This window comes from Ascaphus truei, assembly GCF_040206685.1.
Source record: "Ascaphus truei isolate aAscTru1 chromosome 8 unlocalized genomic scaffold, aAscTru1.hap1 SUPER_8_unloc_1, whole genome shotgun sequence".
NCBI classification, from domain to species: Eukaryota; Metazoa; Chordata; class Amphibia; order Anura; family Ascaphidae; genus Ascaphus; species Ascaphus truei.
In genome coordinates this window covers 1110976-1183064 of record NW_027453835.1, presented here as the reverse complement: position 1 = coordinate 1183064, position 72089 = coordinate 1110976, and the positions used below count along the sequence as shown (strand labels likewise).

The following is a 72089-nucleotide window of genomic DNA, read 5'->3' as shown; positions in this document are numbered from 1 at the left end:
TAACGGGGTAGGTATAATGATTACACGGTACATGTATAACAGGGGGTAGGTATAATGATTACACAGTACATGTATAACAGGGGGTAGGTATAATGATTACACAGTATATGTATAACAGGGGGTAGGGTATAATGATTACACGGTACATGTATAACAGGGGGTAGGTATAATGATTACACAGTACATGTATAACGGGGTAGTTATAATGATTACACAGTACATGTATAACGGGGTAGTTATAATGATTACACAGTACATGAATAACAGGGGGTAGGTATAATGATTACACAGTACATGAATAACAGGGGGTAGGTATAATGATTACACAGTACATGAATAACAGGGGGTAGGTATAATGATTACACAGTACATGTATAACAGGGGGTAGGGTATAATGATTACACAGTACATGTATAACAGGGGGTAGGTATAATGATTACACAGTATATGTATAACGGGGTAGGGTATAATGATTACACGGTACATGTATAACAGGGGGTAGTTATAATGATTACACAGTACATGAATAACAGGGGGTAGGGTATAATGATTACACAGTACATGAATAACAGGGGGTAGGTATAATGATTACACAGTACATGTATAACAGGGGCTAGGGTATAATGATTACACAGTACATGTATAACGGGGTAGGGTATAATGATTAGACGGTACATGAATAACAGGGGGTAGGGTATAATGATTACACAGTACATGTATAACAGGGGGTAGGTATAATGGTTACACAGTACATGTATAACAGGGGGTAGGGTATAATGATTACACAGTACATGTATAACAGGGGGTAGGTATAATGATTACACAGTACATGTATAACAGGGGGTAGGTATAATGATTACACGGTACATGTATAACGGGGGGGTAGGTATAATGATTACACAGTACATGTATAACAGGGGGTAGGTATAATGATTACACGGTACATGTATAACGGGGGGGTAGGTATAATGATTACACAGTACATGTATAACGGGGGGTAGGTATAATGATTACACAGTACATGAATAACAGGGGGTAGGGTATAATGATTACACAGTACATGAATAACAGGGGGTAGGGTATAATGGTTACACAGTACATGTATAACAGGGGGTAGGGTATAATGATTACACAGTACATGTATAACAGGGGGTAGGGTATAATGATTACACAGTACATGTATAACGGGGTAGGGTATAATGATTACACAGTACATGTATAACAGGGGGTAGGTATAATGATTACACAGTACATGTATAACAGGGGGTAGGTATAATGATTACACAGTACATGTATAACGGGGGGTAGGTATAATGATTACACAGTACATGTATAACAGGGGGTAGGTATAATGATTTCACAGTACATGAATAACAGGGGGTAGGTATAATGATTACACAGTACATGAATAACGGGGTATGTATAATGATTACACAGTACATGTATAACAGGGGGTAGGTATAATGATTACACAGTACATGTATAACGGGGGGTAGGTATAATGATTACACAGTACATGTATAACGGGGGTAGGGTGTAATGATTACACAGTACATGTATAACAGGGGGTAGGTATAATGATTACACAGTACATGTATAACAGGGGGTAGGGGGTAATGATTACACAGTACATGTATAACAGGGGGTAGGGTGTAATGATTACACAGTACATGTATAACGGGGGGTAGGTATAATGATTACACAGTACATGTATAACAGGGGGTAGGTATAATGATTACACAGTACATGTATAACAGGGGGTAGGGTGTAATGATTACACAGTACATGTATAACGGGGGGTAGGTATAATGATTACACAGTACATGTATAACAGGGGGTAGGGTATAATGATTACACAGTACATGTATAACAGGGGGTAGGGTATAATGATTACACAGTACATGTATAACAGGGGGTAGGGTATAATGATTACACAGTACATGTATAACAGGGGGTAGGGTATAATGATTACACGGTACATGTATAACAGGGGGTAGGGTGTAATGATTACACAGTACATGTATAACAGGGTAGTGTATAATGATTACACAGTACATGAATAACAGGGGGTAGGATATAATGATTACACAGTACATGTATAACAGGGGGTAGGGTGTAATGATTACACAGTACATGTATAACGGGGGGTAGGTATAATGATTACACAGTACATGTATAACAGGGGGTAGGGTGTAATGATTACACAGTACATGAATAACAGGGGGTAGGTATAATGATTACACAGTACATGTATAACAGGGGGTAGGGTATAATGATTACACAGTACATGAATAACAGGGGGTAGGTATAATGATTACACAGTACATGTATAACAGGGGGTAGGGTATAATGATTACACAGTACATGTATAACAGGGGGTAGAGTATAATGATTACACAGTACATGAATAACGGGGGGTAGGTATAATGATTACACAGTACATGAATAACAGGGGTAGGGTATAATGATTACACAGTACATGAATAACGGGGGGTAGAGTATAATGATTACACAGTACATGTATAACAGGGGGTAGGTATAATGATTACACAGTACATGTATAACAGGGGGTAGGGTATAATGATTACACAGTACATGTATAACAGGGGGTAGGTATAATGATTACACAGTACATGAATAACGGGGGGTAGGGTATAATGGTTACACAGTGCATGTATAACAGGGGGTAGGTATAATGGTTACACAGTGCATGTATAACAGGGGGTAGGTATAATGGTTACACAGTGCATGTATAACAGGGGGTAGGTATAATGGTTACACAGTGCATGTATAACAGGGGGTAGGGTATAATGGTTACACAGTGCATGTATAACAGGGGGTAGGGTATAATGGTTACACAGTACATGTATAACAGGGGGTAGGTATAATGGTTACACAGTGCATGTATAACAGGGGGTAGGGTATAATGATTACACAGTACATGTATAACGGGGGGTAGGTATAATGATTACACAGTACATGTATAACAGGGGGTAGGTATAATGATTACACAGTACATGTATAACGGGGTAGGGTGTAATGATTACACAATACATGTATAACAGGGGGTAGGGTATAATGATTACACAGTACATGTATAACAGGGGGTAGGGTATAATGATTACACAGTACATGAATAACAGGGGGTAGGTATAATGATTACACAATACATGTATAACAGGGGGTAGAGTATAATGATTACACAGTACATGTATAACAGGGGGTAGGTATAATGATTACACAGTACATGTATAACAGGGGGTAGGGTATAATGATTACACAGTACATGTATAACAGGGGGTAGGGTATAATGATTACACAGTACATGTATAACAGGGGGTAGGGTATAATGATTACACAGTACATGTATAACAGGGGGTAGGGTATAATGATTACACAGTACATGTATAACGGGGGGTAGGTATAATGATTACACAGTACATGTATAACGGGGGGTAGGTATAATGATTACACAGTACATGTATAACGGGGGGTAGGTATAATGATTACACAGTACATGTATAACAGGGGGTAGGGTATAATGATTACACAGTACATGTATAACAGGGGGTAGGGTATAATGATTACACAGTACATGTATAACAGGGGGTAGGGTATAATGATTACACAGTACATGAATAACAGGGGGTAGGTATAATGATTACACAGTACATGTATAACAGGGGGTAGGTATAATGATTACACAGTACATGTATAACAGGGGGTAGGTATAATGATTACACAGTACATGTATAACAGGGGGTAGGTATAATGATTACACAGTACATGTATAACAGGGGGTAGGTATAATGATTACACAGTACATGTATAACGGGGGGTAGGGTGTAATGATTACACAATACATGAATAACTCTCCCCTCCCCCCTCTCTCTCTCCCCCCCCCCTCTCTCTCTTCCCCCCCTCTCTCTCTCCCCCCCCCCCCTCTCTCTCCCCCCTCTCGCTCTGTCCTTTCCCCCGCCCCCCCCCCACGTCTTGTCTCTCACGTGTGTCTCTCTCTCTGTCTCTCTGCAGTCCGGGCAGTGTGTCTCCGTTCTTCCCATTTGCCGCTGTGTCTCAGGAGATCTCGCAGCCTCTCCCCATCTTCTGCGTGGGCCGGAGACAGCGAGGCCGAAGGGGGGTGTGAGATCTCGCAGCCTCTCCCCATCTTCTGCGTGGGCCGGAGACAGCGAGGCCGAAGGGGGGTGTGAGATCTCGCAGCCTCTCCCCATCTTCTGCGTGGGCCGGAGACAGCGAGGCCGAAGGGGGGTGTGAGATCTCGCAGCCTCTCCCCATCTTCTGCGTGGGCCGGAGACAGCGAGGCCGAAGGGGGGTGTGAGAGACCGCAGCCTCTCCCCATCTTCTGCGTGGGCCGGAGGGGGTGTGAGAGACCGCAACAGAAGAGTGCGGGGAAATGAAGACCGCAAACTACCACAGGTAGCAGTGCCTTGAAGAGACAGTCTCTCACTGCCTGAGACCTCTCAGCATTAAATCATTGTGTCACTGGAGCAGTCTCTGAGGCCATGGAGCTGTCTCTTTGCAAAAGCGCTCCGGGAAGAGACTGCTCAAATGCTTTAAGCTTATTTAATAAAAAAAGTGGAAGGAAATGTCGCATAACTGTGATCGCTTAGGTCACACGCAGAGCCAGCGGCAGAGCCGAGCTCAGACTGAGGTAAAGTAACTGCCTGAGGTCACACGCAGAGCCAGCGGCAGAGCCGAGCTCAGACTGAGGTAAAGTAACTGCCTGAGGTCACACGCAGAGCCAGCGGCAGAGCCGGGCTCAGACTGAGGTAAAGTAACTGCCTGAGGTCACACACAGAGCCAGCGGCAGAGCCGAGCTCAGACTGAGGTAAAGTAACTGCCTGAGGTCACACGCAGAGCCAGCGGCAGAGCCGAGCTCAGACTGAGGTAAAGTAACTGCCTGAGGTCACACGCAGAGCCAGCGGCAGAGCCGAGCTCAGACTGAGGTAAAGTAACTGCCCGAGGTCACATGCAGAGCCAGCGGCAGAGCCGGGCTCAGACTGGAGTGAAGTGACTGCCCGAGGTCACACGCAGAGCCAGCAGCAGAGCAGGGCTCAGACTGAGGTAAAGTGACTGCCAGAGGTCACACGCAGAGCCAGCGGCAGAGCCGAGCTCAGACTGAGGTAAAGTAACTGCCTGAGGTCACACGCAGAGCCAGCGGCAGAGCCGAGCTCAGACTGAGGTAAAGTAACTGCCTGAGGTCACACGCAGAGCCAGCGGCAGAGCCGAGCTCAGACTGAGGTAAAGTAACTGCCTGAGGTCACACGCAGAGCCAGCGGCAGAGCCGAGCTCAGACTGAGGTAAAGTGACTGTCCGAGGTCACACGCAGAGCCAGCGGCAGAGCCGAGCTCAGACTGAGGTAAAGTAACTGCCTGAGGTCACACGCAGAGCCAGCGGCAGAGCCGGGCTCAGACTGGTGTAAAGTGACTGCCTGAGGTCACACGCAGAGCCAGCGGCAGAGCCGAGCTCAGACTGAGGTAAAGTAACTGCCCGAGGTCACACGCAGAGCCAGCGGCAGAGCCGGGCTCAGACTGAGGTAAAGTGACTGCCCGAGGTCACATGCAGAGCCAGCAGCAGAGCAGGGCTCAGACTGAGGTAAAGTGACTGCCAGAGGTCACACGCAGAGCCAGCGGCAGAGCCGAGCTCAGACTGAGGTAAAGTGACTGCCCGAGGTCACACGCAGAGCCAGCGGCAGAGCCGAGCTCAGACTGAGGTAAAGTGACTGCCAGAGGTCACACGCAGAGCCAGCGGCAGAGCCGAGCTCAGACTGAGGTAAAGTGACTGCCCGAGGTCACACGCAGAGCCAGCGGCAGAGCCGAGCTCAGACTGAGGTAAAGTAACTGCCCGAGGTCACACGCAGAGCCAGCAGCAGAGCCGGGCTCAGACTGGAGTAATGTGACTGTCCGAGATCACACGCAGAGCCAGCGGCAGAGCCGGGCTCAGACTGTGGTAAAGTGACTGTCCGAGGTCACACGCAGAGCCAGCGGCAGAGCCGGGCTCATACTGAGGTAAAGTGACTGTCCGAGGTCACACGCAGAGCCAGCGGCAGAGCCGGGCTCATACTGAGGTAAAGTGACTGTCCGAGGTCACACGCAGAGCCAGCGGCAGAGCCAGACTGTGTCACGGGAGACCAATGCTTTTAACACAAAAATACCTGGATCCTTTGGTTGAACAAAACGTGAGATAAAATAAATAGTAATTTATTCACACAAGAAACACACAGCTTGAATTACAAAATAACACAAATAAACACTTACTGGCATGGGGTAAAACGGAATAAAATGTCCACGGAACGAAAGCCACAGAAATCAAGTCTCTAGGCATCAATTCCCAGACGTGGGGTGGATGCGCAAAAAGAGCCGTGTAAATAGTCCTTAGCTAGTTAATTAAATTAATTTAATTTAATCTGCTAACTATAAAATGCTATCAAATCATTCATAATAAGATTATTTTATGATAAAATTATTTTGGTCCTCAAATAATTTAATTGTATCATAAATACCTCCACTCGAGGCATTGCACGTGCTGTGCCTCCACGTATAGGGGCACCCTATGGGTCTATTATAGATTTACAGTTAATTTGATTTCTTAATATTTCCTTATTTTAACAATCTTCAAATGATTCTCCCATCCTCAATACTCATTATTCCCGTAAAATATTATAGAATCGGATTATAATAATACATTTTTTACAATATTTATTAAAATTACATATAAAATTAAACAGCTAAAAATAGGGTTAACATAAAAATGACACTAAGTTAATTTCCTCATTCAGACCTCCTGGTGATTGTGCCCTAAATCATGTATCCACAAGGTTTCTCTCTGGCGCAATTTTAAACATCTATCGCCTCCCTTTGTTCCCACCTGTACTTGTTCTATGCCTATTCTGCGTAGTCCCCGTGACTCCATGTCACGCTTTCATTTGAAGCGCCCGGACACTCCACGTGTGAGAAAACCTTTGGGAATGTTGCCCCTGTGTTCTTAAAATCTTTGCTTTAGGGTGTTCTCCGTCCTCCCTACATATTCTAATCCACACACACACAGGTCAAAACATGAACTACCAATTCTGCATTACGATGAATAAAACTTCTAATTGGATATATTGTATTATTAACACTGGGTGTAAAAGACGTCTGTTTGTCCGGACTCCAAGGTGTAATTACATGTTACACATCGGCCACCACACTTATAAAAACCCTTTACACGTGAGACACGGGCGTGTCCTACTGTGCCTGTATTATTCGGACTCCTGAGTAGTGTGGGAGCCAATACATTTGTAAACGTATTTTCTCTCCTATACCCCACCTTAGGGCGTTCTGTAATGATGTTTTTAAGAATGGGATGACACTGTAATATCCAGCAGTGTTTGTTCACTATATTATTGATCTGACTGGAAGCCCCATTGAATTTCATAATGAATAACACTTCTTTCGTTTTATCCTCATTTTTTCGCATATTTTACCTACCGTTCAAAATTGTTTCCCTGCCCAGTGCTGGAGCTCTGCTGTATGCCTGGTCTATATTACCTACTCTATGCCTGTTCTATATTACCTATTCTATGCCTGGTCTATATTACCTACTCTATTCCTGGTCTATATTACCTATTCTATGCCTGGTCTATATTACCTATTCTATGCCTGGTCTATATTACCTATTCTATGCCTGGTCTATATTACCTATTCTATGCCTGGTCTATATTACCTACTCTTCCTGGTCTATATTACCTACTCTATGCCTGGTCTATATTACCTACTCTATGCCTGGTCTATATTACCAACTCTATGCCGGGTCTATATTACCTACTCTATGCCTGGTCTATATTACCTACTCTATGCCTGGTCTATATTAACTACTCTATGCCTGGTCTATATTAGCTACTCTATGCCTGGTCTATATTAGCTACTTTATGCCTGGTCTATATTAGCTACTCTATGACGGGTCTATATTACCTACTCTATGCCTGGTCTATATTAGCTACTCTATGCCTGGTCTACATAAGCTACTCTATGCCTGGTCTACATTACCTGACAACTCTCCTCCCAGACCGTGCAAATGGAGAAAGAAAAAGAAAACAGATTATGGTGCAGTAATAAAACAATACCAACTAACAACACATAACGCACAAGACTGACAACACACCAACACTAGCAAGGCTAAAAAGTAAGATTAAAAAGCTATTAACACAACTAATGTGGGTGACGGAGGTGGGATATCCACCTCGGGGTAAAACTGGAATCCTACTTACAGGACCCCGGTTGGGTAAAGGCAGTTTGCACAGAGTGGATGGTGAAGTCCTCCAAAGATGGCGACCGGAGCTCCCTCACAGGCGTCCCCACGTGATGTGGGTGGGAGATGAATCACTCGAGTTGCAGGGCTTTCCGGCGGATATGACGTCACGCCCCTCACTGCTCCTAACGCAACGCGATGCTCCCAATGAGAGTGTCCTCTCGCACCGCTCTGCTCTGCCCCTACGGCTCCCCCGGCTGTGACTCCACACACGATTCCCCAATGTCCTCCGCAACCACAGTAAAAGCTTCTAAAATGAACAAGAACTTCCCGACGCGTTTTGCGCATGCGCGCACTTCTTCAAGGGATGTGCTCCACCTTGTGTCTTAATGGTATAAATACACTTGGTCATTGATGGCAATAGGCTAATTACATAATAGAAAAAGCATTACCCCTATAATTGCCATAACCACGGTGGGCACAAGACAAGCCTAGCTAGACACTAAACAAACAAACCTACACAAATAACAAATAAATACCTTAACACTTTAAAACATTAAAACATTAAAAAGTTATTAAAACATAAATACTGGACACTGAATAGACATTAAATGATCTCATTAGGATACATCACAGAAAGGCTTTGAGTTCAAAGTCTATATTTAACCCTCTTGGAGACTGTTTTTAATTCATAGATCCAGTTTGCTTCGCGCATACTGGCCTGTTGTAATCTGTTCCCACCTCTCGGGTTGGCCTGGACTGCCTCGACTGCCAGACACCGCAAACCTTTGGGATTTTTGTCATGACATAAAAGAAAATGATGAGAGACACTATGTGTAACCAGTCCCTTTTTAATATTATAAATGTGCTCGTAAATGCGTCTTTGAAAAGTTTTGCCAACATATTGCAAGCCACGGGGGCATTCAAGCAAATATATTATAGAAGTTGAATGGCAGTTGATTAGTGTCTTAATGGGATAACTTTTAGAAGTCACATTAGATTTAAAATATTTAGCATTTACACTATAGGAACAGGCCACACATTTCGCACCGGTAAAGAAACCTACTGCACTCCCTACCTGACCTGTTTTTTGTTGTTTGACGGGGCAGCTCGGGGCTAGTTTGGATTTTAGATCGTTGGCCTTTGAAAATATAATGTTTGTTTTTTTTGGCAGAATCTCTGCCAAGACATCGTCTTTCAACAAGGTGCATTTTCAGGCCGAACTTGGGGAGTTGCTGACTGCTGGCCTAGACAGTGGGGCTATATGTGATGACGAGTTTGACTTTCTATCTGTTCAATTTCCACGCACCCCTTTATTTTACTTTATACCGAAAATTCACAAAAACTTAACCTCACCCCCGGGTAGACCTATCATTTCAGGTATTTCTTCACTCACGTCTAATCTTTCTCAATTTATAGATCACCATCTTCAACCTATAGTCACGGGTGTCAAATCCTATTTGCGAGACACTACACATATATTACACATTTTGAAAGATCTTGAATGGCAGCCTGGGTATATACTAGCCACGGCTGACGTCACATCATTATACACTGTGATTGACCATCAATTGGGCTGCCATGCCATGTCTCGCAAATTGGAGAATGTAAGTAATTATTCACTTATTAAAAGGAATTTTTTAGTGGATGGCATTAGGTTTATTTTAACGCACAATTATTTCACTTTCAACTCACGTTACTACATTCAAAAATGTGGCACCGCTATGGGCACGAGGTTTGCTCCTAGTTACGCCAATCTATTTATGGACAGTTGGGAGGAAGAGTTTATTTGGAATAACTGTCCCCTAGGAGCAAACCTGGTGCTCTGGCGGCGCTACATTGATGATGTAATTTTTGTATGTTCAGGCAGCCAAACTTCATTGGATAGTTTTTGCACGAATTTAAATCACAACCAATTCAATCTTCAATTCACTTGTCACTATAGTATTGAGCACATTGATTTTTTGGACCTTCACATTTGTATTAAAGATAACACAGTGCACACTAAGACTTTTTTTAAGCCAGTACAGGCCAACAACTATGTGCGCGCTGACAGTCAGCATAACCCACAGTGGCTACGAAATATCCCCAAGGGTCAGCTGGTGCGTCTCAAACGGAACTGCTCCGAAGAGGAGACCTTCAAGTCACAGGCAAGGGACCTGAGGGAAAAATTTATTATGAGGAAATATTCAGAAAGTCTCTTAGACGAAGCCCTAGAACAAGTCAACAACATCAAAAGAGAGACACTGCTTTAATATAATAATAATAGAGATGACACTGTCAAAAGGTGTAATAGGCCAGTTGCGTTTATTACTCAATATAATGAGATGGCGCCCAAAATCAAACAAACCATAAATAAATATTGGCCTATTTTGTTGAAAGACTGTGTCTTGGCAGAGATTCTGCCAAAAAAAACAAACATTATATTTTCAAAGGCCAAGAATCTAAAATCCAAACTAGCCCCGAGCTGCCCTGTCAAACAACAAGAAACAGGTCAGGTAGGGAGTGCAGTAGGTTTTTTTTACGTGTGCGAAATGTGTGGCCTGTTCCTATAGTGTAAATGCTAAATATTTTAAATCTAATGTGACTTCTAAAAGTTATCCCATTAAGACACTAATCAACTGCCATTCAACTTCTATAATATATTTGCTTGAATGCCCCGTGGCTTGCAATATGCTGGCAGAACGGGGAGAACTTTTCAAAGACGCATTTACGAGCACGTATATAATATTAAAAAGGGACTGGTTACACATAGTGTCTCTCATCATTTTCTTTTATGTCATGACAAAAATCCCAAAGGTTTGCGGTGTCTGGCAGTCGAGGCAGTCCAGGCCAACCCGAGAGGTGGGAACAGATTACAACAGGCCAGTATGCGCGATGCAAACTGGATCTATGAATTAAAAACAGTCTCCAAGAGGGTTAAATATAGACTTTGAACTCAAAGCCTTTCTGTGATGTATCCTAATGAGATCATTTAATGTCTATTCAGTGTCCAGTATTTATGTTTTAATAACTTTTTAATATTTTAATGTTTTAAAGTGTTAAGGTATTTATTTGTTATTTGTGTAGGTTTGTTTGTTTAGTGTCTAGCTAGGCTTGTCTTGTGCCCACCGTGGTTATGGCAATTATAGGGTTAATGCTTTTTCTATTATGTAATTAGCCTATTGCCATCAATGACCAAGTGTATTTATACCATTAAGACACAAGGTGGAGCACATCCCTTGAAGAAGTGTGCGCATGCGCACGAAACGCGTCGGGAAGTTCTTGTTCATTTTAGAAGCTTTTACTGTGGTTGCGGAGGACATTGGGGAATCGTGTGTGGAGTCACAGCCGGTGGAGCCGTAGGGGCAGAGCAGAGCGGTGCGAGAGGACACTCTCATTGGGAGCATCACATCGCGTTGCGTTAGGAGCATTGAGGGGCGTGACGTCATATCCGCCGGAAAGCCCTGCAACTCGAGTGATTCATCTCCCACCCACATCACGTGGGGACGCCTGTGATGGAGCTCCGGTCGCCATCTTTGGAGGACTTCACCATCCACTCTGTGCAAACTGCCTTTACCCAACCAGGGTCATGTAAGTAGGATTCCAGTTTTACCCCGAGGTGGATATCCCACCTCCGTCACCCACATTAGTTGTGTTAATAGCTTTTTAATCTTACTTTTTAGCCTTGCTAGTGTTGGTGTGTTGTCAGTCTTGTGCGTTATGTGTTGTTAGTTGGTATTGTTTTATTACTGCACCATAATCTGTTTTCTTTTTCTTTCTCCATTTGCACGGTCTGGGAGGAGAGTTGTCAGCACAATTCCTTTGTTCATCTGAGGACTTCCAATTGGACTTCACCTTTATGGTTTGGAATTCATTGACTCTTATTTTTTTGGCGCCGGTTTTTCTTTTTTACATGGTCTCCTACTGACTGTACGGTCAGTTTTCACCTGGCTGCCATTTGTTTGTTATATGCACTAATTAAGTTTGCTTTTATTTTCCATTAGCGCTGTTTTACACCATCTTTTTCTGTGTTGGTCTACATTACCTACTCTATGCCTGGTCTACATTACCTACTCTATGCCTGGTCTATATTACCTACTCTATGCCTGGTCTATATTACCTACTCTATTCCTGGTCTATATTACCTACTCTATGCCTGGTCTATATTACCTACTCTATGCCTGGTCTATATTACCTACTCTATGCCTGGTCTATATTACCTACTCTATGCCTGGTCTATATTACCTACTCTATGCCTGGTCTATATTACCTACTCTATGCCTGGTCTATATTACCTACTCTATGCCTGGTCTACATTACCTACTCTATGCCTGGTCTACATTACCTACTCTATGCCGGGTCTATATTACCTACTCTATGCCTGGTCTATATTACCTACTCTATGCCTGGTCTACATTACCTACTCTATGCCTGGTCTACATTACCTACTCTATGCCTGGTCTATATTACCTACTCTATGCCTGGTCTATATTAGCTACTCTATGTCAGGTCTATATTAGCTACTCTATGCCTGGTCTATATTAGCTACTCTATGCCTGGTCTACATTAGCTACTCTATGCCTGGTCTACATTACCTACTCTATGCCTGGTCTACATTAGCTACTCTATGCCTGGTCTATATTAGCTACTCTATGCCTGGTCTATATTACCTACTCTATGCCTGGTCTATATCAGCTACTCTATGCCTGGTCTATATTACCTACTCTATGCCTGGTCTATATTACCTACTCTATGCCTGGTCTATATTACCTACTCTATGCCTGGTCTATATTACCTACTCTATGCCTGGTCTATATTACCTACTCTATGCCTGGTCTATATTACCTACTTTATGCCTGGTCTATATTACCTACTCTATGCCTGGTCTATATTACCTACTCTATGCCTGGTCTATATTACCTACTCTATGCCTGGTCTATATTACCTACTCTATGCCTGGTCTATATTACCTACTTTATGCCTGGTCTATATTACCTACTCTATGCCTGGTCTACGTTACCTGACAACTCTCCTCCCAGACCGTGCAAATGGAGAAAGAAAAAGAAAACAGATTATGGTGCAGTAATAAAACAATACCAACTAACAACACATAACGCACAAGACTGACAACACACCAACACTAGCAAGGCTAAAAAGTAAGATTAAAAAGCTATTAACACAACTAATGTGGGTGACGGAGGTGGGATATCCACCTCGGGGTAAAACTGGAATCCTACTTACAGGACCCCGGTTGGGTAAAGGCATTTTGCACAGAGTGGATGGTGAAGTCCTCCAAAGATGGCGACCGGAGCTCCATCACAGGCGTCCCCACGTGATGTGGGTGGGAGATGAATCACTCGAGTTGCAGGGCTTTCCGGCGGATATGACGTCACGCCCCTCACTACTCCTAACGCAACGCGATGTGATGCTCCCAATGAGAGTGTCCTCTCGCACCGCTCTGCTCTGCCCCTACGGCTCCACCGGCTGTGACTCCACACACGATTCCCCAATGTCCTCCGCAACCACAGTAAAAGCTTCTAAAATGAACAAGAACTTCCCGACGCGTTTTGCGCATGCGCGCACTTCTTCAAGGGATGTGCTTCACCTTGTGTCTTAATGGTATAAATATACTTGGTCATTGATGGCAATAGGCTAATTACATAATAGAAAAAGCATTAACCCTATAATTGCCATAACCACGGTGGGCACAAGACAAGCCTAGCTAGACACTAAACAAACAAACCTACACAAATAACAAATAAATACCTTAACACTTTAAAACATTAAAATATTAAAAAGTTATTAAAACATAAATACTGGACACTGAATAGACATTAAATGATCTCATTAGGGTACATCACAGAAAGGCTTTGAGTTCAAAGTCTATATTTAACCCTCTTGGAGACTGTGTTTTTAATTCATGGATCCAGTTTGCTTCGCGCATACTGGCCTGTTGTAATCTGTTCCCACCTCTCGGGTTGGCCTGGACTGCCTCGACTGCCAGACACCGCAAACCTTTGGGATTTTTGTCATGACATAAAAGAAAATGATGAGAGACACTATGTGTAACCAGTCCCTTTTTAATATTATTTACGTGCTCGTAAATGCGTCTTTGAAAAGTTCTCCCCGTTCTGCCAGCATATTGCAAGCCACGGGGGCATTCAAGCAAATATATTATAAAAGTTGAATGGCAGTTGATTAGTGTCTTAATGGGATAACTTTTAGAAGTCACATTAGATTTAAAATATTTAGCATTTACACTATAGGAACAGGCCACACATTTCGCACACGTAAAAAAAAACCTACTGCACTCCCTACCTGACCTGTTTTTTGTTGTTTGACGGGGCAGCTCGGGGCTAGTTTGGATTTTAGATCGTTGGCCTTTGAAAATATAATGTTTGTTTTTTTTGGCAGAATCTCTGCCAAGACATCGTCTTTCAACAAGGTGCATTTTAAGGCCGAACTTGGGGAGTTGCTGACTGCTGGCCTAGACAGTGGGGCTATATGTGGTGACGAGTTTGACTTTCTATCTGTTCAATTTCCACGCACGCCTTTATTTTACTTTATACCGAAAATTCACAAAAACTTAACCTCACCCCCGGGTAGACCTATCATTTCAGGTATTTCTTCACTCACGTCTAATCTTTCTCAATTTATAGATCACCATCTTCAACCTATAGTCACGGGTGTCAAATCCTATTTGCGAGACACTACACATATATTACAAATTTTGAAAGATCTTGAATGGCAGCCTGGGTATATACTAGCCACGGCTGACGTCACATCATTATACACTGTGATTGACCATCAATTGGGCTGCCATGCCATGTCTCGCAAATTGGAGAATGTAAGTAATTATTCACTTATTAAAAGGAATTTTTTAGTGGATGGCATTAGGTTTATTTTAACGTACAATTATTTCACTTTCAACTCACGTTACTACATTCAAAAATGTGGCACCGCTATGGGCACGAGGTTTGCTCCTAGTTACGCCAATCTATTTATGGACAGTTGTGAGGAAGAGTTTATTTGGAATAACTGTCCCCTAGGAGCAAACCTGGTGCTCTGGCGGCGCTACATTGATGATGTAATTTTGTATGGTCAGGCAGCCAAACTTCATTGGATAGTTTTTGCACGAATTTAAATCACAACCAATTCAATCTTCAATTCACTTGCCACTATAGTATTGAGCACATTGATTTTTTGGACCTTCACATTTGTATTAAAGATAACACAGTGCACACTAAGACTTTTTTTAAGCCAGTACAGGCCAACAACTATGTGCGCGCTGACAGTCAGCATAACCCACAGTGGCTACGAAATATCCCCAAGGGTCAGCTGGTGCGTCTCAAATGGAACTGCTCCGAAGAGGAGACCTTCAAGTCACAGGCAAGGGACCTGAGGCAAAAATTTATTATGAGGAAATATTCAGAAAGTCTCTTAGACGAAGCCCTAGAACAAGTCAACAACATCAAAAGAGAGACACTGCTTTAATATAATAATAATAGAGATGACACTGTCAAAAGTTGTAATAGGCCAGTTGCGTTTATTACTCAATATAATGAGATGGCGCCCAAAATCAAACAAACCATAAATAAATATTGGCCTATTTTGTTGAAAGACTGTGTCTTGGCAGAGATTCTGCCAAAAAAAACAAACATTATATTTTCAAAGGCCAAGAATCTAAAATGCAAACTAGCCCCGAGCTGCCCCGTCAAACAACAAGAAACAGGTCAGGTAGGGAGTGCAGTAGGTTTTTTTACCTGTGCGAAATGTGTGGCCTGTTCCTATAGTGTAAATGCTAAATATTTTAAATCTAATGTGACTTCTAAAAGTTATCCCATTAAGACACTAATCAACTGCCATTCAACTTCTATAATATATTTGCTTGAATGCCCCCGTGGCTTGCAATATGTTGGCAGAACGGGGAGAACTTTTCAAAGACGCATTTACGAGCACGTATATAATATTAAAAAGGGACTGGTTACACATAGTGTCTCTCATCATTTTCTTTTATGTCATGACAAAAATCCCAAAGGTTTGCAGTGTCTGGCAGTCGAGGCAGTCCAGGCCAACCCGAGAGGTGGGAACAGATTACAACAGGCCAGTATGCGTGAAGCAAACTGGATCCATGAACTAAAAACAGTCTCCAAGAGGGCTAAATATAGATTTTGAACTCAAAGCCTTTCTGTGATGTATCCTAATGAGATCATTTAATGTCTATTCAGTGTCCAGTATTTATGTTTTAATAACTTTTTAATATTTTAATATTTTAAAGTGTTAAGGTATTTATTTGTTATTTGTGTAGGTTTGTTTGTTTTTTTTTTTTTTTTTAAATGTTTTTATTAGGCAGTTAGTTAATACAACATTCTCAACAGATATCAAAGCCTAACAATTTTCCAAAACATCTTTTTTTTTTTTTTGGGGGGGGGGGGTAAAAGAGTGGCAACCGAAGTTGTCAGAGAAAGAGGGGAGTGCCTTCTTAGAGGGGAGGCAGAGGGGGGGGTGGTGTGGGTGGTGAGGGGGTGTGAGGGAGGGGGGGAGGTGGGGAATGGGGGGGGGAGGGGTTTTGTCGACCCACTTGGCTGTTGAAGTTTTGCTGATGAGAGTCGTTTGAGTGTTCCCTTATGGAGGGGGGGTGGGCCTCAGACCCACCTGGGTTGGTTGGTGCGCTCTGGTAAATTGGAACCAGGATTCCCAGATACCCTCAAAGGCCGGAGTTTTTTGTCTAATGTGGGCAGTGAGTCGCTCCATGGTCATCACTTCCCCAACTCTTTTCTTAATCGTGTTTAGCGCTGGAGTGGTTGTTTTCCTCCAGGAGGCCGCAATACAACATCTCGCCGCAGTGAGAATGAAGGATATTAATTTCCTGGTGGGTCGAACAATATTCGACATAGGTGCGGCCAACAGGAAGGTCAGTGGTTCAATAGGAACTTCTAGGTCGGTGACCTCTTTTATCAGAATTTGGACCTTGGCCCAGTATTTCACAATTTCTGGACAGGTCCACCAGATGTGGGCCATGTCCCCTCTATTACCACAGCCTCTCCAACATTGGTCTGATGCCAGAGGGTAGATCTGGTTTAATCGTGCTGGGGTAAGATACCAGCCAAACATGATCTTATAAATGTTTTCCTTAATTGTGGTGCAAAGGGAAGTTTCTGAGGCTGCCTGCCAGATTTCCTCCCATGTCTCTCTTTCTATGTTAACGTTTAGATCAGCTGACCATCGTAACATATAGTCGTGCTGTGTCGGGGACGTTGAGCGCATTAGGATATTGTATATGTCCGAGATAAGTCCCTTCTGGTAAGACTGGTCCTCACATAGATGTTCAAACGTAGTGAGAGTGGGGTATTCTGGATGAGGGCACGTAGCTCTAACAAAATTTCTAATTTGTAGATATTTAAAGGTGTCCAATTCTGTAATTTTAAATTTGTTCCTCAGTTCTTGGTAGGTCAGGAGCTTCCCTAGGCTCAGTACGTCGGCAATCGCCTCCATACCCCGTGTGTGAAAGTGGGCGAACAGCTTAGATCCGCATCCTGGAGGGAATTTAGGGTTATTAACGAGGGGAGTGAGTTGTGAGTTTGTGGATGAGAGATTAAATTTAAGTTTGCATCTGGACCAGGTGTCCCACGTGAATCGTGAGGCCTGTAGTTTAAGATTGTGTAAGTGGCCCTCTCCTCTGTTCAGGCTCCAGAGGGAGGCTTGCAGAGAAGGCAATTTGGCACACCGAGTTTCCATTCCCACCCAGCAACATCGGGTCGGGTCTGAGTTCCACATTACTACCTGCCTGAGCTGAGCGGCTAGATAGTATTTGTATAGGTCAGGCACCCCCATCCCTCCTCTGGATCTCGTGGTCATCAGGACGGATCTGGCGACCCTGGGCCGCTTACCCTGCCAAATGAAGTGGAGTAGTCTATTCTGTATATATTTTAGATCGGCGGCCGGGACCTGGATTGGGAGCGTCTGGAATAGGTACAACATTCTTGGGAGTATATTCATTTTGGTAGAGATCATCCTCCCAATCCATGAGATCTGATAACCTTCCCACCGATCTAGATCCCTTTTGATCTGCTCCCATAGTTTCGGGTAGTTATCCCTATATAGGTCCCGATAGTGCCTAGATACATTAATTCCCAGATACTTAATGCATGAGGGGCACCATCGGTAGCTGAAATTTAGCTTAAGGAGTTTGACTGTGGGGTCGGGAAGACTAAGATTTAGGGCCTCAGATTTGTCGCTGTTTATTTTATACCCTGATACCTTTCCAAACTCCGTCAGTTCCATCTGGAGGTTGGGGAGGGAAGTTAGGGGTCTGGTCAAGGTCAGGATATTATCGTCAGCGAATAGGGAAATTTTGTATTGTTCAGTGGCCATGGGTATACCCTGGATGTTTGGGTTTTGTCTTATTTTGGCCGCCAGTGGTTCAATCGTGAGAGCGAAAAGGAGAGGGGAGAGGGGGCAACCCTGTCGGGTGCCATTTCTAATGTGAATTTGTTCCGCTCCTCCACCCGATAGTCTAACTGAGGCGGATGGAGTTTGGTAGAGCGCCTGGACACCCTTAAGAAAGGAGTCCCTGAATCCGAATTTTTTTAATGTTTGGTCTAGGAACAGCCAGTCAATTCTGTCAAATGCCTTCTCTGCGTCTAAGCTTAGTAACATAGCTTGTGAATCTGTAAGGTGGGCATGGTCAACTAAGTTAATGATTTTACGGGTATTGTCTGAGGCCTGGCGGCCCAAGACAAACCCGACCTGGTCCATGTGTACTAGTCTCGGGAGAATTGGATTAAGTCTGTTCGCCAGTATTTTACTGTATAGTTTTAGATCATTGTTCAACAGCGAGATTGGTCTATAGCTACCGCATTGTGTGGGGTCCTTCCCTTCTTTGAGGATTATGGCCAAATTGGCGGACGACATTGAAGATGGGATAGGACATCCTTCTAGAAATGAGTTGAACAATTGTAAAAGGTGGGTGGACAGAATGGGGAGAAACTTCTTATAGTAGGCATTCGTGAAACCATCAGGGCCCGGTGCTTTAGAAATTTTGGAGGCCTTAACGGCCCATTCTAGTTCTTCCGCCGTTATTGTGGCGTTCAGGAGAAGGATTTCCTCCTCTGTTAATGAGGGGAGGTCGCAATCAGCTAGATAGTCAATGGTAGACGATAGCTCCTTCGGGTCTGGGCTAGCAGAGTGAGCCCTTAGGTTATATAGTTTAGAATAAAATTTAGTAAATTCCTCTGCAATTTTTTTTTCATTATGTAGGAGCTCCCCAGCACTATTCCGAATCGCCGTTATTTGCGATCTTTTGTGTATGCCTCTTAGTTTGCTAGCAAGAAGTCTGTCGGCCTTGTTCCCTTTATCGTAGGTTTGTTTGTTTAGTGTCTAGCTAGGCTTGTCTTGTGCCCACCGTGGTTATGGCAATTAAAGGGTTAATGCTTTTTCTATTATGTAATTAGCCTATTGCCATCAATGACCAAGTGTATTTATACCATTAAGACACAAGGTGGAGCACATCCCTTGAAGAAGTGCGCGCATGCGCACGAAACGCGTCGGGAAGTTCTTGTTCATTTTAGAAGCTTTTACTGTGGTTGCGGAGGACATTGGGGAATCGTGTGTGGAGTCACAGCCGGTGGAGCCGTAGGGGCAGAGCAGAGCGGTGCGAGAGGACACTCACATTGGGAGCATCACATCGCGTTGCGTTAGGAGCAGTGAGGGGCGTGACGTCATATCCGCCGGAAAGCCCTGCAACTCGAGTGATTCATCTCCCACCCACATCACGTGGGGACGCCTGTGAGGGAGCTCCGGTCGCCATCTTTGGAGGACTTCACCATGCACTTTGTGCAAACTGCCTTTACCCAACCAGGGTCCTGTAAGTAGGATTCCAGTCTTACCCCGAGGTGGATATCCCACCTCCGTCACCCACATTAGTTGTGTTAATAAATAGCTTTTTAATCTTACTTTTTAGCCTTGCTAGTGTTGGTGTGTTGTCAGTCTTGTGCGTTATGTGTTGTTAGTGGGTATTGTTTTATTACTGCACCATAATCTGTTTTCTTTTTCTTTCTCCATTTGCACGGTCTGGGAGGAGAGTTGTCAGCACAATTCCTTTGTTCATCTGAGGACTTCCAATTGGACTTCACCATTATGGTTTGGAATTCATAGACTCTTATTTTTTTGGCGCCGGTTTTTCTTTTTTACATGGTCTCCTACTGACTGTACGGTCAGTTTTCACCCGGCTGCCATTTGTTTGTTATATGCACTAATTAAGTTTGCTTTTATTTTCCATTAGCGCTGTTTTACACCATCTTTTTCTGTGTTGGTCTACATTACCTACTCTATGCCTGGTCTACATTACCTACTCTATGCCTGGTCTATATTACCTACTCTATGCCTGGTCTACATTACCTACTCTATGCCTGGTCTACATTACCTTCTCTATGCCTGGTCTATATTACCTACTCTATGCCTGGTCTACATTACCTACTCTATGCCTGGTCTATATTACCTACTCTATGCCTGGTCTATATTACCTACTCTATGCCTGGTCTATATTACCTACTCTATGCCTGGTCTATATTACCTACTCTATGCCGGGTCTATATTACCTACTCTATGCCTGGTCTACATTACCTACTCTATGCCTGGTCTACATTACCTACTCTATGCCTGGTCTACATTAGCTACTCTATGCCTGGTCTACATTAGCTACTCTATGCCTGGTCTATATTAGCTACTCTATGCCTGGTCTATATTACCTACTCTATGCCTGGTCTATATCAGCTACTCTATGCCTGGTCTATATTACCTACTCTATGCCTGGTCTATATTACCTACTCTATGCCTGGTCTATATTACCTACTCTATGCCTGGTCTATATTACCTACTTTATGCCTGGTCTATATTACCTACTCTATGCCTGGTCTATATTACCTACTCTATGCCTGGTCTATATTACCTACTATATGCCTGGTCTATATTACCTACTTTATGCCTGGTCTATATTACCTACTTTATGCCTGGTCTATATTACCTACTTTATGCCTGGTCTATATTACCTACTCTATGCCTGGTCTACATTACCTGACAACTCTCCTCCCAGACCGTGCAAATGGAGAAAGAAAAAGAAAACAGATTATGGTGCAGTAATAAAACAATACCAACTAACAACACATAACGCACAAGACTGACAACACACCAACACTAGCAAGGCTAAAAAGTAAGATTAAAAAGCTATTAACACAACTAATGTGGGTGACGGAGGTGGGATATCCACCTCGGGGTAAGACTGGAATCCTACTTACAGGACCCCGGTTGGGTAAAGGCAGTTTGCACAGAGTGGATGGTGAAGTCCTCCAAAGATGGCGACCGGAGCTCCATCACAGGCGTCCCCACGTGATGTGGGTGGGAGATGAATCACTCGAGTTGCAGGGCTTTCCGGCGGATGTGACGTCACGCCCCTCACTGCTCCTAACGCAACGTGATGTGATGCTCCCAATGAGAGTGTCCTCTCGCACCGCTCTGCTCTGCCCCTACGGCTCCACCGGCTGTGACTTCACACACGATTCCCCAATGTCCTCCGCAACCACAGTAAAAGCTTCTAAAATGAACAAGAACTTCCCGACGCGTTTTGCGCATGCGCGCACTTCTTCAAGGGATGTGCTCCACCTTGTGTCTTAATGGTATAAATACACTTGGTCATTGATGGCAATAGGCTAATTACATAATAGAAAAAGCATTAACCCTATAATTGCCATAACCACGGTGGGCACAAGACAAGCCTAGCTAGACACTAAACAAACAAACCTACACAAATAACAAATAAATACCTTAACACTTTAAAACATTAAAATATTAAAAAGTTATTAAAACATAAATACTAGACACTGAATAGACATTAAATGATCTCATTAGGATACATCACAGAAAGGCTTTGAGTTCAAAATCTATATTTAGCCCTCTTGGAGACTGTTTTTAATTCATAGATCCAGTTTGCTTCACGCATACTGGCCTGTTGTAATCTGTTCCCACCTCTCGGGTTGGCCTGGACTGCCTCGACTGCCAGACACCGCAAACCTTTGGGATTTTTGTCATGACATAAAAGAAAATTATGAGAGACACTATGTGTAACCAGTCCCTTTTTAATATTATAAATGTGCTCGTAAATGCGTCTTTGAAAAGTTCTCCCCGTTCTGCCAACATATTGCAAGCCACGGGGGCATTCAAGCAAATATATTATAGAAGTTGAATGGCAGTTGATTAGTGTCTTAATGGGATAACTTTTAGAAGTCACATTAGATTTAAAATATTTAGCATATACACTATAGGAACAGGCCACACATTTCGCACAGGTAAAGAAACCTACTGCACTCCCTACCTGACCTGTTTTTTGTTGTTTGACGGGGCAGCTCAGGGCTAGTTTGGATTTTAGATCGTTGGCCTTTGAAAATATAATGTTTGTTTTTTTTGGCAGAATCTCTGCCAAGACATCGTCTTTCAACAAGGTGCATTTTAAGGCCGAACTTGGGGAGTTGCTGACTGCTGGCCTAGACAGTGGGGCTATATGTGATGACGAGTTTGACTTTCTATCTGTTCAATTTCCACGCACCCCTTTATTTTACTTTATACCGAAAATTCACAAAAACTTAACCTCACCCCCGGGTAGACCTATCATTTCAGGTATTTCTTCACTCACGTCTAATCTTTCTCAATTTATAGATCACCATCTTCAACCTATAGTCACGGGTGTCAAATCCTATTTGCGAGACACTACACATATATTACAAATTTTGAAAAATCTTGAATGGCAGCCTGGGTATATACTAGCCACGGCTGACGTCACATCATTATACACTGTGATTGACCATCAATTGGGCTGCCATGCCATGTCTCGCAAATTGGAGAATGTAAGTAATTATTCACTTATTAAAAGGAATTTTTTAGTGGAAGGCATTAGGTTTATTTTAACGCACAATTATTTCACTTTCAACTCACGTTACAACATTCAAAAATGTGGCACCGCTATGGGCACGAGGTTTGCTCCTAGTTACGCCAATCTATTTATGGACAGTTGGGAGGAAGAGTTTATTTGGAATAACTGTCCCCTAGGAGCAAACCTGGTGCTCTGGCGGCGCTACATTGATGATGTAATTTTTGTATTGTCAGGCAGCCAAACTTCATTGGATAGTTTTTGCACGTATTTAAATCACAACCAATTCAATCTTCAATTCACTTGCCACTATAGTATTGAGCACATTGATTTTTTGGACCTTCACATTTGTATTAAAGATAACACAGTGCACACTAAGACTTTTTTTAAGCCAGTACAGGCCAACAACTATGTACGCGCTGACAGTCAGCATAACCCACAGTGGCTACGAAATATCCCCAAGGGTCAGCTGGTGCGTCTCAAATGGAACTGCTCCGAAGAGGAGACCTTCAAGTCACAGGCAAGGGACCTGAGGGAAAAATTTATTATGAGGAAATATTCAGAAAGTCTCTTAGACGAAGCCCTAGAACAAGTCAACAACATCAAAAGAGAGACACTGCTTTAATATAATAATAATAGAGATGACACTGTCAAAAGTTGTAATAGGCCAGTTGCGTTTATTACTCAATATAATGAGATGGCGCCCAAAATCAAACAAACCATAAATAAATATTGGCCTATTTTGTTGAAAGACGGTGTCTTGGCAGAGATTCTGCCAAAAAAAACAAACATTATATTTTCAAAGGCCAAGAATCTAAAATCCAAACTAGCCCCGAGCTGCCCTGTCAAACAACAAGAAACAGGTAGGGAGTGCAGTAGGTTTCTTTACCTGTGCGAAATGTGTGGCCTGTTCCTATAGTGTAAATGCTAAATATTTTAAATCTAATGTGACTTCTAAAAGTTATCCCATTAAGACACTAATCAACTGCCATTCAACTTCTATAATATATTTGCTTGAATGCCCCTGTGGCTTGCAATATGTTGGCAGAACGGGGAGAACTTTTCAAAGACGCATTTACGAGCACGTATATAATATTAAAAAGGGACTGGTTACACATAGTGTCTCTCATCATTTTCTTTTATGTCATGACAAAAATCCCAAAGGTTTGCAGTGTCTGGCAGTCGAGGCAGTCCAGGCCAACCCGAGAGGTGGGAACAGATTACAACAGGCCAGTATGCGTGAAGCAAACTGGATCTATGAATTAAAAACAGTCTCCAAGAGGGTTAAATATAGATTTTGAACTCAAAGCCTTTCTGTGATGTATCCTAATGAGATCATTTAATGTCTATTCAGTGTCCAGTATTTATGTTTTAATAACTTTTTAATATTTTAATGTTTTAAAGTGTTAAGGTATTTATTTGTTATTTGTGTAGGTTTGTTTGTTTAGTGTCTAGCTAGGCTTGTCTTGTGCCCACCGTGGTTATGGCAATTATAGGGGTAATGCTTTTTCTATTATGTAATTAGCCTATTGCCATCAATGACCAAGTGTATTTATACCACTAAGACACAAGGTGGAGCACATCCCTTGAAGAAGTGCGCGCATGCGCAAAACGCGTCGGGAAGTTCTTGTTCATTTTAGAAGCTTTTACTGTGGTTGCGGAGGACATTGGGGAATCGTGTGTGGAGTCACAGCCGGTGGAGCCGTAGGGGCAGAGCAGAGCGGTGCGAGAGGACACTCTCATTGGGAGCATCACATCGCGTTGCGTTAGGAGCAGTGAGGGGCGTGACGTCATATCCGCCGGAAAGCCCTGCAACTCGAGTGATTCATCTCCCACCCACATCACGTGGGGACGCCTGTGAGGGAGCTCCGGTCGCCATCTTTGGAGGACTTCACCATCCACTCTGTGCGAACTGCCTTTACCCAACCGGGGTCCTGTAAGTAGGATTCCAGTCTTACCCCGAGGTGGATATCCCACCTCCGTCACCCACATTAGTTGTGTTAATAAATAGCTTTTTAATCTTACTTTTTAGCCTTGCTAGTGTTGGTGTGTTGTCAGTCTTGTGCGTTATGTGTTGTTAGTGGGTATTGTTTTATTACTGCACCATAATCTGTTTTCTTTTTCTTTCTCCATTTGCACGGTCTGGGAGGAGAGTTGTCAGCACAATTCCTTTGTTCATCTGAGGACTTCCAATTGGACTTCACCATTATGGTTTGGAATTCATTGACTCTTATTTTTTTGGCGCCGGTTTTTCTTTTTTACATGGTCTCCTACTGACTGTACGGTCAGTTTTCACCTGGTTGCCATTTGTTTGTTATATGCACTAATTAAGTTTGCTTTTATTTTCCATTAGCGCTGTTTTACACCATCTTTTTCTGTGTTGGTCTACATTACCTACTCTATGCCTGGTCTACATTACCTACTCTATGCCTGGTCTATATTACCTACTCTATGCCTGGTCTACATTACCTACTCTATGCCTGGTCTACATTACCTTCTCTATGCCTGGTCTATATTACCTACTCTATGCCTGGTCTATATTACCTACTCTATGCCTGGTCTACATTACGTACTCTATGCCTGGTCTATATTACCTACTCTATGCCGGGTCTACATTACCTACTCTATGCCTGGTCTAAATTACCTACTCTATGCCTGGTCTATATTACCTACTCTATGCCTGGTCTATATTACCTACTCTATGCCTGGTCTATATTACCTACTCTATGCCTGGTCTACATTACCTACTCTATGCCTGGTCTATATTACCTACTCTATGCCGAGTCTATATTACCTACTCTATGCCTGGTCTATATTACCTACTCTATGCCTGGTCTACATTACCTACTCTATGCCTGGTCTATATTACCTACTCTATGCCTGGTCTATATTACCTACTCTATGCCTGGTCTATATTACCTACTCTATGCCTGGTCTATATTACCTACTCTATGCCGGGTCTATATTACCTACTCTATGCCTGGTCTATATCAGCTACTCTATGCCTGGTCTATATTAGCTACTCTATGCCTGGTCTATATCAGCTACTCTATGCCTGGTCTATATTACCTACTCTATGCCTGGTCTATATTACCTACTCTATGCCTGGTCTATATTACCTACTCTATGCCTGGTCTATATTACCTACTCTATGCCTGGTCTATATTACCTACTCTATGCCTGGTCTATATTACCTACTCTATGCCTGGTCTATATTACCTACTTTATGCCTGGTCTATATTACCTATTCTATGCCTGGTCTATATTACCTACTCTATGCCTGGTCTATATTACCTACTCTATGCCTGGTCTATATTACCTACTCTATGCCTGGTCTACATTACCTACTCTATGCCTGGTCTATATTAGCTACTCTATGCCGGGTCTATATTACCTACTCTATGCCTGGTCTATATTACCTACTCTATGCCTGGTCTACATTACCTTCTCTATGCCTGGTCTATATTACCTACTCTATGCCTGGTCTATATTACCTACTCTATGCTTGGTCTATATTACCTACTCTATGCCTGGTCTATATTAGCTACTCTATGCCAGGTCTATATTAGCTACTCTATGCCTGGTCTATATTAGCTACTCTATGCCTGGTCTATATTAGCTACTCTATGCCTGGTCTACATTAGCTACACTATGCCTGGTCTACATTACCTACTCTATGCCTGGTCTACATTAGCTACTCTATGCCTGGTCTATATTAGCTACTCTATGCCTGGTCTATATTAGCTACTCTATGCCTGGTCTATATTAGCTACTCTATGCCTGGTCTATATTAGCTACTCTATGCCTGGTCTATATTACCTACTCTATGCCTGGTCTAAATTACCTAAAAATGCAATACTTGGGGCATTAACACTATACGTACATTTAAGATTAAAAGGGTTGCTGTTAATATATCCCATAAAAAGAATGAATTCTCCCGTGTTCCCTTTCCAGATTATTAAAATATCGTCTATGAAACGACGAAAGAATTTTAAATGTTTAAAAAAAGGATTATTCTCCCAGATAAAAAATTGTTCCCTTTAGCCCATCATAATATTCGCAAAGCTGGGAGCAGAAGTCGCACCCATCGCCGCCCCTTCGATTTGCAAGTAAAAAATTCCCTCAAACCTAAAATAATTGTGGGTTAAAATAAATCGCGCACAAGTAATAATAAATCTCTCTGTGCCGCAGAAACCGCGGCATCTTTCTTAAGATAAAATTCAACGGCTTTGATCCCATACTTCTGTCCAATCCTCGTGTACAGAGATTCCGCGTCACAGGACACCCGCAAGTAATCTGGGTGCCATATTACACCCTTAATTAGGTGCAAAACGTGGGACTTATCTTTAATATGGGAGGGTAAATTAGTTACATACTGCTGTAAAAAACTACCTAAATATCTGGATACATTTGCTGTAAGGGAACTGACCCCCGAAACTATCGGTCTCCCTGGGGGATCCGTGTCGCATTTCTCTATTTTGGGGATGTGGTAAGGTGTACAAATGTTTAGATCACCACTGAAAGCCACACCCCTGACGAAGAGGCCTCGGTCACACGCAGAGCCAGCGGCAGAGCCGGGCTCAGACTGAGGTAAAGTGACTGACCGAGGTCACACGCAGAGCCAGCGGCAGAGCCGGGCTCAGACTGAGGTAAAGTGACTGCCCGAGGTCACACGCAGAGCCAGCGGCAGAGCCGGGCTCAGACAGAGGTAAAGTGACTGACCGAGGTCACACGCAGATCCAGCGGCAGAGCCGGGCTCAGACTGGGGTAAAGTGACTGTCCCAGGCCACACGCAGAGCCAGCGGCAGAGCCAGCCTGAGGTAAAGTGACTGTCCGAGGTCACACGCAGAGCCAGCGGCAGAGCCACACTGAGGTGAAGTGACTGTCCGAGGTCACACGCAGAGCCAGCGGCAGAGCCAGACTGAGGTAAAGTGACTGTCCGAGGTCACACGCAGAGCCAGCGGCAGAGCCAGACTGAGGTAAAGTGACTGTCCGAGGTCACACGCAGTGCCAGCGGCAGAGCCGGGCTCAGACTGAGGTAAAGTCACTGTCCGAGGTCACACGCAGAGCCAGCGGCAGAGCCGAGCTCAGACTGAGGTAAAGTCACTGTCCGAGGTCACACACATAGCCAGCGGCAGAGCCGGCCTGAGGTAAAGTGACTGCCCGAGGTCACACGCAGAGCCAGCGGCAGAGCCGGGCTCAGACTGAGGTAAAGTGACTGTCCGAGGTCACACGCAGAGCCAGCGGCAGAGCCGGCCTGAGGTAAAGTGACTGTCCGAGGTCACACGCAGAGCCAGCGGCAGAGCCGGGCTCTGACTGAGGTAAAGTGACTGTCTGAGGTCACACGCAGAGCCGGGCTCTGACTGAGGTAAAGTGACTGTCTGAGGTCACACGCAGAGCCAGCGGCAGAGCCGGGCTCATACTGAGGTGAAGTGACTGCCCGAGGTCACACGCAGAGCCAGCGGCAGAGCCGGCCTGAGGTAAAGTGACTGTCCAAGGTCACACGCAGAGCCAGCGGCAGAGCCGGGCTCAGACTGAGGTAAAGTGACTGTCCGAGGTCACACGCAGAGCCAGCGGCAGAGCCGGCCTGAGGTAAAGTGACTGCCCGAGGTCACACGCAGAGCCAGCGGCAGAGCCGGGCTCAGACTGAGGTAAAGTGACTGTCCGAGGTCACACACATAGCCAGCGGCAGAGCCGGCCTGAGGTAAAGTGACTGCCCGAGGTCACACGCAGAGCCAGCGGCAGAGCCGGGCTCAGACTGAGGTAAAGTGACTGTCCGAGGTCACACGCAGAGCCAGCGGCAGAGCCGGCCTGAGGTAAAGTGACTGCCCGAGGTCACACGCAGAGCCAGCGGCAGAGCCGGGCTCCTCCCATTTTGCAGCAATGACCAGAAACATTTGAAACAAATCACGTTTATTAAGCAATGGCGCCACGTATCCCAGAAGCCTTTGCAGGAAAAGATATCGACTAACCGTAAATTATCCAATACAAAAATACCCGGATGCTCCTCCCACAGCGCTGCTAGCCCCGCCCCATAGCAATGTGGCACCTCCCCTTCACAGAGCAGTAATATGAGGCTCCTCCCCCTGCGCCACTGAGCCCTCCTTCCCCTCGGATGTGCTCTCCTCGTGCTCCCAGCATTGGGCGGCCCCCCACGCGCGCGCCCTCCCCCACAGCGCCTGCGGGTGGGCGCTCTGCCCCCCTTCCATGCGCAGCAGGTTCCTCCATGCCACGAACAGACCGCCACACAGCAGGACCAGGACCAGGGTGAGGAGCAGGACCAGCCACGTGCCGTCAGAATCCACAGCCACGGGGGAGACCGCCACGGCCACGGGAAACAGGAGCAGCAGAGCCGGCCACATCTGGGGCAAGAGAGACAGCTCAACGCTCTGCTGCATCTCTCCCAGCGCTGGCACTGCACCCTCTGCTGCATCTCACCCAGCGCTGACACTGCACCCTCTGCTGCATCTCACCCAGCGCTGACACTGCACCCTCTGCTACATCTCACCCAGCGCTGACACTGCGCCCTCTGCTGCATCTCACCCAGCGCTGACACTGCACCCTCTGCTGCATCTCACCCAGCGCTGACACTGCACCCTCTGCTGCATCTCACCCAGCGCTGACACTGCACCCTCTGCTGCATCTCACCCAGCGCTGACACTGCTCCCTCTGCTGCATCTCACCCAGCGCTGACACTGCACCCTCTGCTGCATCTCACCCAGCGCTGACACTGCACCCTCTGCTGCATCTCACCCAGCGCTGACACTGCACCCTCTGCTGCATCTAACCCAGCGCTGACACTGCTCCCTCTGCTGCATCTCTCCCAGCGCTGACACTGCACCCTCTGCTGCATCTCACCCAGCGCTGACACTGCACCCTCTGCTGCATCTCACCCAGCGCTGACACTGCACCCTCTGCTGCATCTCACCCAGTGCTGACACTGCCTCCTCTGCTGCATCTCACCCAGCGCTGACACTGCACCCTCTGCTGCATCTCACCCAGCGCTGACACTGCACCCTCTGCTGCATCTCACCCAGTGCTGACACTGCTTCCTCTGCTGCATCTCACCCAGCGCTGACACTGCACCATCTGCTGCATCTCACCCAGCGCTGACACTGCACCCTCTGCTGCATCTCACCCAGCGCTGACACTGCACCCTCTGCTGCATCTCACCCAGCGCTGACACTGCACCCTCTGCTGCATCTCACCCAGCGCTGACACTGCTCTCTCTGCTACATCTCACCCAGCGCTGACACTGCCTCCTCTGCTGCATCTCACCCAGCGCTGACACTGCACCCTCTGATACATCTCACCCAGCGCTGACACTACAACCTCTGCTGCATCTCACCCAGCGCTGACACTGCACCCTCTGCTGCATCTCACCCAGCGCGGACACTGCCTCCTCTGCTGCATCTCACCCAGCGCTGACACTGCACTCTCTGCTGCATCTCACCCAGCGCTGACACTGCACCCTCTGCTACATCTCACCCAGCGCTGACACTGCACCCTCTGCTGCATCTCACCCAGCGCTGACACTGCACCCTCTGCTACATCTCACCCAGCGCTGACACTGCATCCTCTGCTGCATCTCACCCAGCGCTGACACTGCTCCCTCTGCTGCATCTCACCCAGCGCTGACACTGCACCCTCTGCTGCATCTCACCCAGCGCTGACACTGCACCCTCTGCTGCATCTCACCCAGCGCTGACACTGCACCCTCTGCTGCATCTCACCCAGCGCTGACACTGCACCCTCTGCTGCATCTCACCCAGCGCTGACACTGCACCCTCTGCTGCATCTCACCCAGCGCTGACACTGCACCCTCTGCTGCATCTCACCCAGCGCTGACACTGCACCCTCTGCTGCATCTCACCCAGCGCTGACACTGCACTCTCTGCTGCATCTCACCCAGCGCTGACACTGCTCTCTCTGCTGCATCTCACCCAGCGCTGACACTGCGCCCTCTGCTGCATCTCTCCCAGCGCTGACACTGCTCTCTCTGCTACATCTCACCCAGCGCTGACACTGCTCTCTCTGCTGCATCTCACCCAGCGCTGACACTGCACCCTCTGCTGCATCTCACCCAGCGCTGACACTGCACCCTCTGCTGCATCTCACCCAGCGCTGACACTGCACCCTCTGCTGCATCTCACCCAGCGCTGACACTACACCCTCTGCTGCATCTCACCCAGCGCTGACACTGCACCCTCTGCTGCATCTCACCCAGCGCTGACACTGCACCCTCTGCTGCATCTCACCCAGCGCTGACACTGCACCCTCTACTACATCTCACCCAGCGCTGACACTACACTCTCTGCTGCATCTCACCCAGCGCTGACACTAAACCCTCTGCTGCATCTCACCCAGCGCTGACACTGCACCCTCTGCTGCATCTCACCCAGCGCTGACACTGCACCCTCTGCTGCATCTCACCCAGCGCTGACACTACAGCCTCTGCTGCATCTCACCCAGCGCTGACACTGCAGCCTCTGCTGCATCTCACCCAGCGCTGACACTGCACCCTCTGCTGCATCTCACCCAGCGCTGACACTGAACCCTCTGCTGCATCTCACCCAGCGCTGACACTACAGCCTCTGCTGCATCTCACCCAGCGCTGACACTGCACCCTCTGCTGCATCTCACCCAGCGCTGACACTGCACCCTCTGCTGCATCTCACCCAGCGCTGACACTGCACCCTCTGCTGCATCTCACCCAGCGCTGACACTGCACCCTCTGCTGCATCTCTCCCAGCGCTGACACTGCACCCTCTGCTGCATCTCTCCCAGCGCTGACACTGCACCCTCTGCTGCATCTCACCCAGCGCTGACACTTAATTTCACCCAGCGCTGACACTGCAGCCTCTGCTACATCGCACCCAGCGCTGACACTGCACCCTCTGCTGCATCTCACCCAGCGCTGACACTGCACTCTCTGCTGCATCTCACCCAGCGCTGACACTGCACCCTCTGCTGCATCTCACCCAGCGCTGACACTGCACCCTCTGCTACATCTCACCCAGCGCTGACACTACCTCCTCTGCTGCATCTCACCCAGCGCTGACACTGCATCCTCTGCTGCATCTCACCCAGCGCTGACACTGCACCCTCTGATACATCTCACCCAGCGCTGACACTACAAACTCTGCTGCATCTCACCCAGCGCTGACACTACAACCTCTGCTGCATCTCACCCAGTGCTGACACTGCATCCTCTGCTGCATCTCACCCAGCGCTGACACTGCACCCTCTGCTGCATCTCACCCAGCGCGGACATTGCCTCCTCTGCTGCATCTCACCCAGCGCTGACACTGTACCCTCTGCTGCATCTCACCCAGCGCTGACACTGCGCCCTCTGCTGCATCTCACCCAGCGCTGACACTGCACCCTCTGCTGCATCTCACCCAGCGCTGACACTACAGCATCTGCTGCATCTCACCCAGCGCTGACACTACAACCTCTGCTGCATCTCACCCAGCACTGACACTGCACTCTCTGCTACATCGCACCCAGCGCTGACACTACAACCTCTGCTGCATCTCACCCAGCGCTGACACTGCACCCTCTGCTGCATCTCACCCAGCGCTGACACTGCACCCTCTGCTACATCTCACTCAGCGCTGACACTCTATCTCACCCAGCGCTGACACTGCACCCTCTGCTACATCTCACCCAGCGCTGACACTGCACCCTCTGCTGCATCTCACCCAGCGCTGACACTACAACCTCTGCTACATCTCACCCAGCGCTGATACTGCACCCAATGCTACATCTCACCCAGCGCTGACACTGCACCCTCTGCTGCATCTCACCCAGCGCTGACACTGCACCCTCTGCTGCATCTCACCCAGCGTAGACACTGCACCCTCTGCTGCATCTCACCCAGCGCTGACACTGCACCCTCTGATACATCTCACCCAGCGCTGACACTGAACCCTCTGATACATCTCACCCAGCGCTGACACTGAACCCTCTGCTACATCTCACCCAGCGCTGACACTGCACCCTCTGCTGCGTCTCAACCAGTGCTGACACTGCACCCTCTGCTGCATCTCACCCAGCGCTGACACTACTCTCTCTGCTACATCTCACCCAGTGCTGACACTGCCTCCTCTGCTGCATCTCACCCAGCGCTGACACTGCACCATCTGCTGCATCTCACCCAGCGCTGACACTGCTCTCTCTGCTACATCTCACCCAGCGCTGACACTGCCTCCTCTGCTGCATCTCACCCAGCGCTGACACTGCACCCTCTGATACATCTCACCCAGCGCTGACACTACAACCTCTGCTGCATCTCACCCAGCGCTGACACTGCATCCTCTGCTGCATCTCACCCAGCGCTGACACTGCACCCTCTGATACATCTCACCCAGCGCTGACACTACAACCTCTGCTGCATCTCACCCAGCGCTGACACTGCATCCTCTGCTGCATCTCACCCAGCGCTGACACTGCACCCTCTGCTGCATCTCACCCAGCGCGGACACTGCCTCCTCTGCTGCATCTCACCCAGCGCTGACACTGCACCCTCTGCTGCATCTCACCCAGCGCTGACACTGCACCCTCTGCTGCATCTCACCCAGCGCTGACACTGCACCCTCTGCTGCATCTCGCCCAGCGCTGACACTACAACCTCTGCTGCATCTCACCCAGCACTGACACTGCACCCTCTGCTACATCTCACCCAGCGCTGACACTGCACCCTCTGCTACATCTCACCCAGCGCTGACACTGCACCCTCTGCTGCATCTCTCCCAGCGCTGACACTGCACCCTCTGCTGCATCTCACCCAGCGCTGACACTGCACCCTCTGCTGCATCTCACCCAGCGCTGACACTACATCCTCTGCTACATCTCACCCAGTGCTGACACTACAGCCTCTGCTACATCTCACCCAGCGCTGACACTGCTTCCTCTGCTACATCTCACCCAGTGCTGACACTACAGCCTCTGCTACATCTTACCCAGCGCTAACACTGCTTCCTCTGCTACATCTCACCCAGCGCTAACACTACTTCCTCTGCTGCATCTCACCCAGCGCTGACACTACTGCCTCTGCTACATCTCACCCAGCGCTGACACTACTGCCTCTGCTACATCTCACCCAGCGCTGACACTACACCCTCTGCTACATCTCACCCAGCGCTGACACTGCTCTCTCTGCTACATCTCACCCAGCGCTGACACTTCATCCTGCTAAAACTAAACACACTCCGCACAGTCACTCACCCTATTCTCGAAGCTTCACTTCCAGGCTTTCTCCGTTGTCGATTAGAGCTGTAAATAAGAGAGGAGGCATTATAGTGGGGTTATATATATGGGGTAATAGGAGGCGTTATAGGGAGGTGTTATATGTACAATTATATGTAATTACCACACAAACATCTATAGTGTGTCCGAATATGTAATCACTTTCTTCAAAACGTGCAAAATTCAATTAAAGCCCAAAGATATTCTTATTACATTTTAGATTTAATATAGAAAAGCAGCTCAGGGCGTAGATTACGGAAGAAGAATATTACAAAAACATACAGTACAATATATGCAGACAAACCAGGGTGTACCCAGCACACACAGAGTCATCACGAGTCAAAATCACACGTGTGACGATCAGTGCAAGGTCCCGCCCCCGTCACGCATCTCGCCACGTCTCTAATGACGCGCGCCTGCCACAACCTGCGCCCAAGCACTGCGCTGCTGGAAGGGCAGGGACCGTTCCCAGGCTCTGCCCCGTGACGTCACAGCTGACGCGCGTCAGCCGCAGCCTGCGCCCCCACTCTGCACTCCGGACGTGGCTGCTCGGTTGTTGGTCGGTGGCTATCAATATATCAATATCCCCACCTCAGCCTCGCGGTCACGCCTTGTTTGTGGTGAGCACTCGTGACAATATGCTCACCCCACAAACATGGACCCCGCTTAGGTGGGTCGACTCTTGACTGCACACGCCAACATGTTTGACAGACTGAACAAAATTCTGGAGTTAAATAACCAGCGAATGGAGATGCTCCAACAGTCGGTTCAAACCGTTACCCCTATTCTCCCTCTGCAAACCCCATGGCAGCGGTTTCCACACCCATCCCTAAAACTACCGCTTCTGAGCCACGACTACCTACCCCCAATCGCTACGGCGGTGACCCACATGGGTGTCGTGGTTTCCTCAATCAATGTTTCATCCAATTCGAGCTGATGCCTTCCCGTTTCGTGTCTCTCCGATCTAAAGTAGCATACATCATTTCCTTATTGATTGACGACGCTCGGGCGTCGGACTCTCCCATGTGGGAGCTGAGATCGGATCTTTCCAGCGATACCAGACGCTTCACCAAGCGTTCCGCAGAGTTTTCGATATGCCCGGACACAAGCTGCCTCCTCCCTCTTGCATATCTCCCAAGGTACCCGTTCTGTGGCTGTTACACCGCAGAGTTTCGCACCATCGCCGCAGTGACTGGTTGGAATGATGAGGCGCTAACTGCCGCCTTCTGGCAAGTTCTCCGAGAAATTGAAGGATGAACTAGTGGCACAGGAACGCCCCACCGACTTGGAGGAGCTCATCGCACTATGTATCCCAGTAGACCAGCGGTTACAGGAGAGGAGATCCGAGAAACGCCGGCACAAACAAGGTATTCAACCCCCTCTCAGTTTCTTCTCAGGGGCGGTCAACCCACCACCTCCGCCGGATCCGGAGGAACCCACGCAACTCTGTGGCGATAAGCTGTCTCCCGGCGAGAAACAACGGCGACGCAATGCCGGCCTCTGCTTATACTGCGGTAACGTCGGACGTCAGGCACTTGCTTGCCCTAACAGGTCAGGAAACGCCAAGTCCCAGTGAGAGCTTCTGTAGGAGAATCACACTAGGAACTAGATCTCCTCCTCCCCAAAAGAAAAAGATGCCTCCTAGCTTTCTAACCCCTGTCACCTTAACCAGTACGACCTTCCATGCCTCGGGCTTTTCTGGACTCCGGGTCAGGGGGTAATTTTATTGACCAAGGATTCGCAGAGAGAGAAAAGATTCCCTTGGCACACAAGAAACATCCAGTAGGCCCAGAGGCCACCGACGGTCGTCCTCTTCAACCTTTTATTTTGCTGCAGACCAACGCATTCCAGTTACTGCGCATGCGTGATCCAAACCGCGGCTTGTCATCCCAGGAGCAGATAAGTGTTCTCGTGTGTTAGCAGAGGAAGGGAGCAACTTTGATTGAGAAGACCCTAGGGAGTGATTCATGATTTGTAACGCCTGTGATTTGATCACGACGCCATCTTGTCTGGGTGTATAGTACACCAATGATCAACACTGGGAGATGCCCCTGGCGAAGCCTGTTGGCGAAACGCTGTGTTGGGCGCCTCCTCTCCTGCTCTTTGATCCGTAGCAAGCATCTCCGTGTGTGCAGTAGTTTCGGCATTTCGGCGCTGGCGGCTGGTGCATTGACCGCAGACCTGTGAAGCCCGTGAAGCTTTGCGGATTCCTCCGGCATTTCCATCTGTCAGCGTGATTCCTCCGTGAAAAACCTGGAGTATATCTATTGGGGTCCTTTCTGTCATCTCCCTGTGACCATAAACCAGCGGACTATCGGGAGTCTGGAGTTTGCTTTAATATACCTGTACATCTTTATGGTCTGTATTTTGGCTGATGCAGCCTTCACAGTTACTGTACCTCCGAAGCACCTGTGTGTAAACCTGCCTGTCCCCAGCACACTTGCATCAGCTGATGTATATTTTTTCTGCCATTGCTATTAGTATTTGGGACTTTGTTCCACGACAGCGATTATCTTCAGCGCGCACAATTGCCGTTACTATGCAGTTATCATGACGCAGAAGATGAATATATGGGAAACTGATCACAGAAGAGAAAGTCCGGGCTGGAGGAATGCGCAGAATGAGGTTACAATCACTCAAGGGCGAAACGCGTAGAGTGAGGAGACACCTCTGAAACCTCCTTTTCATCCTTATTTTGGGACTTTGGCTCTATTCATTGTTAGTTTTGGGACTTATCAGTCTTTTCTTCTGGACTACGAGGGATACTTCATTCGGCGGTTAATTCAATCTGCTAAGGATTTATCCTACCTCCATTCAGCGGAGTATCACCAGCTCTTTACTCACCTCCCCAGCGGCGGGCGCTTTGGGTTGTTACACTCGTGTATTATTTGCGTAGCTTCCTTTTTATAGCGGGGGGGATCGCTTGTCTGGGTGCGTCACGCTTTACCTTTCTTTATGTTCCCCTTCTCCCCCTGACACAATCATTAATTGTCCGACCGATATCAGACGGACTTTCTCTCACTGCTCTTATATATGTGTTTGGGGTTAATCTTTATATCCCGCGCCTGCGCTGGGTTTTGGCCGAGTCTGCAGGCGGCACGTTAGTTCCCGTGTTTTCTCTCCTGTCTCATTGCGCAGTGGGACGCGGAGCACGACCTCGCTTTGCTGTAGCCAGTCCTGTCTCATTGCGCAGTGGGAAGTGTAGCACGACCTCGCTTTGCTGTAGCCAGTCCTGTCTCATTGCGCAGTGGGAAGTGTAGCACGACCTCGCTTTGCTGTAGCCAGTCCTGTCTCATTGCGCAGTGGGACGCGGAGCACGACCTCGCTTTGCTGTAGCCAGTCCTGTCTCATTGCGCAGTGGGAAGTGTAGCACGACCTCGCTTTGCTGTAGCCAGTCCTGTCTCATTGCGCAGTGGGACGCGGAGCACGACCTCGCTTTGCTGTAGCCAGTCCTGTCTCATTGCGCAGTGGGACGCGCAGCACGACCTCGCTTTGTTGTAGCCAGTCCTGTCTCATTGCGCAGTGGGACGCGTAGCACGACCTCGCTTTGCTGTAGCCAGTCCTGTCTCATTGCGCAGTGGGAAGTGTAGCACGACCTCGCTTTGCTGTAGCCAGTCCTGTCTCATTGCGCAGTGGGACGCGTAGCACGACCTCGCTTTGCTGTAGCCAGTCCTTTCTCATTGCGCAGTGGGACGCGTAGCACGACCTCGCTTTGTTGTAGCCAGTCCTGTTTCATTGCGCAGTGGGACGCGGGGCACGACCTCGCTTTGCTGTAGCCAGTCCTGTCTCATTGCGCAGTGGGACGCGTAGCACGACCTCGCTTTGCTGTAGCCAGTCCTGTCTCATTGCGCAGTGGGACGCGTAGCACGACCTCGCTTTGCTGTAGCCAGTCCTGTCTCATTGCGCAGTGGGACGCATAGCACGACCTCACTTTGCTGTAGCCAGTCCTGTCTCATTGCGCAGTGGGACGCGTAGCACGACCTCGCTTTGTTGTAGCCAGTCCTGTCTCATTGCGCAGTGGGACGCGTAGCACGACCTCGCTTTGCTGTAGCCAGTCCTGTCTCATTGCGCAGTGGGACGGGTAGCACGACCTCGCTTTGTTGTAGCCAGTCCTGTCTCATTGCGCAGTGGGACACGGGGCACGACCTCGCTTTGCTGTAGCCAGTCCTGTCTCATTGCGCAGTGTGACGCGTAGCACGACCTCGCTTTGTTGTAGCCAGTCCTTTCTCATTGCGCAGTGGGACGCGTAGCACGACCTCGCTTTGCTGTAGCCAGTCCTGTCTCATTGCGCAGTGGGACGCGTAGCACGACCTCGCTTTGTTGTAGCCAGTCCTGTCTCATTGCGCAGTGGGACGCGGGGCACGACCTCGCTTTGCTGTAGCCAGTCCTGTCTCATTGCGCAGTGGGACGCGTAGCATGACCTCGCTTTGTTGTAGCCAGTCCTGTCTCATTGCGCAGTGGGACGCGGAGCACGACCTCGCTTTGCTGTAGCCAGTCCTGTCTCATTGCGCAGTGGGACGCGCAGCACGACCTCGCTTTGTTGTAGCCAGTCCTGTTGGTTATTATTTAGGTTTTTGTCTATTAGTAGTGTTATATTAAAATTCCTTTTTGTATTATTTCTTGATATTATGCGTATTTGCGTTATTTCTGAGGACTCTAAGTGGGATTCTGTTTTCTCCTGTTTGTTTATTTATATGTAGCAGGGTACCCCTCCCCCCGGGTACCCCCCCCCCCGGGTACCCCCCCAGCCCCATGGCTACTATTCTGCACAATGGGGTGGCAGTAAACCCTGGTACTATCAGGTCTGCCAGTACCTGCTATGGGGTTTTCCCCCTCACCTTTGGTGCTGCACTTGAGTGACAGCGGGGGGTGGTACATCCTGTTGTAGCTGGGACGACGGGTGCCCGCCCTCTGGCTCTACGTAAGGGCAGGACCACCCTAAGGTTAGTAGTGCCTTCCCCCTCTGAGGAAGAGAGGTCACACATTGGAGAGGCTGCATATTGGGCCGACTCTATTCCTCTTCCCCTTGGGGGAGAGTGAGTGTGGACCTTACCTCCGCCTTCGCTAGGGAGGTGGGGAAGAGTTAGGGCGGCTGCGGGTGCCCGTGGCCTGTAGTGGCGGTCCAGGGACCATCCTCCGGTGAATCCTGAGAGACTGTATTGGGCAGATCCTGCCTGGTTCCTCTTACTGCAGAGTGTAAATAATGAAGGAGGAAGAACCCACTTGAAGCACTCAGTATCCCCTAAATGTATAATGAAATATTTTAAAATAATCTTTAATGCTAAACTAATTAAAATAATGGGTATTAAAATTCAACAATTGACACACATATATATATAAACCCTGTGATGAGTATATAAGATACTCCTGGTCAATATAATAGAGGGAACGTTTGAGGTATATTAGATCAGAACGTTCCCAGGGATCCGATATGCAGTATTCCCTATTACTGGTAGTTAGGTATGCGCTGGTATAGGAGGAGGGCTAGCTGATAGCCTGTCTAGAGTAACAGACAGGTCACAAGGTGATAACGTAGAGTGGTGTGAGTCTCATCACAATTGCTAAGTGCAAGCAAAAGGATCAGCACAGTATAACCAGTGTGTCCTCACTTAGCGTACAAAAATAGATCCGATGGTAAGGAAACAATATTGTAGGCTCTGTATATAAACCCACATCTACCCACCTAACAACAGCTAATAAGCTCCAAGGGTAGAAGAGCTAGCTATTAAACACAGAACATAGAGTACAAAGGTACATAGATTCCTATAGACAGTGTGGTTGTCGGTATACCTGTGCACATATTTATGAATGCGCTTCCACTGTCAGGAATTCTACTACCATTATTAACTTGTGTTTGGTATTGTAAGACCTTTCTTAGTTAGTCAAAGAATGTTCCTTGGTGGATATATGGTATGGATTAAACAGTGAGGCTAGTAAAGATACTGCCAATATGCAGCAATAAACACACTGATAACCGATTGCTCACTGAGCATATGGTTAGTGGACCCAAAGGTGGCTGGTTAGTCACATATGCTCCATAAGTATACACACATTACTCACCTCAATTTGAGCTTGTTAACTCCATACATATAGAGAGCTACTATCACTAATTGACACAAAAACTGTAGCTAATCTACCCCTAGAAACGGTGTGGCTGTTGGTATGCCTTTGCACATATTAATGAATGTGCTACCACCGTTAGGAGTCTGTTAACGCTGATGATACAATGTATCAAATGAAAATCAGGTAGCTCTCCCCTCACCAGGTATCTCCGAGTCACCACCTGGACTCCTGCCCACTTTAGAACAGAGTACACGCGATCCGTCTGGCAGCTGTTTGCTGTGCAACTGAAAATGCTGCCACATGAGTACTGACGGCGCGCGTGCACGTGACGGGTGCTGACACGCGCGTTTCGCGATTAGAAACGCTTTCTCAAGGCTTAGTTAGTGTGAGGGGGAAGTCCCATAGACCTAGGTGATGTTTATATATGTACTGATGTGTTTCTGTTGGCTGGCGGTTTCACCATGGAGGTGTGCCTATGCAATGCTGTAGTGGAGGCACTAATACAGCACTCGCTGATAAGCATAGACTGTCCTCCTAACCGTATGCTGACATACTCACACTTTCATTGCAGCACTGCTATATTCAAAGTAAGCAGGCTTGCTGCACTTACTCCCTGCTCTCTGTGTACAATACACCTGATAGTCACTGATTTGTGAGAATAGTCATGGGGTACAGTGAGAATATTAACCCCTGAAGAGAGTTGTAATAAAAACTCTCTGTCAACACAGATGAAACATGTGGAATACATTTAATCAGATATTAGCATAATCATCTTCTGTAAAAATGTATGCAGAGTTAAGATGTAAATGAATGCATACCTAACCTGGTATAAGGATTATGCTTTAGAACTATTAAAAACAGGCAGGTAACATAAAGCCCTGTAACATAATGTGGTTAAATGTATCATGTTCTCAAAGTATCAACCTTTGTCACATTGTCCACATTATTTGGTTGACTGAGACCGTGTAAATAAACAACATGGAATCACTCTATATAACATACTGTGATTGCTGGGTGACTCAGTTCTGTACACTACGTGAGGTGATTAACAGGTAAGTATATATATATACAGAGATGGAGTATATACCCCTACATTATAAGGGGATAGACACTCATGAAAATACACCTGCAACTCAGGTTTGACCGGTGATTGCATATTGGGTAAGTTACCAAGATCTTAAATGAACGGGGTAAATACAAACCCCTCGTTCAAACCCTTGGGTGTTAGTGTCTGTAATGTATATATCCATCTTGCCTCTTTTTGTAACAGAACTGAGTCCCAGTCCCCATGTCGTCGGTCCATTGAGAATTGATCCATACCAATGAATTTGTGTATCTTGATGAACAGAGTTAACGTGTCTCGCTAGAGGCTTATCCGTTTTATTGCGAATGGAACCAATATGTTCCAAGACCCTTACCTTAAATGGGTGGCGGGTCTTGCCAACATATACTTTGCCACAGTCGCAGATGGCTTGGTAAATAACGCCTGTGGTCTGACAATTAATGAACTTCCTGATGTTAAACGTCTGTGTCCCATTCCAATTGGAAAATGTGCTGGTGGTAAGTATGTGATCACATGCCTTGCATTTACCGCATTTGAATGACCCCTGTGGTTTAGGAGGTATCCATGTCCTCTTAACCTCTTCATTGAAGTGGCTATGGACCAATAAATCATTTAGATTTCTGGCCCTTCTGCTGACTATTGATGGATAGTCCTTCAAAAATTCACCAATAGTGTTGTCTGCCCTCAGGATATGCCAATGTTTATTAATTATATCCCTTGCGAATTTCCATTGGTTGTTGAATGAGCCAATAAATCTGACTGTTTTGTCGTCTTTATTTGTGATCTTGTCCTGTAACAGTATATTGCGTGGAGTGTACTTTGCCCTCTTGTATGCCAACTTCACTATTCGTTTGCTATAGCCACGTTCGTAGAACCTCTCAGCCATCAGACCCGCCTGTTCCTCAAAATCGGTATAATTACTGCAGTTGCGTTTCAATCTCAGAAACTGGCCAACTGGAATACCATTAATGAGAGATCTGGGATGATGACTACTGGCAATGAGAAGGCTATTTGTGGCTGTAGCCTTACGATGGATAGTAGTGGCAATGGTGTTGTCAATGCCTCTAGAGATACACACATCTAAGAACGTTACTTTATCATGATCGTATTCTAAAGTCAGAAACAGATTGAGTTCGTTCCTATTGAGAATATCAACGAACTCCAAAAGTTTAGCAGTGGTGCCATTCCATAACATCATCACATCATCGATATAGCGGACCCATATATCGATGTGTGATGTGTACGGTTCCATTGCTTCAGAGAAGACCAGCGTTGTTTCCCACCACCCTAAATATAGGTTGGCGTATGATGGAGCACACTTTGTACCCATGGCCGTGCCTTGAATCTGATGAGAATAAGTGTTTGCAAACAAGAAATAGTTATGTGTTAATACAAACTCAATCAGCTCGGCCATGAATACATTGTGTGCTTTATAGAACGTACCCCTTGTATTGAGGAAATACATTGCTGCTTGTATGCCAGCATCATGTTTGATGCTGGTATAAAGTCCTTCGACATCCATAGTGCCAAAAATAGTTTTGTCAGTTACAGTGATACCATCAAGTCTTCTCAGCACATCCTTGGTGTCTCTAAGGTAGGATGGCAGAGATTGTACAAATGGTCGAAGGATGCAGTCTATGTATGAGCTAGTCTTTTCGGTTAAGCTCCCAATCCCCGAAACAATAGGCCTACCTGGTGGGGGTCTCTTGGCTTTATGTAACTTGGGGAGGCTGTAAAACGTGGCTGTTTTTGGGAACTTGACCAGCATATAGTCATGTTCCTTTTGACTGATGAGCTTGGTATTTAAGCCATTTTGTAAGATATTCATTAGATCTTTTTGATACTTAATTGTCGGTTCAGTATCTAAGACTTCATAACAAGCTACATCTGAAAGGAGTCTGATGTTCTCCTTCTTATAGTCAATTGTATCCAAAACAACCAAATTCCCACCCTTGTCTGCTGGTTTGATAGTAATACCTTTGTTTTCTGTAAGTTCTTTGAGTGCCTTTTTCTCAGATCTAGTAAGATTATCGTGAGTACGGTAATGAGTTAGCATTTCGAGATTATGTGTGACAAGGTCCACAAACACATCTATATTGGCGTAAGTGTCACCAAATGGAAGAAATCTGGAATTGGGTTTCAGATTAGTATATGGGCCTTCCCCTACTGCTCTGACTGAGTCCTCCTCCAATGCTAGCAGAGTGTTATAGGCCTCCATGTCCTCGCTTTCAAGGCCAGGGATACTGAGTGTGTTAGCTTGTCTATTTGCCCTAAGTTTAAAAAACTTTTTCAACTTGAGTTTGCGGGCAAACAGGTTTAGGTCTTTAACCCATTCAAATGTATTAATATCAGTTGATGGTGAAAAAGACAGCCCTTTGCTAAGCAATGTTATGTGTGACTCGTTCAAGGGGAAAATTGACAAGTTGGTAACTGGTGAAAATGTACCCCCTAGTACCGCTGCTGTTTCTTCCCCCTCTTTGCTCCCCGATATGTTTGTCCCCCTCTGGACCTGAGGTCCCAGACCTTTCCCCCGTCTTGTTTTTGCCTTTCTTTTGGGATTGTTAGATGTTGCCCTAAAAAAGGAACCCGAGGGAGTAAAGTGTTTGATGCGACATTGGGGAGTGGGGGAGGGAGGAGATCTCTTTCCTCATCTTCAAAGGGTTCCCAGTCGGTAGAGGAATCCTGGTACTGAGGTACAGTGTTTGGTTTAGGGACGGCCTTCTTTTTTTGGGCGTGTGTGTGTGTGTCACTGTGTGTGTGTCACTGTGTGTGTGTCACTGTGTGTGTCACTGTGTGTGTGTCACTGTGTGTGTGTGTGTGTGTCTCACTGTGTGTGTGTGTTTGTCACTGTGTGTGTGTGTGTCACTGTGTCACTGTGTGTGTGTGTGTCACTGTGTGTGTGTCACTGTGTGTGTGTCACTGTGTGTGTCACTGTGTGTGTGTCACTGTGTGTGTCACTGTGTGTGTCACTGTGTGTGTGTCACTGTGTGTGTGTCACTGTGTGTGTGTCACTGTGTGTCACTGTGTGTCACTGTGTGTGTGTCACTGTGTGTGTGTCACTGTGTGTGTCACTGTGTGTGTCACTGTGTGTGTGTGTGTGTGTGTGTGTGTGTGTGTGTGTGTGTCACTGTGTGTGTGTCACTGTGTGTGTGTCACTGTGTGTGTGTGTGTGTTTGTCACTGTGTGTGTGTGTGTCACTGTGTGTGTGTCACTGTGTGTGTGTGTGTAACTGTGTTTGTGTGTGTGTGTGTGTCACTGTGTGTGTGTCACTGTGTGTGTGTCACTGTATGTGTGTGTAACTGTGTGTGTGTGTGTGTGTGTCACTGTGTGTGTGTCACTGTGTGTGTGTGTGTGTAACTGTGTTTGTGTGTGTGTGTGTGTCACTGTGTGTGTGTCACTGTGTGTGTGTCACTGTATGTGTGTGTAACTGTGTGTGTGTGTGTGTCACTGTGTGTGTGTCACTGTGTGTGTGTCACTGTGTGTGTGTCACTGTGTGTGTGTCACTGTGTGTGTGTGTGTGTCACTGTGTGTGTGTGTGTGTGTCACTGTGTGTGTGTGTGTCACGGTGTGTGTGTGTGTGTGTCACTGTGTGTGTATTGCAAAACCAGCAGTACAACCAACTGTGTGTCACTGTGTGTGTGTGTGTGTGTGTGTGTCACTGTGTGTGTATTGCAAAGCCAGCAGTACAACCAACTGTGTGTGTCACTATGTGTGTCACTGTGTGTGTGTGTGTCACTGTGTGTGTGTCACTGTGTGTGTGTCACTGTGTGTGTGTGTCACTGTGTGTGTGTCACTGTGTGTGTGTGTGTGTGTGTCACTGTGTGTGTGTGTGTGTCACTGTGTGTGTGTGTGTGTGTGTGTGTCACTGTGTGTGTGTCACTGTGTGTGTCACTGTGTGTGTGTGTGTCACTGTGTGTCACTGTGTGTCACTGTGTGTCACTGTGTGTGTCACTGTGTCACTGTGTGTCACTGTGTGTGTGTATGTGTCACTGTGTGTGTGTCACTGTGTGTGTGTCACTGTGTGTGTGTGTGTCTCACTGTGTGTGTGTGTGTGTGTTTGTCACTGTGTGTGTGTGTGTGTGTGTCACTGTGTCACTGTGTGTGTGTGTGTGTGTCACTGTGTGTGTGTCACTGTGTGTGTGTAACTGTGTGTGTGTGTGTGTGTCACTGTGTGTGTGTCACTGTGTGTGTGTCACTGTGTGTGTGTCACTGTGTGTGTCACTGTGTGTGTGTCACTGTGTGTGTGTCACAGTGTGTGTCACTGTGTGTCACTGTGTGTGTGTCACTGTGTGTGTGTCACTGTGTGTATGTCACTGTGTGTGTGTGTCTCACTGTGTGTGTGTGTGTGTTTGTCACTGTGTGTGTGTGTGTCACTGTGTGTGTGTGTGTGTGTGTGTGTGTGTCACTGTGTGTGTGTCACTGTGTGTGTGTGTCACTGTGTGTGTGTCACTGTGTGTGTGTCACTGTGTGTGTGTCACTGTGTGTGTGTCACTGTGTGTGTGTCACTGTGTGTGTCACTGTGTGTGTCACTGTGTGTGTCACTGTGTGTGTCACTGTGTGTGTGTCACTGTGTGTGTCACTGTGTGTGTCACTGTGTGTGTCACTGTGTGTGTCACTGTGTGTGTCACTGTGTGTGTCACATTGTGTGTCACTGTGTGTGTGTGTGTGTGTCACTGTGTGTGTGTGTATGTGTGTGTGTGTCACTGTGTGTGTATTGCAAAACCAGCAGTACAACCAACTGTGTGTCACTGTGTGTGTGTGTGTCACTGTGTGTGTATTGCAAAGCCAGCAGTACAACCAACTGTGTGTGTCACTGTGTGTGTGTGTGTCACTGTGTGTGTGTGTCACTGTGTGTGTGTGTGTCACTGTGTGTGTGTGTGTGTGTCACTGTGTGTGTGTGTGTGTGTGTGTGTCACTGTGTGTGTGTGTCACTGTGTGTGTGTGTGTGTGTGTGTGTGTGTCACTGTGTGTGTGTGTGTGTCACTGTGTGTGTGTGTCACTGTGTGTGTGTGTGTGTGTCACTGTGTGTGTGTGTCACTGTGTGTGTGTCACTGTGTGTGTCACTGTGTGTGTGTGTGTCACTGTGTGTGTGTCACTGTGTGTGTGTCACTGTGTGTGTGTCACTGTGTGTGTGTCACTGTGTGTGTGTCACTGTGTGTGTGTCACTGTGTGTGTGTGTGTGTGTGTGTGTCACTGTGTGTCACTGTGTGTGTGTGTGTGTGTGTGTGTGTGTGTGTGTGTGTGTGTGTGTATTGCAGAGCCAGCAGTACTCCCAGCCTCACACTGATGATACCCATTAAGGGTGAAACATGTCTGTGAGTGGTTTCTCTGGCTTTGCATCTGATTCCCATGCTGTGCTTTAAAGCTGTGTTAAGAGCGAGCATTAGCTTATATGGGCTCCATGTAAAAATGGATTTCAGGCAAAAGGTGACACGTGTTCTCATTTGCATGTCATTCCCCAGAATCCCTTGCTGCAGTGGAAACACTGTATGCTGGTGATAATGGTGAAAGGCGGGGGCTCAATGTGCTCACAAGTGTTTATTTGCTATTTGCAATACGGTGGAGGTTTCTTGTTGCCTTTTTCACCCACCATATTTTAAAGTGTGTGTGTGTGCGTGTCACTGTGTGTGTGTGTGTCACTGTGTCACTGTGTCACTGTGTGTGTGTGTGTGTGTGTCACTGTGTCACTGTGTGTGTCCCTGCTCTCAGCGAGTGACGGGCGGAGACCGAGGTGGGTGGGTGTGTGTGTGTGTGTCCCTGCTCTCAGCGAGTGACGGGCGGAGACCGAGGTGGGTGGGTGTGTGTGTGTGTGTCCCTGCTCTCAGCGAGTGACGGCCGGAGACCGAGGTGGGTGTGTGTGTGTGTCCCTGCTCTCAGCTAGTGACGGGTGGAGACCGAGGTGGGCGATGCTTCCGGACCGAGCTTATGTGTGGGCACAGGATGAGGGGGGCTTAAAGAGGAACACAACTGCAGAAGGTCGCAGAGATCCGCAGAAGGTCGCAGAGATCCGCAGAAGGTCGCAGAGATCCGCAGAAGGTCGCAGAGATCCGCAGAAGGTCGCAGAGATCCGCAGAAGGTCGCAGAGATCCGCAGAAGGTCGCAGAGATCCGCAGAAGGTCGCAGAGATCCGCAGGTCTTGCAAAATACCAATATTTAAACCAGAGAATGTATATCTATATATATATAAAATTGAATTTTGTGAGATTGTTACTAGATGTGGTGAATCTGATTGGTCCGTGGGTCTATCACTCAGCCTCTGGCCAATCAGATTGGTCCGTATCCCCGCCCCGCACGCCTCTCATTGGCCTGCGTGGCTCTATGACATCACCCAACTGCCACTCTCTTCTCCTCCTCACCCGCAGCTCACCTTCCCCCTCGGCCTCACCCAACTGCCACACACACGCACAACCACCCGGCCATTGTCCCCTTCACCCAGCGGCCCGGACCGCCGGCTCCCCCCATCACCCCCCCTCACCCGCAGCTTACCTCCCCGCCGGCTCCCCCCATCACCCCCCCTCACCCGCAGCTTACCTCCCCGCCGGTTCCCCCATCACCCCCCCTCACCCACAGCTTACCTCCCTGCCGGCTCCCCCCATCACCCCCCCTCACCCGCAGCTTACCTCCCCGCCAGCTCCCCCCCCCCCATCACCCCCCCTCACCCGCAGCTTACCTCCCCGCCGGCTCCCCCCATCACCCCCCCTCACCCGCAGCTCACCTCCCCGCCGGCTCCCCCCCCCCCATCACCCCCCCTCACCCACAGCTCACCTCCCCGCCGGCTCCCCCCATCACCCCCCCACCCGCAGCTCACCTCCTCGCCGGCTCCCCCCCCATCACCCCCCCCCCATCACCCCCCCTCACCCGCAGCTAACCTCCCTGCCGGCTCCCCCCCCCCCCCATCACCCCCCCTCACCCACAGCTCACCTCCCCGCCGGCTCCCCCCATCACCCCCCCCACCCGCAGCTCACCTCCCTTGGCCGTGTAATGCTCTGCAGGACGCGATGCACGTGGCTGTTCCCCGTGGCTTTGCTGTAGTGCAAAGCGTCCTGCCACCAGGCTCACCCGAGCCCCGGCCAGCGGCAGCATGCGGGGAGTGTCTGTGCTGTCTCCCCCACAGCACACCGTCAGGGGGTCCTGCAGGTGTGGGAGGCGGGGTACAGGGAGACCCCCACAGCACAGAGTCAGGGGGTCCTGCAGGTGTGGGAGGCGGGGTACAGGGAGACCCGTACAGCACACCGTCAGGGGGTCCCGCAGGTATGGGAGGCGGGGTACAGGGAGACCCACACAGCACACCGTCAGGGGGTCCTGCAGGTATGGGAGGCGGGGTACAGGGAGACCCGTACAGCACACCGTCAGGGGGTCCTGCAGGTATGGGAGGCGGGGTACAGGGAGACCCACACAGCACACCGTCAGGGGGTCCTGCAGGTGTGGGAGGCGGGGTACAGGGAGACCCCCACAGCACAGAGTCAGGGGGTCCTGCAGGTATGGGAGGCGGGGTACAGGGAGACCCGTACAGCACACCGTCAGGGGGTCCCGCAGGTATGGGAGGTGGGGTGCAGGGAGACCCACACAGCCCACCGTCAGGGGGTCCTGCAGGTATGGGAGGCGGGGTACAGGGAGACCCACACAGCACACCGTCAGGGGGTCCTGCAGGTATGGGAGGCGGGGTACAGGGAGACCCACACAGCACACCGTCAGGGAGTTCTGCAGGTATGGGAGGCGGGGTACAGGGAGACCCACACAGCACACCGTCAGGGGGTCCTGCAGGTATGGGAGGCGGGGTACAGGGAGACCCACACAGCACACCGTCAGGGGGTCCTGCAGGTGTGGGAGGCGGGGTACAGGGAGACCCACACAGCACACCGTCAGGGGGTCCCGCGGGTATGGGAGGTGGGGTACAGGGAGACCCACACAGCACACCGTCAGGGGGTCCTGCAGGTATGGTAGGCGGGGTACAGGGAGACCCGTACAGCACACCGTCAGGGGGTCCTGCAGGTATGGGAGGCGGGGTACAGGGAGACCCGTACAGCACACCGTCAGGGGGTCCCGCAGGTATGGGAGGCGGGGTACAGAGAGACTCACACAGCACACCGTCAGGGGGTCCTGCAGGTATGGGAGGCGGGGTACAGGGAGACCCACACAGCACAGCGTCAGGGGGTCCCGCAGGTATGGGAGGCGGGGTACAGGGAGACCCACACAACACACCGTCAGGGGGTCCTGCAGGTATGGGAGGCGGGGTACAGGAAGACCCACACAGCACACCGTCAGGGGGTCCCGCAGGTATGGGAGGCGGGGTACAGGGAGACCCACACAGCACACCGTCAGGGGGTCCTGCAGGTATGGGAGGCGGGGTACAGGAAGACCCACACAGCACACCGTCAGGGGGTCCCGCAGTTATGGGAGGCGGGGTACAGGGAGACTCACACAGCACACCGTCAGGGGGTCCCGCAGGTATGGGAGGCGGGGTACAGGGAGACCCACACAGCACACCGTCAGGGGGTCCTGCAGGTATGGGAGGCGGGGTACAGGGAGACCCACACAGCACAGAGTCAGGGGGTCCCGCAGGTATGGGAGGCGAGGTACAGGGAGACCCACACAGCACACCGTCAGGGGGTCCTGCAGGTATGGGAGGCGGGTACAGGGAGACCCGTACAGCACAGAGTCAGGGGGTCCCGCAGGTATGGGAGGTGGGGTGCAGGGAGACCCACACAGCACACCGTCAGGGGGACCTGCAGGTATTGGAGGCGGGGTACAGGGAGACCCACACAGCACACCGTCAGGGGGTCCTGCAGGTATGGGAGGCGGGGTACAGGGAGACCCACACAGCACACCGTCAGGGGGTTCTGCAGGTATGGGAGGCGGGGTACAGGGAGACCCACACAGCACACCGTCAGGGGGTCCTGCAGGTATGGGAGGCGTGGTACAGGGAGACCCACACAGCACACCGTCAGGGGGTCCTGCAGGTGTGGGAGGCGGGGTACAGGGAGACCCACACAGCACACCGTCAGGGGGTCCCGCGGGTATGGGAGGTGGGTTACAGGGAGACCCACACAGCACACCGTCAGGGGGTCCTGCAGGTATGGGAGGCGGGGTACAGGGAGACCCACACAGCACACCGTCAGGGGGTCCTGCAGGTATGGGAGGCGGGGTACAGGGAGACCCCAGCACACCGTCAGGGGGTCCTGCAGGTGTGGGAGGCGGGGTACAGGGAGACCCCCACAGCACAGAGTCAGGGGGTCCTGCAGGTGTGGGAGGCGGGGTACAGGGAGACCCGTACAGCACACCGTCAGGGGGTCCCGCAGGTATGGGAGGCGGGGTACAGGGAGACCCACACAGCACACCGTCAGGGGGTCCTGCAGGTATGGGAGGCGGGGTACAGGGAGACCCGTACAGCACACCGTCAGGGGGTCCTGCAGGGATGGGAGGCGGGGTACAGGGAGACCCACACAGCACACCGTCAGGGGGTCCTGCAGGTGTGGGAGGCGGGGTACAGGGAGACCCCCACAGCACAGAGTCAGGGGGTCCTGCAGGTATGGGAGGCGGGGTACAGGGAGACCCGTACAGCACACCGTCAGGGGGTCCCGCAGGTATGGGAGGTGGGGTGCAGGGAGACCCACACAGCACACCGTCAGGGGGTCCTGCAGGTATGGGAGGCGGGGTACAGGGAGACCCACACAGCACACCGTCAGGGGGTCCTGCAGGTATGGGAGGCGGGGTACAGGGAGACCCACACAGCACACCGTCAGGGAGTTCTGCAGGTATGGGAGGCGGGGTACAGGGAGACCCACACAGCACACCGTCAGGGGGTCCTGCAGGTATGGGAGGCGGGGTACAGGGAGACCCACACAGCACACCGTCAGGGGGTCCTGCAGGTGTGGGAGGCGGGGTACAGGGAGACCCACACAGCACACCGTCAGGGGGTCCCGCGGGTATGGGAGGTGGGGTACAGGGAGACCCACACAGCACACCGTCAGGGGGTCCTGCAGGTATGGTAGGCGGGGTACAGGGAGACCCGTACAGCACACCGTCAGGGGGTCCTGCAGGTATGGGAGGCGGGGTACAGGGAGACCCGTACAGCACACCGTCAGGGGGTCCCGCAGGTATGGGAGGCGGGGTACAGGGAGACTCACACAGCACACCGTCAGGGGGTCCTGCAGGTATGGGAGGCGGGGTACAGGGAGACCCACACAGCACAGCGTCAGGGGGTCCCGCAGGTATGGGAGGCGGGGTACAGGGAGACCCACACAACACACCGTCAGGGGGTCCTGCAGGTATGGGAGGCGGGGTACAGGAAGACCCACACAGCACACCGTCAGGGGGTCCCGCAGGTATGGGAGGCGGGGTACAGGGAGACCCACACAGCACACCGTCAGGGGGTTCTGCAGGTATGGGAGGCGGGGTACAGGAAGACCCACACAGCACACCGTCAGGGGGTCCCGCAGTTATGGGAGGCGGGGTACAGGGAGACTCACACAGCACACCGTCAGGGGGTCCCGCAGGTATGGGAGGCGGGGTACAGGGAGACCCACACAGCACACCGTCAGGGGGTCCTGCAGGTATGGGAGGCGGGGTACAGGGAGACCCACACAGCACAGAGTCAGGGGGTCCCGCAGGTATGGGAGGCGAGGTACAGGGAGACCCACACAGCACACCGTCAGGGGGTCCTGCAGGTATGGGAGGCGGGTACAGGGAGACCCGTACAGCACAGAGTCAGGGGGTCCCGCAGGTATGGGAGGTGGGGTGCAGGGAGACCCACACAGCACACCGTCAGGGGGACCTGCAGGTATTGGAGGCGGGGTACAGGGAGACCCACACAGCACACCGTCAGGGGGTCCTGCAGGTATGGGAGGCGGGGTACAGGGAGACCCACACAGCACACCGTCAGGGGGTTCTGCAGGTATGGGAGGCGGGGTACAGGGAGACCCACACAGCACACCGTCAGGGGGTCCTGCAGGTATGGGAGGCGTGGTACAGGGAGACCCACACAGCACACCGTCAGGGGGTCCTGCAGGTGTGGGAGGCGGGGTACAGGGAGACCCACACAGCACACCGTCAGGGGGTCCCGCGGGTATGGGAGGTGGGTTACAGGGAGACCCACACAGCACACCGTCAGGGGGTCCTGCAGGTATGGGAGGCGGGGTACAGGGAGACCCACACAGCACACCGTCAGGGGGTCCTGCAGGTATGGGAGGCGGGGTACAGGGAGACCCCAGCACACCGTCAGGGGGTCCTGCAGGTGTGGGAGGCGGGGTACAGGGAGACCCACACAGCACACCGTCAGGGGGTCCTGCAGGTGTGGGAGGCGGGGTACAGGGAGACCCACACAGCACACCGTCAGGGGGTCCTGCAGGTGTGGGAGGCGGGGTACAGGGAGACCCACACAGCACACCGTCAGGGGGTCCCGCAGGTATGGGAGGCGGGGTACAGGGAGACCCACACAGCACACCGTTAGGGGGTCCTGCAGGTATGGGAGGCGGGGTGCAGGGAGACCCACACAGCACACCGTCAGGGGGTCCTGCAGGTATGGGAGGCGGGGTACAGGGAGACCCACACAGCACACCGTCAGGGGGTCCCGCAGGTATGGGAGGCGGGGTACAGGGAGACCCGTACAGCACACCGTCAGGGGGTCCTGCAGGTATGGGAGGCGGGGTGCAGGGAGACCCACACAGCACATCGTCAGGGGGTCCTGCAGGTATGGGAGGCGGGGTACAGGGAGACCCACACAGCACACCGTCAGGGGGTCCCGCAGGTATGGGAGGCGGGGTACAGGGAGACCCACACAGCACACCGTCTGCGGGTCCCGCAGGTATGGGAGGCGGGGTACAGGGAGACCCATACAGCACAACGTCAGGGGGTCCTGCAGGTATGTGAGGTGGGGTACAGGGAGACCCACACAGCACACCGTCAGGGGGTCCTGCAGGTATGGGAGGTGGGGTACAGGGAGACCCACACAGCACACCGTCAGGGGGTCCCGCAGGTATGGGAGGCGGGGTACAGGGAGACCCGTACAGCACACCGTCAGGGGGTCCTGCAGGTATGGGAGGCGGGGTACAGGGAGACCCACACAGCACACCGTCAGGGGGTCCTGCGGGTATGGGAGGTGGGGTACAGGGAGATCCACACAGCACACCGTCAGGGGGTCCTGCAGGTATGGGAGGCGGGGTACAGGGAGACCCACACAGCACACCGTCAGGGGGTCCTGCAGGTATGGGAGGTGGGGTACAGGGAGACCCACACAGCACACCGTCAGGGGGTCCCGCAGGTATGGGAGGCGGGGTACAGGGAGAACCGTACAGCACACCGTCAGGGGGTCCTGCAGGTATGGGAGGCGGGGTACAGGGAGACCCCAGCACACCGTCAGGGGGTCCTGCAGGTGTGGGAGGCGGGGTACAGGGAGACCCCCACAGCACAGAGTCAGGGGGTCCTGCAGGTGTGGGAGGCGGGGTACAGGGAGACCCGTACAGCACACCGTCAGGGGGTCCCGCAGGTATGGGAGGCGGGGTACAGGGAGACCCACACAGCACACCGTCAGGGGGTCCTGCAGGTATGGGAGGCGGGGTACAGGGAGACCCGTACAGCACACCGTCAGGGGGTCCTGCAGGGATGGGAGGCGGGGTACAGGGAGACCCACACAGCACACCGTCAGGGGGTCCTGCAGGTGTGGGAGGCGGGGTACAGGGAGACCCCCACAGCACAGAGTCAGGGGGTCCTGCAGGTATGGGAGGCGGGGTACAGGGAGACCCGTACAGCACACCGTCAGGGGGTCCCGCAGGTATGGGAGGTGGGGTGCAGGGAGACCCACACAGCACACCGTCAGGGGGTCCTGCAGGTATGGGAGGCGGGGTACAGGGAGACCCACACAGCACACCGTCAGGGGGTCCTGCAGGTATGGGAGGCGGGGTACAGGGAGACCCACACAGCACACCGTCAGGGAGTTCTGCAGGTATGGGAGGCGGGGTACAGGGAGACCCACACAGCACACCGTCAGGGGGTCCTGCAGGTATGGGAGGCGGGGTACAGGGAGACCCACACAGCACACCGTCAGGGGGTCCTGCAGGTGTGGGAGGCGGGGTACAGGGAGACCCACACAGCACACCGTCAGGGGGTCCCGCGGGTATGGGAGGTGGGGTACAGGGAGACCCACACAGCACACCGTCAGGGGGTCCTGCAGGTATGGTAGGCGGGGTACAGGGAGACCCGTACAGCACACCGTCAGGGGGTCCTGCAGGTATGGGAGGCGGGGTACAGGGAGACCCGTACAGCACACCGTCAGGGGGTCCCGCAGGTATGGGAGGCGGGGTACAGGGAGACTCACACAGCACACCGTCAGGGGGTCCTGCAGGTATGGGAGGCGGGGTACAGGGAGACCCACACAGCACAGCGTCAGGGGGTCCCGCAGGTATGGGAGGCGGGGTACAGGGAGACCCACACAACACACCGTCAGGGGGTCCTGCAGGTATGGGAGGCGGGGTACAGGAAGACCCACACAGCACACCGTCAGGGGGTCCCGCAGGTATGGGAGGCGGGGTACAGGGAGACCCACACAGCACACCGTCAGGGGGTCCTGCAGGTATGGGAGGCGGGGTACAGGAAGACCCACACAGCACACCGTCAGGGGGTCCCGCAGTTATGGGAGGCGGGGTACAGGGAGACTCACACAGCACACCGTCAGGGGGTCCCGCAGGTATGGGAGGCGGGGTACAGGGAGACCCACACAGCACACCGTCAGGGGGTCCTGCAGGTATGGGAGGCGGGGTACAGGGAGACCCACACAGCACAGAGTCAGGGGGTCCCGCAGGTATGGGAGGCGAGGTACAGGGAGACCCACACAGCACACCGTCAGGGGGTCCTGCAGGTATGGGAGGCGGGTACAGGGAGACCCGTACAGCACAGAGTCAGGGGGTCCCGCAGGTATGGGAGGTGGGGTGCAGGGAGACCCACACAGCACACCGTCAGGGGGACCTGCAGGTATTGGAGGCGGGGTACAGGGAGACCCACACAGCACACCGTCAGGGGGTCCTGCAGGTATGGGAGGCGGGGTACAGGGAGACCCACACAGCACACCGTCAGGGGGTTCTGCAGGTATGGGAGGCGGGGTACAGGGAGACCCACACAGCACACCGTCAGGGGGTCCTGCAGGTATGGGAGGCGTGGTACAGGGAGACCCACACAGCACACCGTCAGGGGGTCCTGCAGGTGTGGGAGGCGGGGTACAGGGAGACCCACACAGCACACCGTCAGGGGGTCCCGCGGGTATGGGAGGTGGGTTACAGGGAGACCCACACAGCACACCGTCAGGGGGTCCTGCAGGTATGGGAGGCGGGGTACAGGGAGACCCACACAGCACACCGTCAGGGGGTCCTGCAGGTATGGGAGGCGGGGTACAGGGAGACCCCAGCACACCGTCAGGGGGTCCTGCAGGTGTGGGAGGCGGGGTACAGGGAGACCCACACAGCACACCGTCAGGGGGTCCTGCAGGTGTGGGAGGCGGGGTACAGGGAGACCCACACAGCACACCGTCAGGGGGTCCTGCAGGTGTGGGAGGCGGGGTACAGGGAGACCCACACAGCACACCGTCAGGGGGTCCCGCAGGTATGGGAGGCGGGGTACAGGGAGACCCACACAGCACACCGTTAGGGGGTCCTGCAGGTATGGGAGGCGGGGTGCAGGGAGACCCACACAGCACACCGTCAGGGGGTCCTGCAGGTATGGGAGGCGGGGTACAGGGAGACCCACACAGCACACCGTCAGGGGGTCCCGCAGGTATGGGAGGCGGGGTACAGGGAGACCCGTACAGCACACCGTCAGGGGGTCCTGCAGGTATGGGAGGCGGGGTGCAGGGAGACCCACACAGCACATCGTCAGGGGGTCCTGCAGGTATGGGAGGCGGGGTACAGGGAGACCCACACAGCACACCGTCAGGGGGTCCCGCAGGTATGGGAGGCGGGGTACAGGGAGACCCACACAGCACACCGTCTGCGGGTCCCGCAGGTATGGGAGGCGGGGTACAGGGAGACCCATACAGCACAACGTCAGGGGGTCCTGCAGGTATGTGAGGTGGGGTACAGGGAGACCCACACAGCACACCGTCAGGGGGTCCTGCAGGTATGGGAGGTGGGGTACAGGGAGACCCACACAGCACACCGTCAGGGGGTCCCGCAGGTATGGGAGGCGGGGTACAGGGAGACCCGTACAGCACACCGTCAGGGGGTCCTGCAGGTATGGGAGGCGGGGTACAGGGAGACCCACACAGCACACCGTCAGGGGGTCCTGCGGGTATGGGAGGTGGGGTACAGGGAGATCCACACAGCACACCGTCAGGGGGTCCTGCAGGTATGGGAGGCGGGGTACAGGGAGACCCACACAGCACACCGTCAGGGGGTCCTGCAGGTATGGGAGGTGGGGTACAGGGAGACCCACACAGCACACCGTCAGGGGGTCCCGCAGGTATGGGAGGCGGGGTACAGGGAGAACCGTACAGCACACCGTCAGGGGGTCCCGCAGGTATGGGAGGCGGGGTACAGGGAGACCCGTACAGCACACCGTCAGGGGGTCCTGCAGGTATGGGAGGCGGGGTACAGGGAGACCCACACAGCACACCGTCAGGGGGTCCTGCGGGTATGGGAGGTGGGGTACAGGGAGATCCACACAGCACACCGTCAGGGGGTCCTGCGGGTATGGGAGGCGGGGTACAGGGAGACCCCCACAGCACACCGTCAGGGGGTCCCGCAGGTATGGGAGGCGGGGTACAGGGAGACCCACACAGCACACCGTCAGGGGGTCCTGCAGGTATGGGAGGCGGGTACAGGGAGACCCACACAGCACACCGTCAGGGGGTCCTGCGGGTATGGGAGGTGGGGTACAGGGAGACCCCCACAGCACACCGTCAGGGGGTCCTGCGGGTATGGGAGGTGGGGTACAGGGAGACCTACACACAGCACACCGTCAGGGGGTCCTGCAGGTGTGGGAGGCGGGGTACAGGGAGACCTACACACAGCACACCGTCAGGGGGTCCCGCGGCTATGGGAGGCGGGGTACAGGGAGACCCACACAGCACACCGTCAGGGGGTCCTGCGGGTATGGGAGGTGGGGTACAGGGAGACCCACACAGCACACCGTCAGGGGGTCCCGCAGGTATGGGAGGCGGGGTACAGGGAGACCCGTACAGCACACCGTCAGGGGGTCCCGCAGTTATGGGAGGCGGGGTACAGGAAGACCCGTACAGCACACCGTCAGGGGGTCCCGCAGGTGTGGGAGGCGGGGTACAGGGAGACCCACACAGCACACCGTCAGGGGGTCCCGCAGGTATGGGAGGCGGGGTACAGGGAGACCCCAGCACACCGTCAGGGGGTCCCGCAGGTGTGGGAGGCGGGGTACAGGGAGACCCGTACAGCACACCGTCAGGGGGTCCTGCGGGTATGGTAGGCGGGGTACAGGGAGACCCACACAGCACACCGTCAGGGGGTCCCGCAGGTATGGGAGGCGGGGTACAGGGAGACCCACACAGCACACCGTCAGGGGGTCCTGCAGGTATGGGAGGCGTGGTACAGGGAGACCCACACAGCACACCGTCAGGGGGTCCTGCAGGTGTGGGAGGCGGGGTACAGGGAGACCCACACAGCACACCGTCAGGGGGTCCCGCGGGTATGGGAGGTGGGTTACAGGGAGACCCACACAGCACACCGTCAGGGGGTCCTGCAGGTATGGGAGGCGGGGTACAGGGAGACCCACACAGCACACCGTCAGGGGGTCCTGCAGGTATGGGAGGCGGGGTACAGGGAGACCCCAGCACACCGTCAGGGGGTCCTGCAGGTGTGGGAGGCGGGGTACAGGGAGACCCACACAGCACACCGTCAGGGGGTCCTGCAGGTGTGGGAGGCGGGGTACAGGGAGACCCACACAGCACACCGTCAGGGGGTCCTGCAGGTGTGGGAGGCGGGGTACAGGGAGACCCACACAGCACACCGTCAGGGGGTCCCGCAGGTATGGGAGGCGGGGTACAGGGAGACCCACACAGCACACCGTTAGGGGGTCCTGCAGGTATGGGAGGCGGGGTGCAGGGAGACCCACACAGCACACCGTCAGGGGGTCCTGCAGGTATGGGAGGCGGGGTACAGGGAGACCCACACAGCACACCGTCAGGGGGTCCCGCAGGTATGGGAGGCGGGGTACAGGGAGACCCGTACAGCACACCGTCAGGGGGTCCTGCAGGTATGGGAGGCGGGGTGCAGGGAGACCCACACAGCACATCGTCAGGGGGTCCAGCAGGTATGGGAGGCGGGGTACAGGGAGACCCACACAGCACACCGTCAGGGGGTCCCGCAGGTATGGGAGGCGGGGTACAGGGAGACCCACACAGCACACGTCTGCGGGTCCCGCAGGTATGGGAGGCGGGGTACAGGGAGACCCATACAGCACAACGTCAGGGGGTCCTGCAGGTATGTGAGGCGGGGTACAGGGAGACCCACACAGCACACCGTCAGGGGGTCCTGCAGGTATGGGAGGTGGGGTACAGGGAGACCCACACAGCACACCGTCAGGGGGTCCCGCAGGTATGGGAGGCGGGGTACAGGGAGACCCGTACAGCACACCGTCAGGGGGTCCTGCAGGTATGGGAGGCGGGGTACAGGGAGACCCACACAGCACACCGTCAGGGGGTCCTGCGGGTATGGGAGGTGGGGTACAGGGAGATCCACACAGCACACCGTCAGGGGGTCCTGCAGGTATGGGAGGCGGGGTACAGGGAGACCCACACAGCACACCGTCAGGGGGTCCTGCAGGTATGGGAGGTGGGGTACAGGGAGACCCACACAGCACACCGTCAGGGGGTCCCGCAGGTATGGGAGGCGGGGTACAGGGAGAACCGTACAGCACACCGTCAGGGGGTCCCGCAGGTATGGGAGGCGGGGTACAGGGAGACCCGTACAGCACACCGTCAGGGGGTCCTGCAGGTATGGGAGGCGGGGTACAGGGAGACCCACACAGCACACCGTCAGGGGGTCCTGCGGGTATGGGAGGTGGGGTACAGGGAGATCCACACAGCACACCGTCAGGGGGTCCTGCGGGTATGGGAGGCGGGGTACAGGGAGACCCCCACAGCACACCGTCAGGGGGTCCCGCAGGTATGGGAGGCGGGGTACAGGGAGACCCACACAGCACACCGTCAGGGGGTCCTGCAGGTATGGGAGGCGGGTACAGGGAGACCCACACAGCACACCGTCAGGGGGTCCTGCGGGTATGGGAGGTGGGGTACAGGGAGACCCCCACAGCACACCGTCAGGGGGTCCTGCGGGTATGGGAGGTGGGGTACAGGGAGACCTACACACAGCACACCGTCAGGGGGTCCTGCAGGTGTGGGAGGCGGGGTACAGGGAGACCTACACACAGCACACCGTCAGGGGGTCCCGCGGCTATGGGAGGCGGGGTACAGGGAGACCCACACAGCACACCGTCAGGGGGTCCTGCGGGTATGGGAGGTGGGGTACAGGGAGACCCACACAGCACACCGTCAGGGGGTCCCGCAGGTATGGGAGGCGGGGTACAGGGAGACCCGTACAGCACACCGTCAGGGGGTCCCGCAGTTATGGGAGGCGGGGTACAGGAAGACCCGTACAGCACACCGTCAGGGGGTCCCGCAGGTGTGGGAGGCGGGGTACAGGGAGACCCACACAGCACACCGTCAGGGGGTCCCGCAGGTATGGGAGGCGGGGTACAGGGAGACCCCAGCACACCGTCAGGGGGTCCCGCAGGTGTGGGAGGCGGGGTACAGGGAGACCCGTACAGCACACCGTCAGGGGGTCCTGCGGGTATGGTAGGCGGGGTACAGGGAGACCCACACAGCACACCGTCAGGGGGTCCCGCAGGTATGGGAGGCGGGGTACAGGGAGACCCGTACAGCACATCGTCAGGGGGTCCCGCAGGTGTGGGAGGCGGGGTACAGGGAGACCCGTACAGCACACCGTCAGGGGGTCCCGCAGGTGTGGGAGGCGGGGTACAGGGAGACCCGTACAGCACACCGTCAGGGGGTCCCGCAGGTATGGGAGGCGGGGTACAGGGAGACCCACACAGCACAGAGTCAGGGGGTCCCGCAGGTATGGGAGGCGGGGTACAGGGAGACCCACACAGCACACCGTCAGGGGGTCCTGCAGGTATGGGAGGCGGGGTACAGGGAGACCCGTACAGCACACCGTCAGGGGGTCCCGCAGGTATGGGAGGCGGGGTACAGGGAGACCCGTACAGCACACCGTCAGGGGGTCCTGCAGGTGTGGGAGGCGGGGTACAGGGAGACCCACACAGCACACCGTCAGGGGGTCCCGCAGGTATGGGAGGCGGGGTACAGGGAGACCCACACAGCACACCGTCAGGGGGTCCCGCAGATGTGGGAGGCGGGGTACAGGGAGACCCGTACAGCACACCGTCAGGGGGTCCTGCAGGTATGGGAGGCGGGGTACAGGGAGACCCACACAGCACACCGTCAGGGGGTCCTGCAGGTATGGGAGGCGGGGTACAGGGAGACCCACACAGCACACCGTCAGGGGGTCCCGCAGAGGTGGGAGGCGGGGTACAGGGAGACCCACACAGCACACCGTCAGGGGGTCTCGCAGATGTGGGAGGCGGGGTACAGGGAGACCCACACAGCACACCGTCAGGGGGTCCCGCAGGTATGGGAGGTGGGGTACAGGGAGACCCGTACAGCACACCGTCAGGGGGTCCTGCAGGTATGGGAGGCGGGTACAGGGAGACCCACACAGCACACCGTCAGGGGGTCCCGCAGGTATGGGAGGCGGGGTACAGGGAGACCCACACAGCACACCGTCAGGGGGTCCTGCAGGTATGGGAGGCGGGGTACAGGGAGACCCACACAGCACACCGTCAGGGGGTCCTGCAGGTATGGGAGGCGGGGTACAGGGAGACCCACACAGCACACCGTCAGGGGGTCCCGCAGATGTGGGAGGCGGGGTACAGGGAGACCCACACAGCACACCGTCAGGGGGTCCCGCAGGTATGGGAGGTGGGGTACAGGGAGACCCGTACAGCACACCGTCAGGGGGTCCTGCAGGTATGGGAGGCGGGTACAGGGAGACCCACACAGCACACCGTCAGGGGGTCCTGCAGGTATGGGAGGCGGGGTACAGGGAGACCCATACAGCACACCGTCAGGGGGTCCCGCAGGTATGGGAGGTGGGGTACAGGGAGACCCACACAGCACACCGTCAGGGGGTCCCGCAGGTATGGGAGGCGGGGTACAGGGAGACCCACACAGCACAGCGTCAGGGGGTCCCGCAGGTATGGGAGGCGGGGTACAGGGAGACCCACACAGCACAGAGTCAGGGGGTCCCGCAGGTATGGGAGGCGGGGTACAGGGAGACCCACACAGCACAGAGTCAGGGGGTCCCGCAGGTATGGGAGGCGGGGTACAGGGAGACCCACACAGCACACCGTCAGGGGGTCCCGCAGGTATGGGAGGCGGGGTACAGGGAGACCCCAGCACACCGTCAGGGGGTCCTGCAGGTGTGGGAGGCGGGGTACAGGGAGACCCGTACAGCACACCGTCAGGGGGTCCTGCAGGTATGGGAGGCGGGGTACAGGGAGACCCACACAGCACACCGTCAGGGGGTCCCGCAGGTATGGGAGGCGGGGTACAGGGAGACCCACACAGCACACCGTCAGGGGGTCCCGCAGGTGTGGGAGGCGGGGTACAGGGAGACCCCAGCACACCATCAGGGGGTCCCGCAGGTGTGGGAGGCGGGGTACAGGGAGACCCGTACAGCACACCGTCAGGGGGTCCTGCAGGTATGGGAGGCGGGGTACAGGGAGACCCACACAGCACACCGTCAGGGGGCCCTGCAGGTATGGGAGGCGGGTACAGGGAGACCAACACAGCACACCGTCAGGGGGTCCCGCAGGTATGGGAGGCGGGGTACAGGGAGATCCACACAGCACACCGTCAGGGGGTCCTGCGGGTATGGGAGGCGGGGTACAGGGAGACCCCCACAGCACACCGTCATGGGGTCCTGCGGGTATGGGAGGTGGGGTACAGGGAGACCTACACACAGCACACCGTCAGGGGGTCCTGCAGGTATGGGAGGCGGGGTACAGGGAGACCCGTACAGCACAGAGTCAGGGGGTCCCGCAGGTATGGGAGGCGGGGTACAGGGAGACCCGTACAGCACACCGTCAGGGGGTCCTGCAGGTATGGGAGGCGGGTACAGGGAGACCCACACAGCACACCGTCAGGGGGTCCTGCAGGTATGGGAGGCGGGGTACAGGGAGACCCACACAGCACACCGTCAGGGGGTCCTGCAGGTATGGGAGGCGGGGTACAGGGAGACCCATACAGCACACCGTCAGGGGGTCCTGCAGGTATGGGAGGCGGGGTACAGGGAGACCCACACAGCACACCGTCAGGGGTTCCTGCAGGTGTGGGAGGCGGGGTACAGGGAGACCCACACAGCACACCGTCAGGGGGTCCTGCAGGTGTGGGAGGCGGGTACAGGGAGACCCACACAGCACACCGTCAGGGGGTCCTGCAGGTATGGGAGGCGGGGTACAGGGAGACCCACACAGCACACCGTCAGGGGGTCCTGCAGGTATGGGAGACGGGTACAGGGAGACTCACACAGCACACCGTCAGGGGGTCCCGCAGGTATGGGAGGCGAGGTACAGGGAGACCCACACAGCACACCGTCAGGGGGTCCTGCAGGTATGGGAGGCGGGGTACAGGGAGACCCACACAGCACACCGTCAGGGGGTCCCGCAGGTATGGGAGGCGGGGTACAGGGAGACCCACACAGCACACCGTCAGGGGGTCCCGCAGGTATGGGAGGCGGGGTACAGGGAGACCCCAGCACACCGTCAGGGGGTCCCGCAGGTGTGGGAGGCGGGGTACAGGGAGACCCGTACAGCACACCGTCAGGGGGTCCTGCAGGTATGGGAGGCGGGGTACAGGGAGACCCACACAGCACACCGTCAGGGGGTCCCGCAGGTATGGGAGGCGGGGTACAGGGAGACCCACACAGCACACCGTCAGGGGGTCCCGCAGGTGTGGGAGGCGGGGTACAGGGAGACCCCAGCACACCGTCAGGGGGTCCCGCAGGTGTGGGAGGCGGGGTACAGGGAGACCCGTACAGCACACCGTCAGGGGGTCCTGCAGGTATGGGAGGCGGGGTACAGGGAGACCCACACAGCACACCGTCAGGGGGCCCTGCAGGTATGGGAGGCGGGTACAGGGAGACCAACACAGCACACCGTCAGGGGGTCCCGCAGGTATGGGAGGCGGGGTACAGGGAGATCCACACAGCACACCGTCAGGGGGTCCTGCGGGTATGGGAGGCGGGGTACAGGGAGACCCCCACAGCACACCGTCATGGGGTCCTGCGGGTATGGGAGGTGGGGTACAGGGAGACCTACACACAGCACACCGTCAGGGGGTCCTGCAGGTATGGGAGGCGGGGTACAGGGAGACCCGTACAGCACAGAGTCAGGGGGTCCCGCAGGTATGGGAGGCGGGGTACAGGGAGACCCGTACAGCACACCGTCAGGGGGTCCTGCAGGTATGGGAGGCGGGGTACAGGGAGACCCATACAGCACACCGTCAGGGGGTCCTGCAGGTATGGGAGGCGGGTACAGGGAGACCCACACAGCACACCGTCAGGGGGTCCTGCAGGTATGGGAGGCGGGGTACAGGGAGACCCACACAGCACACCGTCAGGGGGTCCTGCAGGTATGGGAGGCGGGGTACAGGGAGACCCATACAGCACACCGTCAGGGGGTCCTGCAGGTATGGGAGGCGGGGTACAGGGAGACCCACACAGCACACCGTCAGGGGGTCCTGCAGGTGTGGGAGGCGGGGTACAGGGAGACCCACACAGCACACCGTCAGGGGGTCCTGCAGGTGTGGGAGGCGGGTACAGGGAGACCCACACAGCACACCGTCAGGGGGTCCTGCAGGTATGGGAGGCGGGGTACAGGGAGACCCACACAGCACACCGTCAGGGGGTCCTGCAGGTATGGGAGGCGGGTACAGTGAGACTCACACAGCACACCGTCAGGGGGTCCCGCAGGTATGGGAGGCGAGGTACAGGGAGACCCACACAGCACACCGTCAGGGGGTCCTGCAGGTATGGGAGGCGGGGTACAGGGAGACCCACACAGCACACCGTCAGGGGTCCTGCAGGTATGGGAGGCGGGGTACAGGGAGACCCACACAGCACACCGTCAGGGGGTCCCGCAGGTATGGGAGGCGGGGTACAGGGAGACCCGTACAGCACACCGTCAGGGGGTACTGCAGGTATGGGAGGCGGGTACAGGGAGACCCACACAGCACACCGTCAGGGGGTCCTGCAGGTATGGGAGGCGGGGTACAGGGAGACCCGTACTGCACACCGTCAGGGGGTCCTGCAGGTATGGGAGGCGGGGTACAGGGAGACCCACACAGCACACTGTCAGGGGGTCCTGCGGGTATGGGAGGCGGGGTACAGGGAGACCCACACAGCACACCGTCAGGGGGTCCTGCAGGTATGGGAGGCGGGGTACAGGGAGACCCACACAGCACACCGTCAGGGGGTCCTGCAGGTATGGGAGGCGGGGTACAGGGAGACCCACACAGCACACCGTCAGGGGGTCCCGCAGGTATGGGAGGCGGGGTACAGGGAGACCCACACAGCACAGCGTCAGGGGGTCCCGCAGGTATGGGAGGCGGGGTACAGGGAGACCCACACAGCACAGAGTCAGGGGGTCCCGCAGGTATGGGAGGCGGGGTACAGGGAGACCCACACAGCACACCGTCAGGGGGTCCTGCAGGTATGGGAGGCGGGGTACCGAGGTGAGGTATGGGGACCGAGGTGAGCGCGACGACAACAACGGGGGTGGAACAGGGCAGTGGCGGTCGCGCGGGACATGCCCTTCCCTCTGGTCCCCTTCCCCATGGCGCTCCTTTGCTTGCCTGCGTGGGTAGGGAGATGGGCGCAGGGAGGGTGGGGTTGTGGTGCGCAGTCACGGCTGGCGGGAGGTGGGGAGCCGCCTGTTCGGATCGTCTGCCGTTCCACTCTCCCGATCCCCCCCCCCCTCCTCCTGTCCACTGTGTGTGTGTGTGTGTGTATGGGAGAGTGTGTGTGTCACACTGTGTGTGTGTGTGTCACACTGTGTGTGTGTGACACTGTAGGGTGGGGACTGGAGGTGCGCATTGGGGGGGGGCAGAGCTGCGCAGGGGGGGTCCAGAGCTGCGCAGGGGGGTACCGGAGTCGCGCAGAGGGGGGGGGGGGGGTTGGGAGACCGGAGCTGCGCAGGGGGGGGAGGAGCGGAGAGAGAGGGGGAGCGGAGAAAGAGACAGGGGGAGAGGAGGGAGCGGAGAAAGAGATGGGGGGAGCGGAGAGAGGAGGGAGCGGAGAAAGAGACGGGGGGAGCGGAGAGAGGAAGGAGCGGAGAAAGAGACGGGGCAGCGGAGAGAGGAGGGAGCGGAGAAAGTGACGGGGGGAGCGGAGAAAGAGACGGGGGGAGCGGAGAGAGGAGGGAGCGGAGAAAGAGACGGGGCAGCGGAGAGAGGAGGGAGCGGAGAAAGAGACGGGGGGAGCGGAGAAGTTTTAATCACGGGCAACGCCGGGTCTCTCAGCTCCAGTGCTCGGGAAATGTCATATTTTGCCTGTTATTTTGTGTGTTCACCTTTTTCAAGGAACAAATTATATTTTATCATATCTAAGTCTCGTTCAGTTCAACCCAGATATATATTTGGTGTATTATTATAGCCGGTCACAAAGCTACCGTCACAAGGGGGTAATGGAGCGACGCTCTGCAGGTGTCTGGCAGGGGAGGGGGTAATGGAGTGACGCTCTGCAAGTGTCTGGCAGGGGAGGGGGTAATGGAGTGATGCTCTGCAGGTGTCTGGCAGGGGAGGGGGTAATGGAGCGACGCTCTGCAGATCTCTGACAGGGGAGGGGGTAATGGAGCGACGCTCTGCAGGTGTCTGGCAGGAGATGAGTAATGGAGCGACGCTCTGCAGTGCAATGACAGGGGAGGGGGTAATGGAGCGACGCTCTGCAGTGCAATGACAGGGGAGGGGGTAATGGAGTGACGCTCTGCAGGTCTCTGACAGGGGAGGGGGTAATGGAGCGACGCTCTGCAGTGCAATGACAGGGGAGGGGGTAGTGGAGTGACGCTCTGCAGTGCAATGACAGGGGAGGGGGTAATGGAGTGACGCTCTGCAGGTCTCTGACAGGGGAGGGGGTAATGGAGCGACGCTCTGCAGTGCAATGACAGGGGAGGGGGTAATGGAGCGACGCTCTGCAGTGCAATGACAGGGGAGGGGGTAGTGGAGCGACGCTCTGCAGTGCAATGACAGGGGAGGGGGTAATGGAGCGACGCTCTGAAGTGCAATGACAGGGGAGGGGGTAATGGAGCGACGCTCTGCAGTGCAATGACAGGGGAGGGGGTAGTGGAGCGACGCTCTGCAGTGCAATGACAGGGGAGGGGGTAATGGAGTGACGCTCTGCAGTGCAATGACAGGGGAGGGGGTAATGGAGCGACGCTCTGCAGGTCTCTGACAGGGGAGGGGGTAATGGAGCGACGCTCTGCAGGTCTCTGACAGGGGAGGGGGTAATGGAGCGACGCTCTGCAGGTCTCTGACAGGGGAGGGGGTAATGGAGCGACGCTCTGCAGGTCTCTGACAGGGGAGGGGGTAATGGAGCGACGCTCTGCAGTGCAATGAAGAAAGTATAAAAGTATGAGACCGGGGCGGTACTGACCAGTAATCTCTCTGGTGTCTCTCCTCTCGTGTCTCTCCTCTCGTGTCTCTCCTCTCGTGTCTCGCTCGGTCTCTCCTCTCGTGTCTCTCCTCTGGTGTCTGTCCTCTCGTGTCTCTCCTCTCGTGTCTCTCCTCTCGTGTCTCGCTCGGTCTCTCCTCTCGTGTCTCTCCTCTGGTGTCTGTCCTCTCGTGTCTCTCCTCTGGTGTCTCTCCTCTCGTGTCTCTCCTCTCGTGTCTCTCCTCTCGTGTCTGTCCTCTGGTGTCTCTCCTCTCGTGTCTCTCCTCTGGTGTCTGTCCTCTCGTGTCTGTCCTCTGGTGTCTGTCCTCTGGTGTCTGTCCTCTCGTGTCTGTCCTCTCGTGTCTGTCCTCTCGTGTCTCTCCTCTCGTGTCTCTCCTCTCGTGTCTCTCCTCTCGTGTCTCTCCTCTCGTGTCTCTCCTCTCGTGTCTCTCCTCTCGTGTCTCTCCTCTCGTGTCTGTCCTCTCGTGTCTGTCCTCTCGTGTCTCTCCTCTCGTGTCTCGCTCGGTCTCTTTTTCCTGTTTGTCTCTTTGCTCTGCTGCTCTCTCATGTTTATACGACTTCCTGTGAGTAAGTGTGAGACCGCGCCTGCGAGAGAGACCGCGCCTGAGAGAGACCGTGCCTGCGAGAGAGACCGCGCCTGAGAGAGAGACCGTGCCTGAGAGAGAGACCGTGCCTGCGAGAGAGACCGCGCCTGAGAGAGAGACCGTGCCTGAGAGAGAGACCGCGCCTGAGAGAGAGACCGCGCCTGAGAGAGAGACCGCGCCTGAGAGAGAGACCGTGCCTGCGAGAGAGACCGCGCCTGAGAGAGAGACCGCGCCTGAGAGAGAGACCGCGCCTGCGAGAGAGACCGCGCCTGAGAGAGAGACCGCGCCTGCGAGAGAGACCGCACCTGAGAGAGAGACCGTGCCTGAGAGAGAGACCGTGCCTGCGAGAGAGACCGCGCCTGCGAGAGAGACCGCGCCTGAGAGAGAGACCGCGCCTGAGAGAGAGACCGCGCCTGAGAGAGAGACCGCGCCTGAGAGAGAGACCGCGCCTGAGAGAGAGACCGCGCCTGCGAGAGAGACCGCGCCTGAGAGAGAGACCGCGCCTGCGAGAGAGACCGCGCCTGAGAGAGAGACCGCGCCTGCGAGAGAGACCGCGCCTGCGAGAGAGACCGCGCCTGAGAGAGAGACCGCGCTTGAGAGAGAGACCGCGCCTGCGAGAGAGACCGCGCCTGAGAGAGAGACCGCGCCTGAGAGAGAGACCGCGCCTGAGAGAGAGACCGCGCCTGCGAGAGAGACCGCGCCTGAGAGAGAGACCGCGCCTGAGAGAGAGACCGCGCCTGAGAGAGAGACCGCGCCTGCGAGAGAGACCCCGCCTGCGAGAGAGACTGCGCCTGCGAGAGAGACCGCGCCTGAGAGAGAGACCGCGCCTGAGAGAGAGACCACGCCTGCGAGAGAGACCGCGCCTGCGAGAGACAGAGACAGCCTGAGAGACAGCCAAGTGAGATTGTGTCTGAGACCGCGCCTGCCATAGAGAGTGAGACTGTGCCAAAAACAGCCTGAGAGAAACCACAACTGCGAGACCGCACCTTAGAGAGACCGAGATAGCCTGAGACAGACAGATACAGCCTGAGAGAGACCCACACCTGCGACAGCTAGAGACAGTGAGACCACGCCTGAGACCACGCTAGAGACAGTGAGACCACGCCTGAGACCACGCTAGAGACAATGAGACCACGCCTGAGACCACGCTAGAGACAGTGAGACCACGCCTGAGACCACGCTAGAGAGTGTATGGACTACCACTAAGAATCAATCAACATAATAGGAGGAGATCCTGGTCCTGACAGACTCTCCCCGGCTTCATTCCGACTTCAGCTGTGACGTCATCGGATCCTGCGGGCCCGCGGGTACCAGCTGAGCAGAGAGACAGGCCCGCGGGTACCAGCTGAGCAGAGAGACAGGCCCGCGGGTACCAGCTGAGCAGAGAGACAGGCCCGCGGGTACCAGCTGAGCAGAGAGACAGGCCCGCGGGTACCAGCTGAGCAGAGAGACAGGCCCGCGGGTATCAGCTGAGCAGAGAGAGACAGGCCCGCGGGTATCAGCTGAGCAGAGAGAGACAGGCCCGCGGGTACCAGCTGAGCAGAGAGAGAGACAGGCCCGCGGCTACCAGCTGAGCAGAGAGACAGGCCCGCGGCTACCAGCTGAGCAGAGAGACAGGCCTGCGGGTACCAGCTGAGCAGAGAGAGACAGGCCCGCGGGTACCAGCTGAGCAGAGAGAGAGACAGGCCCGCGGCTACCAGCTGAGCAGAGAGACAGGCCCGCGGCTACCAGCTGAGCAGAGAGACAGGCCCGCGGCTACCAGCTGAGCAGAGAGACAGGCCTGCGGCTACAAGCTGAGCAGAGAGACAGGCCCGCGGCTACCAGCTGAGCAGAGAGACAGGCCCGCGGCTACCAGCTGAGCAGAGAGACAGGCACGCGGCTACCAGCTGAGCAGAGAGACGGGCCCACGGCTACCAGCTGAGCAGAGAGAGACGGGCCCGCGGCTACCAGCTGAGCAGAGAGAGACAGGCCCGCGGCTACCAGCTGAGCAGAGAGACGGGCCCGCGGGTACCAGCTGAGCAGAGAGACAGGCCCGCGGCTACCAGCTGAGCAGAGAGAGACGGGCCCACGGCTACCAGCTGAGCAGAGAGAGACGGGCCCGCGGCTACCAGCTGAGCAGAGAGAGACAGGCCCGCGGCTACCAGCTGAGCAGAGAGACAGGCCCGCGGGTACCAGCTGAGCAGAGAGACAGGCCCGCGGGTACAAGCTGAGCAGAGAGACAGGCCCGGGGGTACCAGCTGAGCAGAGAGACAGGCCCGCGGGTACCAGCTGAGCAGAGAGAGACAGGCCCGCGGCTACCAGCTGAGCAGAGAGAGACAGGCCCGCGGCTACCAGCTGAGCAGAGAGACAGGCCCACGGGTACCAGCTGAGCAGAGAGACGGGCCCGCAGGTACCAGCTGAGCAGAGAGACAGGCCCGCGGGTACCAGCTGAGCAGAGAGAGACAGGCCCGCGGCTACCAGCTGAGAAGAGAGACAGGCCTGCGGCTACCAGCTGAGCAGAGAGACAGGCCCGCGGCTATCAGCTGAGCAGAGAGACGGGCCCACGGGTACCAGCTGAGCAGAGAGAGACGGGCCCACGGGTACCAGCTGAGCAGAGAGAGACAGGCCCACGGGTACCAGCTGAGCAGAGAGAGACAGGCCCGCGGCTACCAGCTGAGCAGAGAGAGACAGGCCCGCGGCTACCAGCTGAGCAGAGAAAGACAGGCCCGCGGCTACCAGCTGAGCAGAGAGAGACAGGCCCGCGGCTACCAGCTGAGCAGAGAGACAGGCCCGCGGGTACCAGCTGAGCAGAGAGACGGGCCCGCAGGTACCAGCTGAGCAGAGAGACAGGCCCGCGGCTACCAGCTGAGCAGAGAGAGTCAGGCCCGCGGCTACCAGCTGAGCAGAGAGAGAGACAGGCCCGCGGCTACCAGCTGAGCAGAGAGACGGGCCCACGGCTACCAGCTGAGCAGAGAGAGACGGGCCCGCGGCTACCAGCTGAGCAGAGAGAGACAGGCCCGCGGCTACCAGCTGAGCAGAGAGACGGGCCCGCGGGTACCAGCTGAGCAGAGAGAGACAGGCCCGCGGCTAACAGCTGAGCAGAGAGAGACAGGCCCGCGGCTACCAGCTGAGCAGAGAGACGGGCCCGCGGGTACCAGCTGAGCAGAGAGACAGGCCCGCGGGTACAAGCTGAGCAGAGAGACAGGCCCGCGGGTACCAGCTGAGCAGAGAGAGACAGGCCCGCGGCTACCAGCTGAGCAGAGAGAGACAGGCCCGCGGCTACCAGCTGAGCAGAGAGAGACAGGCCCGCGGCTACCAGCTGAGCAGAGAGACAGGCCCGCGGGTACCAGCTGAGCAGAGAGACGGGCCCGCAGGTACCAGCTGAGCAGAGAGACAGGCCCGCGGCTACCAGCTGAGCAGAGAGAGACAGGCCCGCGGCTACCAGCTGAGCAGAGAGACGGGCCCGCGGGTACAAGCTGAGCAGAGAGACAGGCCCACGGGTACCAGCTGAGCAGAGAGACGGGCCCGCGGCTACCAGCTGAGCAGAGAGACAGGCCCGCGGGTACCAGCTGAGCAGAGAGACAGCCCCGCGGCTACCAGCTGAGCAGAGAGACGGGCCCGCGGGTACCAGCTGAGCAGAGAGACAGGCCCGCGGGTACCAGCAGAGCAGAGAGACGGGCCCGCGGCTACCAGCTGAGCAGAGAGACAGGCCCGCGGGTACCAGCTGAGCAGAGAGACAGGCCCGCGGGTACCAGCTGAGCAGAGAGAGACAGGCCCGCGGCTACCAGCTGAGCAGAGAGAGACAGGCCCGCGGCTACCAGCTGAGCAGAGAGACAGGCCCGCGGGTACCAGCTGAGCAGAGCGACGGGCCCGCAGGTACCAGCTGAGCAGAGAGACAGGCCCGCGGCTACCAGCTGAGCAGAGAGAGACAGGCCCGCGACTACCAGCTGAGCAGAGAGAGAGACAGGCCCGCGGCTACCAGCTGAGCAGAGAGACGGGCCCACGGCTACCAGCTGAGCAGAGAGAGACGGGCCCGCGGCTACCAGCTGAGCAGAGAGAGACAGGCCCGCGGCTACCAGCTGAGCAGAGAGACGGGCCCGCGGGTACTAGCTGAGCAGAGAGAGACAGGCCCGCGGCTAACAGCTGAGCAGAGAGAGACAGGCCCGCGGCTACCAGCTGAGCAGAGAGACGGGCCCGCGGGTACCAGCTGAGCAGAGAGACAGGCCCGCGGGTACAAGCTGAGCAGA

At 53.4% G+C, this 72089-nt stretch overlaps 1 protein-coding gene across 2 annotated transcripts; it reads right to left on the bottom strand.

The window, feature by feature from the left end:
- Positions 1 to 29051: 29051 nt before the first annotated feature.
- Positions 29052 to 67829, bottom strand: LOC142473394 (uncharacterized). 2 transcript variants are annotated; one of them, XR_012790069.1, is made up of 3 exons: positions 40662 to 40744; positions 34379 to 34426; positions 29052 to 29511 (listed from the first exon to the last, which is right to left on the bottom strand). XR_012790069.1 is itself a non-coding variant. In XM_075580642.1 (3 exons), the coding sequence occupies exons 1-2, from the start codon at positions 67824 to 67826 to the stop codon at positions 34380 to 34382; spliced, it is 612 nt and encodes a 203-aa protein (XP_075436757.1). In that variant the 5' UTR covers positions 67827 to 67829; the 3' UTR covers positions 29052 to 29511; position 34379. The 2 variants fall into 2 exon arrangements, 1 of the variants encoding a protein (XP_075436757.1); XM_075580642.1 differs by lacking the exon at positions 40662 to 40744 and adding an exon at positions 67262 to 67829.
- Positions 67830 to 72089: the final 4260 nt, after the last annotated feature.

Coding starts and splice junctions, on each gene's coding strand:
- LOC142473394 (XM_075580642.1), bottom strand. CDS start 67,826: ATGAGAGAGCAGCAGAGCAAAGAGACAAACAGGAAAAAGAGACCGAGC. Junction 34,427..67,261: donor AGACACCAGAGAGATTACTG/GTCAGTACCGCC, acceptor TCTTATTTACAG/CTCTAATCGACAACGGAGAA.